The sequence below is a fragment of the Triticum aestivum genome, chromosome 4A, assembly GCF_018294505.1.
Source record: "Triticum aestivum cultivar Chinese Spring chromosome 4A, IWGSC CS RefSeq v2.1, whole genome shotgun sequence".
Classification (NCBI taxonomy): domain Eukaryota; kingdom Viridiplantae; phylum Streptophyta; class Magnoliopsida; order Poales; family Poaceae; genus Triticum; species Triticum aestivum.
This window is the reverse complement of record NC_057803.1, coordinates 547,467,421-547,539,241: the sequence shown is the minus strand read 5'-3', so window position 1 is coordinate 547,539,241 and position 71,821 is coordinate 547,467,421. Positions and strand designations below refer to the sequence as shown.

General features: G+C 44.5%; 3 protein-coding genes across 4 annotated transcripts; 2 read left to right on the top strand and 1 right to left on the bottom strand.

The window, feature by feature from the left end:
* Positions 1-23,125: 23,125 nt before the first annotated feature.
* Positions 23,126-36,256, top strand: LOC123086872 (probable pre-mRNA-splicing factor ATP-dependent RNA helicase DEAH4). Of its 2 annotated transcripts, XM_044508694.1 has the most exons (16): positions 23,133-23,445; positions 23,849-23,941; positions 24,024-24,128; positions 25,948-26,165; positions 27,756-27,808; positions 28,450-28,566; positions 29,669-29,760; positions 30,490-30,576; positions 30,726-30,940; positions 31,465-31,557; positions 31,906-32,029; positions 32,114-32,255; positions 33,537-33,606; positions 34,987-35,144; positions 35,577-35,752; positions 35,843-36,256. In XM_044508694.1, exons 1-16 carry the CDS (start codon positions 23,222-23,224, stop codon positions 35,991-35,993), a joined length of 2,118 nt encoding a protein of 705 aa, XP_044364629.1. In that variant the 5' UTR covers positions 23,133-23,221; the 3' UTR covers positions 35,994-36,256. The 2 variants fall into 2 exon arrangements, 1 of the variants encoding a protein (XP_044364629.1); XR_006441152.1 differs by lacking the exon at positions 35,843-36,256 and having other exon boundaries at positions 23,126-23,445; positions 34,944-35,144; positions 35,577-35,693.
* Positions 36,257-37,644: 1,388 nt separating this feature from the next.
* On the top strand, positions 37,645-47,082 carry LOC123086873 (exosome complex component RRP43). The gene is made up of 7 exons (XM_044508695.1): positions 37,645-38,191; positions 38,290-38,359; positions 38,446-38,551; positions 39,019-39,085; positions 45,292-45,367; positions 46,243-46,532; positions 46,721-47,082. Exons 1-7 carry the CDS (start codon positions 37,973-37,975, stop codon positions 46,811-46,813), a joined length of 921 nt encoding a protein of 306 aa, XP_044364630.1. The 5' UTR covers positions 37,645-37,972; the 3' UTR covers positions 46,814-47,082.
* Positions 47,083-49,706: 2,624 nt separating this feature from the next.
* On the bottom strand, positions 49,707-53,226 carry LOC123086871 (dolichol-phosphate mannose synthase subunit 2). The gene is made up of 3 exons (XM_044508693.1): positions 53,021-53,226; positions 50,221-50,364; positions 49,707-50,130 (listed from the first exon to the last, which is right to left on the bottom strand). The coding sequence occupies exons 2-3, from the start codon at positions 50,308-50,310 to the stop codon at positions 49,975-49,977; spliced, it is 246 nt and encodes an 81-aa protein (XP_044364628.1). The 5' UTR covers positions 50,311-50,364; positions 53,021-53,226; the 3' UTR covers positions 49,707-49,974.
* Between the last annotated feature and the right edge of the window lie 18,595 nt (positions 53,227-71,821).

Genomic DNA, 71,821 nt, shown 5'->3' with positions numbered 1-71,821 from the left:
TGCTGCTTGCCGAGGTCATCGAGCTCACGCACCCCGTGCAATCGCTAGAGATGGTTGCAGACCGCCCTGATGCACCGCGCGCTACAGTCTTCCTCAACGAAGAACAGGCACACGTCACTCCAGCAGCCGAGGACGCAACCGTCGACGCGATGTGGTACCTGGACACTGGAGCGTCCAATCACATGACCGGCGACCGCACGGCCTTCACCGACTTGGACACGGCCATCACTGGAACCGTGCGTTTCAGAGACGGGTCAGCGGTGCAGATCGAGGGGCGCGGCACGACGGGGGAGCGCAGCGCGCGCTCCTGGAGGTGTACTACATCCCCAGGCTCAAGAGCAGCATCGTGAGCCTTGGGCAGCTCGACGAGAACGGCTGCGACATCAACGTGCGCCATGGCATCCTCACCATACACGACCGGCGCGGCGCTCTCATCCTCAAGGTAAAACGATCTCAAAATCGTTTGTACAAGTTGCATTTCCGCCCTATTCGCCCGGCTTGTCTTGCCGCGCACACGGACAACGTGTCATGGCGCTGGCGGAGATGCCTCTCGACCTCGTACACGCGGATTTGTGTGGGGCGATCACGCCGGCGACGCCAGGCGGACGGCGAACTTCCTCCTTCTCGTCGACGACCATAGCCGGTACATGTGGCTCACCTTGCTGTCACGCAAGGAGGAGGCCGCCACGGCGATCAAGAACTTCCAGGCGCGTGCGGAGGCGAAAGCGCGGCGCAAGCTAGGGACGTTGCACACGGACCGCGGCGAGGAATTCACGTCCGTGGCGCTGGCGGAACACTTCGCGTCCGCTGGCGTCCAGCGCCACCTGACAGCGCCGTACTCCCCGCAGCAGAACGGCGTGGTGGAGAGGCGCAACCAGACGGTGGTGGGCATGGCAAGAAGCATGATGAAGGCCAAAGGAATGCCAGATCACTTCTGGGGAGAAGCGGTGACCACGGCCGTGTATCTCCTGAACCGCGCGTTCACTCGAAGCGTGGACGGCGCGACTCCATACGAGGCCTGGCACGGCAAGAAGCCGGAGGTGAGTCATCTAGGCGTATTTGGGTGTGTGGCTCATGTCAAGAGCGCGCGGCCAAACCTCAAGAAGCTGGACGACCGGAGCACGCCCATGGTGCTCATCGGATACGAGCCTGGCACCAAGGCGTACAGGGTCTACGACCCGGCGAGCTGGCGCGTGCACATATCGCGCGACGTCGTGTTCGACGAGAACGCGAGCTGGGACTGGAGCAGCGAGACGGCGAGCACGGGCGGCACGTTCGTCGTCGACTTCGCAACATACGACCCAGGGGAGGACAGCGCTGCTCCAACCGTCTCACCGTCAACGCCAACACTTGGAACAACCACAACGGCAGCTGTGCCGGCCACGACGACGCCCACCTCCGCCGCGGCTGCAACAGGAACACCAGCGTCGAGGAGCGCATCTGTAAGTGCATCTAGTGCCACCCCTAGTTGGTTTTGGAGTATTGACGACAAACCTAGTTGAGGGACTAATGTGTTTGTGAGAATTGCAGGATAACACAGGTAGAAGTCCCTCATTGATTCGGTTTTACTACCAGAGATGACCCCTAAAAATGTATGAAGACATTGAAGCCAAAGGTGGTATATGAAGATATTCACATTGAAGACTATGACAAAAGAAGACACGTTATGAAGCCTATGGAGCTCGAAGACTTAGATCTTTCGTAGTTCTTTTTCTTTTGTGTTGAGTCATAGGAACCACCGTACTGTTAAGTGGGGTCCAGGAGAACCAGTCAGAATGACTGAAGTGATGCCTAAACCAAAAACCTATGTCTTCGAGTGAAGACAATGAGAGTGAATCTTGTCTAGAGCCGGACAAGTCAGCTTTGCTTGTAGCCCAAGTAAAGTTGCCATGAGAGTATGAAATCTGACCGTTGAGACACGTGTCAGTTCCTTAGTGACCTAGGGTCATTTCGGACAAATCAGGTCGGGTTGCCAAGTGGCTATAAATAGCCCACCCCCTACAACCATAAACGGTTGGCTGCTCAGATTTTAGTGCACGGTTTTTGTCGTTTGAGAGCAACCCACCTCGAAGCCTTTGAGAGAAAATTCCTAGCGAGGAGAAAAGCCCTAACCACCCAGAGCCAGAGAACATTGGGCATCACTTAAGTCTTCTTGTCTGTGTGATCTGAAGACTTATTACACTTGAGGACTGTGAATCCTCCAGACGGTTAGGCGTCGCGTTCAGAGCATCCAAGAGACATTGTGGATTGCCAGTGAACAAAGTCTGTGAAGGTTTGGGAGTCTACCTTGAAGACTTACCAGAGTGATTGGGCGAGGACTATGTGACCTTAGCTCAAGGAGAATACGGTGAGGACTTGGTGTCCTAAGCTGCGTGTTCAGGACCGGGTGTCCAGGACTGTGTGTCCTGAGGTTTAAATACCTAGCCGCTCCAACCAGATGTACAGTTGTCACAGCAACTGGAACTGGTCCAACACATCATTGTCTTCAACGAGTCACCGGTTTCATCTTCACTTCCTTTTTCTTACTGTTACTCATTGTGAAGCCATTGCATGCTTGCTATATCTTTTGTCTTCACAACGTGAATGTATGATCTGTTTGGCTTCATAACTTCTTCCTACCTGATCCTTATTACACTGCAGCTGTTTGTCTTTGTGCTTTCACTCTATTGAATACTTGACCATGGCTTGCCTAGTATAATCTAACTTCCGCTGCATAGTAATAGGCAAAATCTTCGCTGTTTGTCTTCATAACTCCCACATTTTGAAGACTTTCATAAAAATCGCCTATTCACCCCCCTCTAGTCGATATAACACACTTTCAATTGGTATCAGAGCGAGGTGCTCCCTTGTTCTGTGTGATTCGGTTTAACCACCTGGAGTGTTAGCTATGTCGACTGCAGGGATAATCAAAGTCTCCGATGCGTGCCCCGTCTTTGATGGAACTGAATATCCCTACTGGAAGAATAAGATGCGCATGCATCTTGAAGCCAATGACGTCGACCTATGGTATGTCGTCGAGAACGGCGTTCCCAAGGCTGGAGAAGGTGTCACTGCTGCTGATGTCAAGAAGTTCACTCAACTGGACTCTACTGCCAAAAATATCATCTATGGTCATCTGACAAAAGGACAGTATGGTCGTGTGAGTGCCTTAAAGACATCCAAGCTGGTCTGGGACTGGCTCTCCAAGGTCAATGAAGGCATCTCAACCCAGAGAGATCAAAGAATCAGTGTTCTTCGCAACCTCTTCAACCGCTTCAAGCGAAATGACAATGAGAATGTCCAGCACACATTTGACCGGCTCACTGACATCACAAATGAACTTCAAGCCCTCGGCGCCACTGAGATCACCAAAAATGAAATCGTCAAGACGCTGCTGAGATCACTTGATAGTTCGTTTGACATCCTAGCCCTGATGATTCAAGAACGTCCTGATTTCAAGACACTCGATCCGTCTGACATACTTGAGAGGCTCAACACACATGAGTTCCAGCTTTCTGAGAAAAGAGATATCTACGGTCCAAACTATGGGCGAACTCGTGCCTTGAAGGCAAAAGCTATTTCCTCATCTGAAGAAGAATCTAACAGCAATTCTGATAATCCTGAAGACATTGGAAGGGAACTTGCAATGCTAGTGAAGAAGTTCCAAAAATTCACCAAGAAGAAAGGCTTCAGAAAATCTTCACGATCAAGCTCAAGGAATGATGAAGCTTTTGCTCATGACTACAAGAAGAAAACATGTCACAAGTGCAAGAAAACTGGACACTTCATCTCTGAGTGTCCACAGTGGGACAATGAGAACAGAAGGAAGAAGAAGAGCAAGGAATATGATTCTGACGACAAGAAGAAGAAGAAATGCTCAAAGTCTTCTTCCAAGTCTTCCTCAAAGTCTTCATCACACAAGAAGAGCTCATCTGGCAAGGCACGTGCGTTTGTTGGCAAGGAAATGGATTCAGAGGAGGAGTCTGCTTTTGAGGAGGCAGAGGTGGAATCTGAGGAGGAGTCTGATTCTGGCATTGCGAGTCTGGCTACAGCATACGTCGCCAAGTCCATCTTCAACACTGAAGACAATGACTTCATCACCGACACTGATGCAAATGACAAGAACGACTCCACTCCTACCTACTGCTTCATGGCACGTGGTGCCAAGGTAAACACACGCACTACTCGCTATCAAACATCTAGTGACGATGACTCTGACTGTGATTCAAAACCCAGCTACAAAACACTTGCTAAAATTGCAACTGGACAACAGAAAGCTATGGAACATATTCAAAAACTGTTAGACAGAAGCGATGATCTGTTGGGTGCTGAAATGACTCGATCTGAATCCTTAATTGAAGACATAAAAAATCTTCATGTTAAGTATCAGGAACTTGAAGATCGTCTTGATACTCTCTCAACAACTCATGAAAAGCTTTCCTATGATTATCTTCAAAGGAAGCAAGAACTTGAGAAATTGAGAGCGGCTCATGAAGATCTTCAAAAGGAAAACGAATCACTTCGCGCCGAACAGATCAGTTCTGCTCAGGAAGGATTTGAACCACCATGTCTTAAATGCATTGAGCGTGATAATGCTACTTCTGTTGCTAAATGTTCCACTGCTACTGCTGTTGCAATATCTTCAACTGTTGATGTGGTAACTAACCCCTCTGCTGAGGATACCACTTCTATTGCTGATGAGAATGCTAGGTTGAAGACATTGCTTGAAACAGGGATGTACAAAAGTCTTAAAGGACATCAGACATTATGTGATGTCCTCAAGAAGCAGATTCTGAACCGAAACCCTAGGAAAGAAGGTGTTGGGTTCGTAAGGAAAATAAATGCAGATGGCTCTTACTGGAAACCTGAGCAGTACCCCAAAACCACATGGGTTGCTGCAAAGGAAACTTCAGCAGATCCATCCAATTTATCTGGCTTCACATGTGCTAACCCCATTATTATTGATGAATCCTTTGATGCAAACTATAAATTGTTTAAGAATCAGAATGATGAAGTGTTTGCCAGGTACATTGGTACTAACTGCAGGAATGGACCGCCTATGAAGAAGATCTGGGTTCCGAAAAAGTGTCTGGAAAATCTTCCTGTGAATGTCTTCATGACACCTCACTTGAAGAAGACAAACCTCAGACCAAAGGCTTCATACGGTCCAAAGGCTTCATACAAACAGAGGACTCACCTGAGTCACACTAACGCAAATGTTTTGCAGGGAAACCATACTCAGGCATATGAATATGAGAGCGGTTCATCGAACCGTCATGTTCATATGACCAAAAATTATTCTGCTTATTCCTATGAGTATTATTGTCCACCTGCAAGACTGTTTGCTAAGGCTTCAAAGCCAAAATTCTCAGATGCTGCACTTAGACTTATTGCTTCTAAGTCACCCTTGAAGATGTGGGTGGTTAAAAAAGCTTAACTCTCTTTTGCAGGGAAAGGTCTCCAGCAGAAAAACAAAATCTTCTGACGCTATTGCTGGGGACCTTAAAAATCTTGTAGGGCGCAAGATAAAATGCCCGAATGGCATCATTATGTACTTCGTTCCTGAATCGCATGCTACTCTCCCTATTAGTCCTAATCTGGATCTAAGTTTTCATAACCCACTGGTTCGTCAAATGTTTTTGCTTCACAATTCTCTTCGTGAAGCCTATCCCCCTAACTGCACTGTAGGGTACGACACCAGCATCTTCAAAGTCTTCAGAATGGATTATTGACAGTGGGTGTACAAATCACATGACTGGCAAAAGAAGCCTTCTTATGGACTCAACCTTACGTCCATCCGACAAGAGCCACATCACATTTGCTGACACTGGTAAAAGTAAGGTATTGGGTCTAGGTAGAGTTGCAATCTCAAAGGATCAACACATGGATAAAGTCATGCTTGTTGAATCCCTTGGCTTCAACTTAATGTCTGTCTCAATGCTTTGCGATTTGAACATGATCGTAATGTTTGGAAAATATCGTTGCCTAGTACTAATGGAATCTGACAAGTCTCTAGTGTTTGAAGGGTATCGAAAAGATGATATGTACGTGGTAGATTTCTCAGCAGGGCCACAACTTGCAGTATGTCTTCTTGCAAAAGCTTCAGAATGCTGGCTTTGGTATCGGAGGCTTGGGCATGCTGGCATGAGGAACCTCCACACCCTTGCGAAGAAGAAGCATGTCATAGGCATCGAGGGCGTCAAGTTCAAGAAAGATCACTTATGCGGTGCCTGTGAAGTAGGGAAGATGACAAGGGCAAAACATCCTTCAAAGACAATCATGACTACTACTCAACCCTTCGAACTGCTCCACATGGATCTTTTCGGCCCCACTCACTATACTACTACTGCTTGCCTCTATGGCTTCGTCATTGTTGATGATTACTCTAGATATACTTGGGTGCACATAATCCTTTACAAGATTGAAGTGCAGGATGTCTTCAGACGCTTCGCCAATCGTGCTATGAACAATTTTGGCGCCAAGATCAAACACATCAGAAGTGACAATGGCACTGAATTCAAGAACACTGGCCTTGATACATATCTTGATACCTTGGGCATAACACATGAATTCTCAGCTCCGTACACGCCACAGCAGAATGGCATCGTCGAACGCAAGAACAGAACACTCATTGAGATGGCCAGAACAATGCTAGATGAATACAAGACTCCAAGAAAATTCTGGAGTGAAGCCATTGACACTGCATGCCATACAATCAATCGTGTTTATCTTCACAAGCTTCTGAACAAGACATCTTATGAACTCCTAACTGGCAAGAAGCCAAATGTCAGTTACTTCAGAGTATTTGGCGCAAGGTGCTGGATCAAGGACCCACACCACACCTGAAAGTTTGCACCAAAAGCACATGAGGGCTTTATGCTTGGATATGGAAAGGATTCGCACTCCTACAGAGTCTTCAATCTCTTTCATTACAAAGTGGTTGAAACAATGGATGTGCGGTTCGATGAGACAAATGGTTCACAAAGAGAGCAACTACCAAATGTGCTAGATGAGATTCCAGCTAGTGAATCAATCAAGCTAATGGGAACTGGAGAGATTATACCTTCTGAAGCTCATCTTGAAGAAGAACTTATCATCTCAGCACCTGATCAACATGAAGACAATGCTCAGCCTGAAGACATTCCTCCCAACAACAACACAGATCAGCAAGAGCAAAGTCTTCGCCCTGTACATCCTCGTGTTGCCAATGAAGTGCAGATTGACAGAATAATTGACATCATCAATGCACCTGGTCCACTCACTCGTTCAAGGGCAACTCAGCTAGCAAATTTCTGTGGGCACTTCACATTCGTCTCAATATCAGAACCCAAAAAAGTTGAAGAAGCCTTCATGGAACCTGAATGGATTCAAGCTATGCAAGAAGAGCTTCAATAGTTTGAGCTGAATAATGTATGAGAATTGGTTAAGCGTCCTGATCCACGGAAGCACAACATAATAGGCACCAAATGGATATACCGCAACAAACAAGATGAGCATGGTCAAGTTGTCAGAAACAAAGCTCGTCTCGTTGCTCAAGGATATACTCAAGTGGAAGGCATTGACTTCGATGAAACATTTGCTCCCGTGGCTAGGCTTGAAGCCATACGCATTCTGCTGGCCTATGCAAATCATCATAACATACTTCTATATCAGATGGATGTGAAAAGTGCCTTTCTCAATGGCAAGATTGAAGAAGAAGTGTATGTTGCACAACCGCCTGGCTTCGAAAATCTAAAACATCCTGACATGGTATACAAGCTCAACAAGGCACTGTATGGCCTCAAACAAGCCCCTAGGGCCTGGTATGACACACTCAAATACTTCCTGAAGAGCAAAGGCTTCATACCTGGTTCCCTGGATCCCACTCTTTTCACGAAGACATATGATGGTGAACTGTTTGTGTGCCAAATATATGTGGATGACATTATCTTCGGCTGCACCAATCAGAAGTACAGTGAAGAGTTTGGATATATGATGCAAGAGCAATATCAGATGTCCATGATGGGGGAGCTGAAGTTCTTCCTTGGTCTTCAAATACGACAACAACGCAATGGCATCTTCATATCTCAAGAGAAGTATCTCAAAGATTGCCTGAAGAAGTTCGGTATGCAAGACTCCAAAGGCTTCACAACACCAATGCTAGCCAAACATCATCTAGGTCCTGACGACAATGGTAAAGAGTTCGATCAAAAGGTATACCGCTCCATGATTGGTTCTTTGCTTTATTTATGTGCATCTAGGCCAGATATTATGCTTAGTGTTTGCATGTGTGCTCGATTTCAAGCGGCACCAAAGGAGTCACATCACTTAGCTGTGAAGCGAATTCTTCGATATTTGGCTCACACCCCAACTCTAGGATTATGGTATCCAAAGGGCTCAGAGTTTGATTTGGTTGGATTTTCGGATGCTGATTATGCTGGTGACAAAGTTGATCGCAAGTCTACATCAGGCACATGTCACTTTCTGGGACGATCACTTGTATGTTGGCCTTCAAAGAAGCAGAACTGTGTATCTCTCTCCACTGCTGAATCTGAATACATTGCTACTGGATCTTGCTGCGCTCAGCTTCTGTGGATGAAGCAAACACTCAAGGATTATGGCATTCATCTGAAGCAAGTACCACTTTACTGCGATAACGAAAGTGCCATCAAGATTGCCAACAACCCAGTTCAGCACTCGAAGACAAAGCACATTGAAATTCGTCATCACTTTCTTAGAGATCATGTTGTGAAGGAAGACATTGATATCATACACGTCAACACTGAAGAACAATTGGCAGATATCTTCACCAAGCCCTTGGATGAGAAGAGATTTTGCAAGTTACGGTGTGAGCTAAATATCCTGGAATCCTTAAATGTCCTGTGATCAGGCACACATCCTAACACTTATGCATATGATGACTTAGATGTGCAACACACAAAGTAAAGTATATCTTCAATCAGTGAAGACATACATTCTAAGTGTGAATACATTAATGTGGAATTTGACTTCGGAGCGCCACGATAATTGTGCGCCGTGTCTGGGTCTAATACTTCCTATACGGTGGGTAACGCCACCACCAAACGTTCTATTTTGAAGTGTTTCACTCATGGCATTACCTTGCAATATCTTCACATTTGGTTTGGCTTCGAACTCAACATGTCTTCATGATTATCTTCACTACGTTGATTATATAGATGTATACATACTAGTGTTTTGTCCTCTATAGCATTCACTTATAGCTATGTCTTCTTGGTTGAATCTTTTGAACTAAGTGAATGTGATCGGACCCTAATCTCTCTATGCTTTCTATCTCAAATTCTATCTCTCCAAGTCATATGCATTCTATTGAAACTGTCGAATGTCTTCACTGCGTCCTTGTCAGCAGAAGATATAGAGACAACCATAAAGTCCATTTTCAATGCTCATTCCTCCACATAAAATCCAGAGAAGCAGGAACGACCGCCCGACAATCCAGGCATGCGTGGGACGTGGAACAAACCCCAAATTTCCGCAAACAGGCCACACGTCCCTCAGATGCGAATCGCCAGGGGCACCTGTGTAATAGCACAGTGCCGCCCCTGTGCCTATAAATTCACACTTACCACGGTCATTATCTCCTTCTTCCACCCCTCGCACAAACCCTAGCGCCACTGCTAGCTCTCGACGACGCCGGCGACGAAGCGCTTCGCTGCCGCAACCTCTCCGACGCCGTCCTCACGCCGACCGCGGACATCGTTCTCTCCGCCGTCGCCGTAGGTGTCTTCCGTCGCCAAGTTAGGGCACGGAGGACTGAACTGCTCGGCATCATCTCCCACTTCCGTCTAGCAGTTCCAAGTGTGGTAAATAAAACTTCTTTTTACAGCCCCTTTTGATCTCATGGTTCTGTCACTTTCTACCATAAGAAGTTTATCTTCACACAAGTTAGATCTCTCAATCTGCATCTCATAACATGCCTAGTATATTCACTTGTGCTTCATGAAGTAGTTAGATTCCTCACTTGTACTGATATGTGGGTTCGTACAAATCTGGAACCAACTTCTTATCTATGAGTGAATGTCTTCGCACGATGAGGTCAATGTCCTCTAAACTGATTAATCTTCAAAACCTTCTGAGAATGCATATGACCTCTTCCCCTTCCGTCGCACCTTAATGCTGTCACAGGTACATGTCCGTGGGAGAATCCTTCGGTTCTCATAGTCTGCATTCATTTGCAGAATTCCTACAACATCACATAAATTCTCCTGAAGCCAGTTCTTGTTGGTCCAGCAAAAGAAAGCCTTTGAAGCCTTTGAAAGTTTTGAAGCCTTTCAAGTTAAAGTTTATGGCTTCAGAAGCAGCAGCAAGGAAGGGGGGCAGACAGCGACATGAAGGAACTTCCAAAGATTTGCCTGAAGACCTGGCAGAAATGTATAAAACAGATCCTGAAGAGAATTATGGGCAGCGCAAGACCCGAATCCAATGGATTCGACGCTATTGGGCTGAACAATGGTTCAAATACCGCTTCACAACCCAAGAGTATGCTGAGAAAAGTGCCATCAAAAGACCGTGAGGAGACATCTTATACAAAAACCTTGTACCCAGGTCCAGAGATGAAGCTATTGCCCAAAGCTTCTATCCATGCATGGTTCGTGGGCCACAGCCTGATGATGCACATCCGTCGTCACTACTCTGGTGTCGTGACGACAATCTATTCAAGCGCAACTTCCAGTTTGCCCAACAATCAGCAAAGCAGAACAAGAAGAAGTTGGGGTTAGACTTCAACCCTGGTCCCTCAGCACCAAGGGCAGATGGCACACGCTACGCAGAACCCAATATCATCGGTCCGTATGCCAATCTTGAGGGCCTCATCACCCGCATCTTAGTTCAAGGGACTGCCGTGAATGACCCTCCAGCTGACTCTGAGTCTGATGAAGCTCCTGCTGTACCGAAGCCAAAGCAGTCGAAGAAGCCAAAAGCTCAAAGCCAGCCCCTTCATCAAAAATCTCAAGGGCGAAGCCATTGGCAATTGCACCTCCTGAAGACAGTGTGCAGTCTGAAGACGTATCCCGCGTCTCCAAGCCCCAGAAGGCCAAGGTGCCTCAGCCACACACCGGCAAAGAGCTCACAGCTGCTGCCATTCTGCGCAGTGAAGCCATTGATCTGTCAAGTGATGAAGATCTTGGAGATGACGCTCTAGAGCAGCTCATCAAGAGCAAAGAAGAAGCTGAAATCTTCAACAATTTGCCTCTCTTTGATGTCGCCATCATCCACAACTTCATCGACAAATGGTTTGCCACACCAAACATCAGCTTCGAAGATCTGCAGCTGCCTGTTGGCCTCAGCGTCGCCTTCCAAGGCGTAATTGCTTCAGAACTTGCCATTGCCCAGCGCATTGTTGAACTGAAGCAGAAAATTGATCATGAAAAGGCTCAGTTCAAGAAGAATATGGCCAAGCTCAGCGTGCAAGAAGTGAAGAGCTTCAAGACCATGTTGCATGAGCTCAAGGAAAATTTTCTGAAGAAGCGTGCAGAAGCTCAGGGCTCACGTGAGCGGATGAAGTCTCTGGCTGAAAGATGTGTACAAGCCTACAATGAGGCTGAGAAGCGCAAGGCACTTGGGCGTCCTGGCATCGACCCCAAGATGGCCGCGAAGAAGAAGAAGAAGCCTGCTATGGCTGAACCAGAGGCACCTAGGCAAGAAGCAGTTCCAATTATCTTCCCAACTGCAACGACTAGCTCGAAGCCAAAGAGCCGGTCAATAGCTTCAGAGCTCAAGAAGACAAGAACTGCTGAGGCTGAAGCCAGGAAGAGGAAAAGCTCTGAAGCCTCTCCTACTGCCCCCAGCAAGAAGAAGCGAAAGATCAAAAAATCTCGGGCTGCTCCCACAGAGCCCTTGATAGTTGAACCTATATCTATGGTTCACCCCAACGCAGAACGACAACTGACAGTTCATGAGCCTGCTTCCACAGAGGCTCCTGAAGCTGAAGACATACCAGCAGCCGACCCCATTGCTGCTGAAGACATTGGTCATTAGGACAATGTACAAGATGATGCAGCCCTTCCTCAGTATGAACAAAGCGAGCTCATCAGCATTGGTCGTCCTCTGACGCCAATTGCACAAGATGTGTCATGGGCGGATCACCCTCAAGAGGAAGAAGACAATGAGGCCCAGCCCACTCCAACCCCACAGGCGTCGTCTGCATTCCGCGGGCTTCGCAAAGGTCCAAGGCCTCAAGTTTATGCTGAAGACATTCCGGCTGCATCAGCCGCAGAAGACGCACCACAAGAGCCTACTCCTATGCTCCACCAAGAAGCAGTTCTCCAGGAGAACGTGCTTGTGAATGACCCTCCAGCTAGTCAAGCGGAGGCTGAAAATGTTGAGGCTGCCACAACCAACACTGAAACCAATGTGGAGCCCTCCCCACCAAAAGCTTCAGCAGACAGCAAAGCTACTGATCCAGACACTTCTATTCCCGAGTCTGCTGCAGGTCCTCAATTTGATTACCATGTTGAGCACATGCCTCATGTCCAGAAGCCAGTCCCAAGGCTGCCAAGGTTCCCAGGTCCTGCATCAGCACCTGGCTCCTTTGACATCAATAGCTTCAAGGTAGACAATACGTTCTTCAACATCTCCAAGAACCCCTATTCAAGGGAAAGGATTTCATCAGATAGGTTCTGGAGCTATCCTTAGCGCAGCTACTATTCATGCATCCTATACAACCAAGGTCGCATCTTCCCGCACAAGCGCCTTGATGTTGAAGCCATTGCTGGTCTGCCCTGCTTAGAGGAAGCGCTGGATTGCTTCAAGCAAGTGGATCTGCTGCAGTTTATAACTGATGAAGAGCACTGGAATGAAGAGATTCTGTTGTAATTCTATGCCACCCTACACATCAAAGGATACAATAGAGATCCGAAGACTTGGGCCCTGGAGTGGATGACCGGCAATGTCCATCACGAAGCCAATGCATTCGATATCATTGAGCTCACCGGCCTGCCCACTCCTGGCAAACTCTTTGAGGAAGGCTGTCCACTACACACTGAAGCTCTTGAGAGCATATTCCAAAGGCCTGAACCAAATATGAGTCAGATGCTCTCCATGATGAAGCCATTGCCCCACGATGCTCCTTATCCAACAGAGTTCTTCGTTGAAGACTTTGAGTACCTGCCCAGAACCATCTATCACATTATCCAGCGGACTCTCTGGCCTATTAAAGGGCACTCTCCAAATGCCAAGATCGAGGGTGCAATGAAGACTCTGATATTCTGTATCCTTCATGGCAAATGTTTCAACACACAGGATTTCTTCATACGCCAACTCGCTGCATCAGGCTCAGATCTGTTTGGTTTAAAGTTCTATGCTCCTTGGGTAATGAGACTGATCAAGCTTCACTCTGCGATCTCATATCAGCCCATAGCCCGCAACCATCGGATCTTCTTGCCAGATGTGGATACCTCTGCTGAAGCTATATATCCTGAGCCTGCCAAGCAACCTTTGAGTCTTCAGAATGCAGAACACCAGAGATTCACTCAAAACGATGAAGGTGTTGAAGCCATCTCCAGGGTGTATCCTTTGGCTGGCACTACACGTGCGCCACACCCTGCTTCAACTGAAGCCACTGATAGTGCAACTGCTTCCAGACCCAAGAAGCGTGCTCGTGTTCTCAATAACCGAGAGCTTCTTGTGGCCCTTCATCAAAAACAAGATAGGCATCACGACTGGCTAAAGCATCAGATGAAAAGCCTCTTGGTGGATGTTAATCGTCTTCGAAATCTTGCCACCAAGAATGCTTTCGTCACTCATGAAACCTGTCGTCGTACATGGAAAGGGCTATCAATGATGTGTACTGAAGCTAAACTTGAAGAGGATGGCTTCACTGAGCGATTCAAGTTTGACACCACACCTCCTAGAAGGGCTGTGATGCGCAACACACCATCACTTGAAGACTCTGAGTTTTCTTCATCTGCTGCCATAGTCACTGCCAGAATCATTGATGAAGAAGACGATGCTACATCACCACCACTTGCTTCAGCACCTCCAAGCTCTTCTGCACCGCCAAACACCTCCAATGACCCTGCTGCTCCTGGGAACGAGTAGACACTCTATGTCTTCAAACCTTTTTGGTCCTTGCTGACAAAAGGGGGAGAAGCATATGGGTTGATAGTCTTCAAGCGAGTCCATATGGGCGGGTGCTTTATGTTTTGCTATATTTTGCTTCGTGCTTACAACTCTTGTTTTTGCTTCATTTGGTTCTTTGAGTTGTAACACTAAAACTCGATGGTCGTCTGCTACTTGTTTGCCACCCTGTTTGCAAAGATAAATTCCGCATGTGCGACGATAAATTCCGCACTTATCTCATTCTGCAGACGTCCATTTTCCATTATGCATGTCATTATCTTCATATACTTTCACATGCATAGTGGATTGTCATCATAAGCTGAATTGGATCTCCACAAGTACAACCTGCCATGTGCATTTGCATTCCAAAAGCAAATTAACTTATATGCACATCTTCAGGGGGAGCCCTTGAAACTTATGAAGACAATTCCTTATCCTTTACAATTTCACAGACTATATTCCCCGTTGAAAACTTCAACTAGTTTGTCATCAATCACCAAAAAGGGGGAGATTGTAAGTGCATCTAGTGCCACCCCTAGTTGGTTTTGGAGTATTGACGACAAACCTAGTTGAGGGACTAATGTGTTTGTGAGAATTGCAGGATAACACAGGTAGAAGTCCCTCATTGATTCAGTTTTACTACCAGAGATGACCCCTAAAAATGTATGAAGACATTGAAGCCAAAGGTGGTATATGAAGATATTCACATTGAAGACTATGACAAAAGAAGACACGTTATGAAGCCTATGGAGCTCGAAGACTTAGATCTTTCGTAGTTCTTTTTCTTTTGTGTTGAGTCATAGGAACCACCGTACTGTTAAGTGGGGTCCAGGAGAACCAGTCAGAATGACTGAAGTGATGCCTAAACCAAAAACCTATGTCTTCGAGTGAAGACAATGAGAGCGAATCTTGTCCAGAGCCGGACAAGTCAGCTTTGCTTGTAGCCCAAGTAAAGTTGCCATGAGAGTTTGAAATCTGACCGTTGAGACACGTGTCAGTTCCTTAGTGACCCAGGGTCATTTCGGACAAATCAGGTCGGGTTGCCAAGTGGCTATAAATAGCCCACCCCCTACAACCATAAACGGTTGGCTGCTCATATTTTAGTGCACGGCTTTTGTCGTTTGAGAGCAACCCACCTCGAAGCCTTTGAGAGAAAATTCCTAGCGAGGAGAAAAGCCCTAACCACCCAGAGCCAGAGAACATTGGGCATCACTTAAGTCTCCTTGTCTGTGTGATCTGAAGACTTATTACACTTGAGGACTGTGAATCCTTCAGACGGTTAGGCGTCGCGTTCAGAGCATCCAAGAGACATTGTGGATTGCCAGTGAACGAAGTCTGTGAAGGTTTGGGAGTCTACCTTGAAGACTTACCAGAGTGATTGGGCGAGGACTATGTGACCTTAGCTCAAGGAGAATACGGTGAGGACTTGGTGTCCTGAGCTGCGTGTTCAGGACTGGGTGTCCGGGACTGTGTGTCCTGAGGTTTAAATACCTAGCCGCTCCAACCAGACGTACAGTTGTCACAGCAACTGGAACTGGTCCAACACATCATTGTCTTCAATGAGTCACCGGTTTCATCTTCACTTCCTTTTTCTTACTGTTACTCATTGTGAAGCCATTGCATGCTTGCTATATCTTTTGTCTTCACAACGTGAATGTATGATCTGTTTGGCTTCATAACTTCTTCCTACCTGATCCTTATTACACTGCAGCTGTTTGTCTTTGTGCTTTCACTCTATTGAATACTTGACCATGGCTTGCCTAGTGTAATCTAACTTCCGCTGCATAGTAATAGGCAAAATCTTCGCTGTTTGTCTTCATAACTCCCATGTTTTGAAGACTTTCATAAAAATCGGCTATTCACCCCCCTCTAGTCGATATAACGCACTTTCAGCATCACCTGCCACTCCGGCGTGGCAGGACGTGCAGTACGCCACTCCGCCGCCCTTCGACGCGGACATGTTCGACGACGCCGACAACCCAGACGCCGTCCATCGCTTTCGCCGCGTGGACGACGTGCTCGGAGAGGGTGCGGCCGGTGCTGGGAGAACCGAGCAACTGCTCTTGCTGTCCAAAGGCGAGCCCGCGATGTTCGCGGAGGCCGAACCACATGCAGCATGGCGAGCTGCGATGAAGGAAGAGATGAGTTGTATCGAGTCTAACGGGACATGGTCCCTGTGTGATCTACCCACAGGTCACCGCCCCATCGGGCTGAAATGGGTCTTCAAGGAGAAGCGCAACGCCACCGGCGAGGTGATCAAGCACAAGGCTTGCCTCGTGGCAAAGGGCTTTGTGCAGCGCGCCGGCATCGACTTCGAGGAAGTGTTCACGCCGGTCGCGCGCCTCGACTCTGTGCGGCTACTGCTCGCCGTAGCAGCACAGGAGAACTGGGAAGTGCACCACCTCGACGTCAAGTCTGCCTTCCTCAACGGCGATCTTGAGGAGGAAGTCTACGTGGCGCAGCCCCCGGGGTTCGAGCTCGCCGGCAAAACAAGCAAGGTGCTTCGGTTGCACAAGGCGCTCTATGGACTGCGCCAAGCACCTCGGGCGTGGTACGTGAAGCTCGATGGCAGCCTCAACGCTCTCGGCTTCGAGAAGTGCCCGTCCGAGCATGCGGTCTACACACGGACTGGTGTGGGTGGTCGTCTCCTCGTCGGCGTGTACGTGGACGATCTCATCATCACTGGTGCGTCCGCGGCGGCGATCACCGAGTTCAAACAGGAGATGATGACGCTCTTCAAGTGAGCGATCTGGGATTGCTCAACTACTACTTGGGCATAGAAGTGGACCAGAGGCCTGGGCTGATCACCATCACGCAGTCCTCGTACGCCGGCAAGCTTCTGGAGAAGGCCGGCATGGACGACTGCCACCCCGTGGCCACACCAATGCAGCCACGCCTCAAGCTCAGCCGGAAGGGGATCGGGGAGCCCGTTGACGCCACGCACTTCAGGAGTGTGGTGGGCAGTCTCCGCTACCTCACCCACACGCGACCTGACATCACCTACACTGTTGGGTATGTTAGCAGGTTCATGGAGGCGCCGACGAGCGAGCACTGGGGCGCCGTCAAGCAATTGCTGAGATACATCGCCGGCACATGTCAGCTGGGATGCTGCTACGCTCGGCAGGAACGAGGCGCGGAACTCGTCGGGTACAGCGACTCAGACCTGGGCGGGGACGTGGATGATCGCAAGAGCACCAACGGCACCATCTTTTTCCTCGGAGGCAGCCCGGTGTCGTGGCAATCAGCCAAGCAAAATATCGTCGTGCTTTCCTCATGCGAGGCGGAGTATGTCACTGCAGCAGGAGCTGCGTGTCAGGGCATCTGGCTCAGGCGACTGCTCGGAGAGCTGCTCGGGCGCGTCGACGGCGCCACCAAACTCTGCATAGACAACAAGTCAGCGATAGCACTGAGCAAGAACCCTGTCTTCCATGACAGGAGCAAACACATCGAGCTACGCTACCACTTCATCAGGCAGTGCGTCGACGACAGCAGCATTGATGTTCTGTACGTCCGCACAAGTGACCAGCTTGCTGACATTCTCACCAAGGCGCTCGGACGGATCCATTTCCAGGAGATGCGTGATCGGGTGGGAATCGTCAGATGCAAGCAAACCTAGCTAAGGGGGAGTTTGTTGCACAATAAGCTAGTTGTTGCTAGCAGTCTAGCGTCAGAGTAGTTGTTTTTCTTCAATTAAAAGTTCAGTTAGCATGTTTCGTCTGTTTCGTCAGGTTAGTTAGATGCCAGCTCCCACGAGACGCGGTCTGTGTGATCCGTGGAGAATTTGTAGGCGTCGTGGACCAGTTGCTCGATCGTGGGATGGCACGATTCAGTAGGAGCGCTGGAGCCGCGGCATAATCGTTTTCTGTTAAGGAATAAAAGGGGAGGAAAGCTGAAAAGCAGCAGGCATTACGCTGCACAAAACTCTCCAGTGTTCAACTAACTAGCGAATACAGAGAGAGAGGCGACAACGAGGAGGAGGAGGAAGAATTGATAAAACTAGAAAACAACCAGTTGAAGATTAATAACACGCCAAAAATTATGTAGTGATCGGATCTCAGAAATTCGTGTAAGGGGCAAATCTAGATTGGACTAGCTCTCACTAAAACTGAAAAAAAAACCAGAGGAGTTCAGGCTTCGGACTCTTTTCTTAGTACAATTCCAATGTAAATAGACTGATGTGCCCTCTATCCCTAAATACCTAGCCCCACTATTGATGTTTGTTGCATGATGATGAAGGCGCGTCATGCAAATCGTTCGAGCCCTTGATGAAGTATAGCTTAACCATATGCGGCTGTTTGATCAACTTTCACCCTTTGGAAAAGGGACTTCAGTTTTGTAATCATTGCTATCTTATAGTCCCACCAATTGTGACGAATATGTGTCTCTTCTCCTTTCCCATTACATCCATGCTAAATTCCTCCAATATGTTTCTCTTGCCTCCGATGGAGAGGTTCCTGGCCACGGTCACAAGCTTCTCTATACGGAATCAGATGCTGCTCCTCATGGTTCATTGATTGTGAGGGGTTCGCTTGCAGTTCCTAATCTACAAGATTGCAAGAAAAAATTGGATGGCATTGGCAAACTCATTACCGCTGCCAACCGTGGCACTTTGGTCAAATTGGTCATCATTGCTCAAAGCTATTTACCACCTTATTCCTCTTATCCTGCCAAATGAGACGACCAAAATCATTACCAAGCTTGAACGATATTTTCTCCAGGTGGCGACAGATGAGGTCTCGGGGAGATGCAAAGTGAAGTGGGAATTAGTATTCCACCCGACTGCACTTGGGGGATTGGAATTCTTAACTTCGACAATTTTGCAAGAGCACTTCGGCTCCAATGGTTGTGCTTAGAATGGACCGAGGCCATCTATGGCTTGAGTGGGCTTGGGAATCCAGTGCAACGTCGAGGACATGAACCTTTTCTACAAGTGCACTACGGTTACTGCTCGAGATGGAAGCAAGACCAGATTTTGGCATACACCATGGCTCAATGGTGCAAAACTAAAGGATATCACCCCCTCAGATCGAGTTGTCCAAACTCAAGAATGATGGGATATGTAAGATTTACATCACCCGGGTTTATATCTGGCCATGGGCCGGGCCGGGCCGGGCTTGGGCCAGGCCTAAAAAATCCCATGGCAGAAAACTGAGGCCCAGGCCCTCCCAGGCCCTACCATCAGGCCTACTTTTCAAGCCCAAACCCGGCCCATCTGGTAAAAAGCCCTGAAAAGCCCTTAGGGCTTAGGGCCGTGGGCTGGGCCTCTTCCTTAAAATGTCAATATGCTAAGCCCAAGCCCGCCCAAGCCCTGCTGGTGGGCTCAAAACTCAGGCCCAAGCCCGACCCAGGGTCAAGCCCATTGGGCCTAGGCCCTGGATTTTAGGGCCGGGCCTGGGTGGGCCGACAGGGCTGGGCCTGAGATGGCCAGGACTACCCGGGTTCAACACAAGTCACCTAATGGAATTCTACTCCCTTTAGGGACTTTTCTGTGATGTGCACTTAAGCGAGAAGGCGTCTGATTCTATAACATCACATGTGATCCCTTCCAGAGTTTACTCCTCTGGTTCAATTATAAAAAAAAGTTAGACGATCCATTGCGATGCTCACATCGTGGGAAATTTCAAATGAGAGGAATGCTTGGGTATTTAGGTATATTTATACCTTGCCAACATCAAGCGGAAGGCTATGTGTTGGGAATCATCGGCGGTAAACATTTGAGATCGATCATGGCGTGATAGTAGTTCCTTATGTGTATTTCCACCCTCAGGCAGGCATTGTAATCCTAAATCGCCTTCTTAATCAATGAAATGAGGCAAAATCTGTTCCTCATGTTTAAAAAAACCATCTGCCTCCGCCCATGGCCTGTGCCCTTCACCACCAGGACGCTCCGCCTCGTTCATTGCTTCTGTCAGCGGCCTGTCGTCCACCTTAGTATGTTTACTTGCCACAAAAATGCCACCGCCGTAGAGGATCGCCACAACTAGAGGTCCACGAAGGTATTGCTATCCAACACCACTAAAAGTAGGACTAATGTTCTAACTCCAGTGCAAATATTCTTCCTCTACTTAAAATCAAATATAACTATCATCGCTGAAAGAATTCCTCTTTTCTTTCCATGTCCTCTCTCACTATGGTAGTTTATGCCTGCTAGGTGCTTGATGGAATTCCTAGACATGCATTTTTGAGGAAGGTATGACAAATAATCCAGGTGAAGTGATTAATTGATGATATTCACCTGATGTCCCTTCCCGGAGTAGATATAAGTTCTTTCTTAGCATGCTAGAGAAGAGATGACTCGTGATGGGAAAACCAACACACTCATAGAGTGACTCGTTACTGATGTTGGGGAAACCATTATGACTCCAAAAAAAATTCACATTTTCTTTTAAAAAATATGTGTGAGTTTTAAATTTGTTCATGTTTTTTTATAGATTTAGAAAAACGCTCATCAAATAAGAAACGGAAAACAAAAGGAAAGAGCCGAAGAGAACCAGGTTAAAAGGAAAAATACAAGAGAAAAAAACAAAAGGAGAAAAACAAGGATAGAAAAAGAATCAGGAATCTATGGAACTTGTGCGCACCCATTGTCGTAGTTGGGCCGGCCAACCCGGTCATCCATCCTGCTTGCACGTTGTAGGTTCTATCCTTCCCGACGAGCAAAGAATAGCATTTTTTTGGAATATACCTACTTGAAATATATAAACGTTTGCAAAGCAAAAATTTAGTATTGTAGGACAAGCCAACCCAATAGGGTGTATGCTTGAACTTTGAAATAGGCTATGGTGTAGCTCAGTAGCTCAAAACAAAAAGGTAAAAAAAAGATAAACCCAAGCACCCTGCTACCTTCGGCCATGTTGTCATCGTCGTCATTGTCGCGAATTTTGGTGTTGCTAATCTACCAGTTCTTAGTTTCTTTCGTACTCTCTCTGTCCAAAAAAAACTTGTCCCAAGTTTATCCCTTAAATGGATGTATTTAGGATTAACTTGATGCTAGATACATCCATTTGAGGGACAAGCTTTCTCGAACGAAGGGAGTACCTTTTTTCCTTCTGATTTTTGTTTTTCTTCTTTTTTTAAAAAAAATGAACATTTTCTAAAAAAATATGATTTTTTAAATAAATCCATTTTTTTAGAAAAGGAGGATGACCCCTGGCCTCTGCATCTGGTCGATGCATACGGCCACTTTATTAATTATTATCACAAAACCTTATAAAGTCATACAACAGCAAGATTAAAGTCACCGTTTAAGCAACATCTGTCGCTACACCTATCCAAATGATGAAGGGGCGCATATAGTCTGGGCCTAATACCAAACAGACATCGCAGCCAAACCTAAACATCTAAGACCTGAGGTCCCAACCAGGACGCCTGCCGGGTATGGGGCACCTACCAGTCCGGCGCACTCCTCAACCAGGACGCCTGCCGGGTATGATGCCGCCGCAGCCACCTGCCACAAATCCATCTTCAGAGTTGTACTATTGCATGTACTGTGCCAGGTCTTTCTGCCATCGACGCCACCACGATGCCCGACAGCGTCGTCCTCCTGCGCGAGTCCATCCTCCCACAGCGAACTCCGAATCTGCACTGCGCCACGCCGTCAAGATCTGTCGCCATCAATGTGTAGGATGAAGCACCGCTCCACCAAAGAACCCGTCCACTGGTCCCTCGATCACGTGTGTACCTCAAAAAATGACGCCCCCAAGGGAGGAACGACACCAGAGCGCCGCCGTCATCCGATCATCCGATTTAGGGTTCCCCCAGAGGTAGCAGAGAGTGGCCTTGAACTTCTCCACGGCGATGCCTTCAAGAAGGGAACGACGCAGATAGCGCCGCCACCGCCGGCCTTAGCAGAAGCCGAAGGCAAGTTTTCACCCAGATCAGTTCGAAGGAATCCAACTCTCGTGCACGGGCCGCCGTCACCACCAGCACCACCAGGCAGACCCTGGAGTACCGGCAATCAGCGAGCCACCGGCACCACCGCATCCAGATCGCCGGCCACGCCGGGCCGCCGCCATCCCCCACGCCGTCCGGTTCAGAGACGGAGCTGCCGACCACACATAGGGACCGCCGCCGCCTGCACATGCCGGAGCGCCGCCGAGATCCCAGCGCCCGCCACCGCTTGCCGAAGCCAACCGCCGCCCGAGCACTGGCGCCACCGTGGAGCCATCAGATCGGGGAGGGAGACGTCGCGCGCCGACCACCCTAGCGGACCCCGCCGCACGCCCGAGCGCCGGCGCCACCGCGACGCCATCAGATCGGGAGGAGGAAGAGCCCGCGCCTCGCCGCCCCGCGCAAACCACGCCGCTGCCATCACCGCAGCGCCACCAAAAGGGAGTCCCGCAGATCCACCGGCGACACGACCTGCCGCCGAGCCGAGTGCCGCCGCGAGGGCCGGCCGTCCCGCGCCGCCCAGGAGCCTCGCGAGGAGGGAGGAAGCCCCGCCGCCGCCGGCGCACGCGCGGGCTTTGCCCGGCGGCGTCCCCTGGCGGTGGCGAGGGAGAAGGAAGGCGAAGGAAGGGAGCGGCGGCGGCGATCTAGGGTTCCACCCGGGCCGCTCGCGGGAGCGGCACGGGGTGGATATTTTTAAATTTCAAGAACACTTTAAAAATTATGATCATTTAAAAAATCCAAAGAGAATTTTGAAACAATTCATGAAATCCTTTAAATATTTATTTACATATTTTTCAAAAAGAGAATATTTTTAATATTCATGAATATAATTTGAACTTCTTAAACATTTTCTGTGTTCATTCTTCTAAATTCGTGCCTTTTTAATCTATGAATTAGGAAACACGCGACACGTGTGTATGTTGCGAAGTCGTCGATGACATCACTTACAGAATCTGCACAGCGCGGGTGTGATTTGCATGGTGGATCAATGGTTGGCCGTCCGTCGCCCCGCAGCATGTTCTTGCGCTAGCTATACGTTACAGACAAAGTTTTCGAAAAACATAAAAAAATGGGCTAAAAAACTGGTTCCACTACAAAAACCGGCCGAAACCGGTTAGCTCCTGTGAGTGGAATAGAACGACTGGGCGAAGAATAGACGCGCCCGAACCACGCACGCTTGAACTTTGAAAGCCGTCGACCATCTGCCTGCCCTCTGCGCAGCCCAGTGGCTCAAAAAAAAAAAAAACTAAACCCTAGCACCCCGGTTCCTTCGGAGATGCCGTCGCCGTCGCCGTCGCGGCTGCCGGTGCTGCCAATCTCGGAGCACGAGGACGAGATCGTGGCCGCCGTGGAGGCGAACCCGGTGATCGTGGTCATCGGCGAGACCGGCTCCGGCAAGAGCACCCAGCTCTCCCAGATCCTCCACCGTCGAGGCTACACCCGCCGCGGTGCTATTGCGGTCACCCAGCCCCGCCGTGTCGCGGCCGTCTCCGTCTCCAGGTGCTCCCCTCTCTCCCAAGCGTGCGCGCATAGTTCAATTTGCTAGAGTGTGGGCTAGTTGCGTGGGAGGTAGGCGCCAGGGAGGCAGGGAGCATATGGTTCTACTTCCTGATCTATCATGCTACCATTTTTGTCTTCCTTGTGGGCTGCGAGGGTGCATTTAGGTCAATTGGCTGGATTGGGAGGAGGATGCAATCGAATCGATTGTGTATCAAGAACTATGTATGGGTCTATATGCCCGTGGAGATACCAAACTCTGATATATTACAAATTACAATAGGAACATAATGCTCGACTGGAGTATCATTTTGTTGCACAGAAAATACATTAAGAGCATAAACACCTAGAAGGAACTGCCCTGTATGATACCTGGAATGCCGACAGTAACTTCAATTATTTTCAGGAGGGTGGCACAAGAGCTCGGTGTCTCCATTGGGGAAGAAGTTGGTTATGCTATTCGGTTTGAAGACCGAACTTCAGAAAAGACTAAGATCAAGTAAGCTTCAGAAAGATTGAATTCTCTTGTAACTTAAGCATGTCCTGAGTTCTTGGATTGAATATTTTGAATCAATTCGTAGGTACCTCACAGATGGTGTTCTTCTGCGGGAAAGCCTTTCAAATCCTGAGTTGAAGCAATACTCAGTAATTATCTTGGACGAAGCTCATGAACGTAGCTTGAACACGTATGGTCATCTTTATGTTACATAGATTTACAGGAATCTTTATCAAAATTTAGAGTGTTTTTAATCAAGTTTTATTGAAGTACAGTTTGCCAAGCTCTAGCATAAATGCATAGCACAATAGAGTAAGAACTTTGAAGCTATCAAACTAGTAGGATGACCAAATACTGTTATTTCGGCATCTCTTATCATATCGTGTATTGAGTTTGAACATATGTAACCTATACTAGCAATTTGGCTTCTCTGTCCAATTTATAATCTGAGTTGTGAACTTGGGTTAAAATGAACTTTGTACTATCCTATTTGATGCCTTCTTTCTCGACTAGTAGGAATTTACTGCACAGTACATACCAAATAATTAATTGACCACTCACTAATATATGTTTTCAAATACTCCTCTGTCCTATACTAATTGACGCTCAAATAGATGTATCTAGACATATTTCGGTGCTAGATACATCCGTTTGAGCGCAAATTAATATGGGACGGAGGAAGTAATATATAACAGTAACACATTACCTAAATTGTAATTTTCTCTAGTACATGCTTACTTGGTTACTCTTTAGATGAGATGGCCTCTGACTGCAAACATAAAGTAACTTCTAGCTCTTGGATGCATATGTTGATGTTGTACCAAAGTAGAGTTACTTGGGTTGTAGGGGTGAGAGGCTCTAGGGAAAGTTTACCACTGGCATGCTATTGCTGCTTTGATAATACTCCCTCCGTCCCATAATGTAAGAAGTTTTTTGACACTAGTGTAGTGTCAAAAAACGTCTTACATTATGGGACGGGGGGAGTAGAAGGTAATCGGAAGACTGGCAATTTAAACATTAGGGTAACAACTGAAAGAGGGAGCACATGGATTAGGATAGCAGCTGGAAGAGGGACCAGCTTGCAGTCACACTTAAATACTTAATGCTGATAATCACATATTCACACTCGTTGTTCTGCATGAGTTGATACTATTCTATCTTTACCCCGACTTTCTGCAGCATAGCTCAACAGATTCAAAAGTCACATGAGAGAATAACAAATTGGATTCAAACTTCCAATAACATACTCATCAGGACCAGCTATCTGGTTGTGGGAACCTGTGAATGTAATCTAGCTACCATAGTCTTGAAATGATGCTATTTTCTTCCTTTGTTTTAGTGTGCTTACTTGGTTACTCTTTAGATGAGATGGCCTCTGACTGCAAACATAAAGTAACTTCTAGCTCTTGGATGCATATGTTGATGTTGTACCGAAGTAGAGTTACTTGGGTTGTAGGGGTGAGAGGCTCTAGGGAAAGTTTACCACTGGCATGCTATCGCTGCTTTGATAATACTCCCTCCGTCCCATAATGTAAGAAGTTTTTTGACACTAGTGTAGTGTCAAAAAACGTCTTACATTATGGGACGGGGGGAGTAGAAGGTAATCGGAAGACTGGCAATTTAAACATTAGGGTAACAACTGAAAGAGGGAGCACATGGATTAGGATAGCAGCTGGAAGAGGGACCAGCTTGCAGTCACACTTAAATACTTAATGCTGATAATCACATATTCACACTCGTTCTTCTGCATGAGTTGATACTATTCTATCTTTACCCCGACTTTCTGCAGCATAGCTCAACAGATTCAAAAGTCACATGAGAGAATAACAAATTGGATTCAAACTTCCAATAACATACTCATCAGGACCAGCTATCTGGTTGTGGGAACCTGTGAATGTAATCTAGCTACCATAGTCTTGAAATGATGCTATTTTCTTCCTTTGTTTTAGTGTGGCGTTGATTGTGAACTTATCTGTAGTGGCTCATTTTGATGTTTTTTTTGGTTACAGTGATATCCTTTTAGGTTTAATGAAAAGATTGATCAAACATCGAGCTTCAGATTTGAAAGTTCTCATCACTTCGGCGACTCTCGATGGTTTGAAAGTGTCAAATTTCTTCTCTGGATGTCCTGTGTTGAACATCCCTGGAACTATATTCCCTGTGGAGAAGTTTTACAGCACAGATCGTCCAACAAATTATATTGAATCTTCTCTCAGAACAGCTATAGGTATGGATAATTTTTTGTTTGTGTAACTATTGCAGTTATAAACTTTTACAATAGAATGCCAATATTTTTTTGGTGCTTCCTAAGTAGGCAAATAGCTATATGTATTCATCACTTTTCCATTACATCAATCAGAAATTGATTCATTGTCAGCAGACCTAAGATTTTGATCTAATGTCGTGAATGTACAAGAGGGCATTTGGATTTATAGTGGTATGCGGGTAACAGGTCAGTACCCCTTGAGTTGCTGTTGGATACTGCGTTGGTCAAATTGGCTGGTAGAGACGAAAGTGTGTAGGGGCAGAGCCATTTCCTTTTATTATTTTAAGACTTCAAGGCACTTGGTCGTAATACAAAAATGCAGTTAACTCTATCATTCTAACAGAAAAGCACAATTTGCATGTCCAACTGAATCCAAGTGCAGCTAACAAACTTCTGTTGTTTAGGTTTCTAGCTCTAGAAACCGCAGTGAGAGTAGGCGTGTTTCCATTCGTTTTCTCTGTTTCTAGGTAGATACCGCTGTGAGATTTTTGTGTGCCAGTCTGCAGTGGCGGCTGTCTTGTATGGACTCAGTGCTCTCTTCTTAAAGATAAGATGTGCAAAGCTTTTGCATGTTCTCTGAAATAGACCATTTTTTCACTTTGGCTGTTTCTACTTATTTCATGTGTTTATCAAGAATATCCATTTGAGCCATTTGAGCCACTTTGTTTATCAAGAATATCCCTGCAAATTGGCTTAACTTTAACCACTGTGGAGAAGTTTATCAAGAATATCCATTTGAGCCATTAATGTATGCATATCGTACATCATTTCATGTGTTTTTATATAATATACTATCCAACAAAGGGCTCTTATTATTTGGAAAAGGTAAAGAAAATAAAATGTTTGCTCTCATGAGGATTTGATAATCTAGGATGACTCCATCCCTTTCATAGTTGTTCGTCTGATTTTGACATATCCATTGGTGATTGGTTCAACATCTGATGAGAATATTCCCTTAAGTAGTAGCACTTTGTCCCTGATGAGTAGGTCCTGTACACCCCACCAAACACTAGGATACCCACATATCCTAGACCACTGACAAACCCCCTCCCCGCTGTTGATTCTGCCACTGTACTGGCTGCAATTTGCCTCCCTTGTCGTCTTGTTGCCATCGTGTGGCTGTCACTGTCTTTGATGTAAAGGGAGGTGGTGCAAGTGTGGGATTGTGGTGGTGTGAGTTGCTATGTCAAAAAGATCAGCCTTGGGAGGGTCATGTACTACTGGTTTCTGGGTCATTCCCTTGGCTCTTATCCATTTGACACTATTAAAAATTTGAAGGGCATTGACATGAAGGCGTATACAAACTACAGGTTTGCCAGCTAACTGCCTGCATGCCTTTTGGTGGCATGGAAATTATTTCATGCATGCATAAATATGATCAGAGAGTAATGTTTATATTGTATGACTAATTATTGGTAGAAACTAACATCGATTATAGGGAAGTCATTTAATTATGTCTTTAGGCTTGTTTAAAGTTTTGGCCCTGATGATTTATATAATTGTTGGAGATCTTATTTTCGGTAATAATACCCATAGATTTTTCTCCAACAGATATACATGTTAAGGAAGCTCCTGGGGATGTATTAATATTTATGACAGGAAAGGTCAGTATCTCAAAATTGGCCACTGTTTATGCTCTCATTATCTTATATGCAACTTGAAGGACATTATGTGGTCTTTGACACTAAGGAAAGACCTTGACCTGTTTCTTAGCTGATTTAATTGCAGTTTATATTAGTTTGTCCTCTTTTCTTGCATTGTTAGTGTATCTATATCTATATATACCTACTAATAATGTCATTAGTGCTTCTGCCCGTCCGCCATCAATAATTTTGCAATAAAGTCCCTGTGTTTTTTGGTATTCAATAATACCGAGAGTCCCAGTTTGTCCTTAAGGTTTTAAGACAATTACTTGAGATGGTTTTACTGCCTACTACCACTTGGCCCTAATTTGTGACCAAATTACACATTATTCTTATAAGAGAACAAAATATTCAGAAAATATTTTCTCTTGATTATCTTACCTGATTCCTTTTTGAATTTTGATACTGTATTTTATTCCTCCCATCTAGAGTGACTGATAATTTTAATTTTGGAATACCTGTAGAACTTTCATATGTTGTCATTGATATGGTTTTAAAATGTCTGGGAGTATTTTTGCATAACTGAAGGGGCAATGTGTTGGATGCAGAACCCTTACTATTGTTTTGTCATACTTATACAAACTTGTTGGTATCCTTTTCAGGATGACATCGACAAGATGGTGTCAAAATTGGAGGAAAGAATTCAAAATCTTGAGGAAGGATCTTGTATGGATGCTCTTGTCCTACCACTCCATGGTTCTTTGCCACCTGAACAGCAGGCAATCAGTTAATCTCCCGTTGCATATTTTCTTCCTTAATCTTTTACCCCAAAACTTTCCACATATCCATCTCATGAATGCTAGCTTGCTCTCAGTTTTTATTTCGAAATCTTAGGGTGTGCTCTTTTCCCAGCACATGTGTAGCTACAAATCACTTTAAAAAGGTCCCAACTCCCAATTACAAAAATTTCATGGTATGTTTTTTATTTAAAATTTAGCAATTAGGTTCATAGAATTTAAGTTTGACTTTTTTTGCGGTCTACTTGAAGTACTTTGAAATTCACAGTGCACTCGCATAATCTGAAATGAAGCAATATTTATCGCATAAATTCTCTCTTTACTTTAGCCTGTACTTTTTCTAGTTGAGGATGAGCAGCTGGTTTTCTGCATGAATAGTTGAATCCTATAATTTACATCAAGTTTTACTATTTGTAGCATTTCAATAAAACTTTCTGGTATGTGTCAGTTACAAGCCTCCTGAATACCTTACTGGAACATATAATGTCAATCCATCTGAAAACCATATGGTCCTGTAGTAAGGTCTTCTGAATATTTTTTTTCCGAGCACATCGATCACTCCAAATCACATAAAGACTTTCAACTAAGAGGAATATCATGACATGTTCTTTTTTTTTAAGAATTTAGCTATAAGTTCCTGGAACTTAAGTTTGAGTTTTTTTGGGGTCTGTACGAAGTACTTTAAAACCGACAATTTGACAAAAGTTTGATTTATTTCATAAAGTTTTCCTAGTGTTGCTAATAAAAATTGTATACTATGAGAAGCTGATTCGTCTTTCACTCATGATCATATGCTTTTAGAATGTTGCATTGCCTTGCTTTGCAATTGTTTCTTAGCGATCAATTATTGCTACTTGATAGTGTATTTTGTTTTGTGAACCTTTCTGTTGTTATCTTTGAGCTATCACATTCCTACAATATTACCTATTTAAGGTTTTGTGTTAACTATGCACATGATCTTGCTCTCTTACCTCTTTGCTTAGCAGCATCCATTTGTTTTATGTATGTTTGGTTTGATTTCACTTTGGTCGTAAGCATTTGATACCTATAGAATTCTTGCTGATCTGTTGAGTTTTATTTATAGGTTCGGGTATTCTCTCCAGCACCTCCAAATTGTCGACGGTTCATTGTTGCAACAAATGTAGCTGAAACTTCGTTAACTGTAGATGGTGTTGTGTAAGCAAGCAAACATTATCAGTTAAAGTGCACATACGTCCAGTTTCCATTTCCATACTCTTGTTTTTATATTTAATTTTGATTACTGAAATGTTGTGTTTCTAAATTAGGGAATCTATATCGACTTCGCGGTTTTCTAGAAAATAATCAATCAAATACCATATTTTTTACGGACTAGTGTATCACTACATCCTGTTTATCTCCGACACTAGCTTACTTGAATTTTGTAGAAGATTGATTTGTAAAATGTAGATGGCATACTTTTGCCTGTTACGCCATGAATTTCCATCTAACTTACACAACTTTCATTTGACAGCGCTAGTTATATGTGTGAATTCATGATTCATGCATTGTATTGCATCCTGAGGTGTTAGTGTTATGGTTAATAAATTATATATATCACCAAGATAAACATTAAAGCTGTCTTATGCCTGCAGGAGTTGTTAAGAACTGATGTGATCCAGTTATCAACTTCAGTATATATTAATGATTTTAATCGATAACGAATTATCTGTATTATAATCACAGTGTTACTTTGGATGAATGAGATGCTTTTGATTTGTTTTTTTTCCTCATGCTAAAATGCTGATGCAGCAGCAACTACCCAACTGAAACCGGACTATTAAAATTTGCAATATTTTCTGTATATAGCTGAGTACTCAAATGTCCTGCAATTTTGATATTCCCGGAGAGGCATTTTATTAATAGTGCTATATCTTATTTCACCAGGTTTGTTGTTGATTGTGGTTATGTAAAGCAACGCCAGTATAATCCATCAACTGGAATGTATTCACTTGATGTAGTTGAGATTAGCAGGTAAATAGTAATGGGATATGCACTCTGGTTGTCTGTCTGCATCTTATCCAGACTACTTTCATTCACAGATGTCTAGCTACTGTCTCAATTTTTTTGTCTAGCTTTAATACACACAATATGAATCACTGATTTTTTTCATGAATTACTAGAGTGCAAGCTGACCAGCGAGCTGGACGAGCTGGAAGAACTCGGCCTGGCAAGTGTTATAGATTATACCCAAGTTCCATCTACCAAAAGGAGTTTCTCGAGGCTACAATTCCAGAAATTCAACGAACCTCCCTTGCTGGAAGTGTTCTGTATCTGAAATCATTAAATCTTCCTGATATCGACATTCTAAAGTTTGATTTCCTCGACCCACCATCACGTAAGATAAGATTCAGAATCTTTTATTCATAATAATCCTTCTGCGCTCACTTCGTAAAACTTCTTTTCATCTAATTAAGTACTATGTGTGGTAACCTAAGCAGCTGCGGGCTGGTCTTTGTTCAGGCATGTCATAACTTAGTCACCTTTCTTGCGCTGCTGGGTCCAGCCTTGACTATAGAATTTAGTGTGCTGCATCATGCTTGGTCAGCCCAATGACACTAGTTTTGTGGTGCACGAGCCTAACAGGAACGCCAATATAGAAGTTCTTAAAAAAAGTGATTGCGCATAGGTCAGTTAGATGCTGTTTGCATTTGCCATTTTTTATCATCAGTTTATAATATTGCATTTCCTGAAATTGCGTACCACTGTCATTAGCTGCTCACTGTCACTTGTCAGGAATCTGTGACTTCAAAGACCCTCATGGAAACCCCCATTATTTTTGTCCGTAGTGATCCAGGTGGATAAAATTTAGGATTATCTTCTCTGTCTCCTTATTAATGGACCAATGCTTATGACCTGCAGGTGAATCATTAGAAGATGCTTTGAGGCAGTTATACCTCATTGATGCAATTGATGAAAGTGGGCAAATAACAGATGTTGGACGCCTTATGGCAGGTATAAGTTTGAGCATGAAATCAATTGTTATTCAAACCTATCTTGAATGATGTCTGTAGGAAAATTGCTATTATACCAAACCTCATCTATATGCATGAATTGAATTACACACCTGCTATGATGCCCTATCACTAGTTGTAAGTGCTAGATAATAAATTGTCCTCTTTGTTTTAAATCTTACTGTCCAAGGTATTGGAGGATTTCTGTGAAGTAGTTAATAAAAAGTTATTATTTAGTAATTTCGCTGTGTGATTAAAAGGATTATGTAGGATAAGTTTATTTTGTTCTGGTAAATTTTAAATAATCTGATTTGGTTGTCTAAATTGCATGCTGTGATTTTTTTTACAGAGCTCCCTCTTGACCCTTCGCTTTCAAGGACTTTGATTGAAGCTAATGAACTGGGATGTCTGTCTCAGGCATTAACTGTTGCTGCAGTCTTGTCCGCTGAAATCACACTGCGGCAAACTAGAAAGTGACCATTTGTTGTTTTTAATGTATTTCATGTAGAATGGTCCCATTAGCCAATTGTAATGAACTTGTTGCTTCTTATGTACAGCAAGGATATGGAAGGAAAGAGAAAACGGCAAGAGCTCTCTGATGGTTCTGGCTGGGGTGACCATGTACAATTGCTTCAAATATTTGAAAGCTGGGATCAAGCAGACTATGATCCAAGATGGTGCTCAGAACATGATTTACAGGTGAATGAAAATAAAACTGTGATTCAAATATGATGAGAAGAAAATTTGGATGAGTGAGCATTAATCATTGTAAGTTTGTGAACATACATGCAATCATATCGGACCTTATTGGAACAGTCAAGCTGTATCAAGAACTGTTGTCATTGTTATAACAACAGGAGATTAGAGGGCAGTATCATTAGTAACGTGATCACAACAATGATTCGTAGGGGGTTGTACGGCGACCTTATATCGAAGGTCGTCGTACGCCGACAAACTTGACACTTCGATGTTTTTTTAATAGGTTCGGTTGTGACCTAGGCTCCCTGAGTCATTTGAGACTCCCAAACTTGATCCTAGGGTCCCTGAGTGAATTTTGGAGCTCTAGTGCCCTCCCTTTGTTTGTATTCAAGTGAGAGTCAGTGAGGGTACGTGCCCATGGGGGGCTTATATAGGGCTAGGGGTCCTTGACAAGACCAAGGCCACACTTGGTGGTGGTAGGTAGGAGGTGTACATTGGTCAAAGTTGGTCAACTGGTCCATGGTGGACTAGGGAGAGAGGGAGTCCATAGCTTATGGTGGACCAGATCCTCTCATCCCTCCACCCTTGCGGGCTTCTCTCATCTTGGGCCTTCCTTGACTTCTTTTTTTATGTTCTCTTCTCTTATGACTTGTTGACTCGTGTTAGTTGCTTGGACTTTCATTGACTTGACTTGACTTTGTTGTCAAAGACTCAAAGTCTCATGATTCAAATTATGCCCACAACTTCTATTTGAGTTTGTTAAGAGGACAAAGGGAAATGGTATTTTGTTCAACAGAACTGAGGACGCTGACATCATACTGGTTTGATTCTGATGCTTTGTTTAAATGTAAGGATCGTCTAGTATTTTAAATTGAGTGAGTTACTTGAAAGCTAGGGAATTATCTCTTCATAAACAATACCATTTTGTGACGTGTGGCAATGCCTAAGCCTGTAATTCACTGCTCAACGTTTGGCCCACCTGTTCTTTGTCCTTCATTTGTTGGGCATTTTACCTAAACTTGTACTCCCTCTGTTTCATAATATAATATAAGATGTTATTACAACCAATAAGTGAGTATATCGGTTGTAATAACATCTTATATTATGAGCCGGAGGGAATAGTTTACTATTTACAGCTACATACATGACAATAGAAGTATCAAGTATGATTAAGTTGACGTGCATCTATATAATATCTTTGAAAGACTTTGCAGTCGCACTTTGTTTTGTACAAAACAATAGGTTTCGTTCTTTATGTTGACCACCAGACTATCTTTGCAGGTACGGGGCATGAAATTCAGCAAAGATGTGAGAAACCAATTAAGTCAGATTATTCAAAAAATTGCTAAAGGTCAGTTTTCTACTTGTTATATTTTCTGTTTCTCAAAATTCTTGACAAAGTACCCCTTAAAAACTGTTCCCCTGTTTCTCCTATACCGAGACATGTCTCTCTGGTAGAGCTGCTTTTTATATAAAGAACATGTATTGCTTCAGTTTTGATTCCTAAGAATTACCTTCAAAACAAAGCTAAAGAGTGAAGACTAGTGTTATATGCTCTTAGGTTTTTTGCCTTCAGGATCACATGCACCCATTAATGGCTTTGAGACTTGTGTTCCAAAAAATCCACACCTTTACAAGGGCATTCCAAATGCTCTTCCACCATCAGCTCTAAACCATGCAACGTTGGGTCTGAGCTGAGGTGGCAGGACAATTAGTGAAGAATAGATTAAAGTTATATCTACATGTAGATTGTATCTTGTCCCAAACTCCAATGACCTGTGGGAACTCATTTGCACACAAGCAAACGATACATCCGTCATTGAGGATTTAGTATTTCAGCTTGTATCATTACATCCGTCATTTGCACACAAGCAACCGATACATCCGTCATTGAGGATTTAGTATTTCAACTTGTATCGTGATGTGGAACTAATAGATAGAACAATTTACTAATTTAGATAACACCACTGGGAGCACCTAACATGTCTCAGCATATGCCTTTGCAGAATTTGTGAAAAATAAGTATTACAGAAGATGGGTTCAATCCTTCTATCTTCTTTTTTTCTTGCCACTGCACTTATTGTGATATTCTTGCCAACAAAAAATTGCATGTGTTCACCCGTCGAAAGAAAAATGTATACATGTTCGACATGTATTTCCCCCCCAAGTGTACAAGTACTAAAGCAAATTGCGGGTGCATATGATCTTAAGAGCATAAAATTCCAGTCAATAGATGCTTGATGCTCTCTGTAATTTGGATAATCTGTTCAGATCGTGTTGTCAAAATTCTTCTTTATAGAGTATTTGTAGGCTGTATTTTGTCTAATTTTATTTTGAAGTTAAATATAATGAGATAGCAACTAAACAGAACAGCAAATTTTGTTTGTTGAAATAGCACAGCAGATTTTGTCCGTGCACGTACATAATTAGTCTTTGTTGCCTAATGGCAGTATATTTGTTGTCCTTGAATTAAGGCTTCCTATTGTTGAAATGTGAGCAGACATGTGAAATTATTAATGTATATGCTGTCTCCTGTTGAAATTTCAGCACAACACGTCAAATAATCACAATTTATGCACAAAAAAGAGATATTATGACAGCTACACCATGTTGTCTATATCAGTTAAAATACCGTGTACATTGCTCTCCCTGAGATGCTGGAAACTGATTGGAGTATTTCCCATCCAGTTTTGACTGAATTTTATAAGCAAACTTGCTTTGTAAAATTCAGGTCCAACAGATTTGCAAGCAAGGAGAGGACGGAAGAGTGACCCTGACTACAGAAAATTGAGGAGAGCACTTTGTGTAGGATATGGCAACCAGTTAGCTGAGAGGATGATTCATCATAATGGTTACCATACGGTTGGATACAGGACACAACTTGTGCAGGTATAACCTTGATAATTTGTTTGTTAGATTCAGTTAGTTTGCATTCTAGGGGCTAAAAAGTAAGACTGAACCAGTAATACACGCAGAAACTAATACTAGTGTCAAAAACGCTCTTATATTATGGGACGGAGGGAGTATGTCTTATTTGTGCCTGTCTTGACTTTCCTTTGGAATTAATGAAACTGCCAGTCGCTACTTGAAGTTTATAGTTATTTCTCAGCGATGCTTAATAGTTTATTCTAGGGGACATCGAGTTTGTTGTTTGTGCCATTTGGAAACCGTAGTTATGACATGCTGAATATCATTTGTGAAGAACAGTTGTGTCATGCAACAAGAATTCATTGACATATTTAACCTCCTCTTGTGGAACTGTACCTGCTACTTCAATTGTGCAACTCCACTGGCACCTTTCTAAGTACACCTTTTATGCAGGTGCATCCATCTTCTGTACTGGAAGGGGATGAATACGGGAAACTGCCTGTGTATGTCGTCTACCACGAACTAATAAATACTACCCGCCCTTTCATGAGAAATGTTTGTGGGGTCGAGCAGACTTGGGTTAAACCAATCTTGAAGAAGCTTGAGAAACTGAACATAAACAAATTAAGGTATGAAAGCCATGTATTAACAAATGGTTATCATTCCGGTGTCATGATACAATGCTAGCTAGACAAGTAACCTTGAGTGTCTTATTGCAGCGGCGGTTCAAGTGCGTTGATAGATTACGAACCTCTAGAGGAGAAGCAACCAGGCTCGCCGACAAAAGCTGCAGCTGCTAAGCAATCTGATGTGGATAGTAAAATCCAGGCGGCCCGAGAGCGCTACCTTGCACGAAAAGGCAAGAAGTGATATATTAGTGATCTTCCAGTAGTATGATTATTTTGAAGAGAGCGAAGCATGCATAGAGCACATGAACATGAAAAGAGTAAACACATTCGGAACAGAGCTCATAGTCTGATGTATACTAACCAATATCATGGAACAGCCTTAGATCTTCCCTGCCCAATGCCTTGTGGTGTGTTCCGTGATGTACCTTGCTCAGTTTGCGCTTAGATATGAAGCTTAAAGCCCCAAAATTATCCCCGGTTATTCAAGATGTTCATAATTCCGTATCTGGGGCACCTGTGATTGTGGACATTAGAGTGCACTAACACGTGTCGATGTACTGGTGCACTAGGTCGCCGAAATGTGCATCTAAGAGTCCTAGATTTTATTTTTTTACAGAAAGTGACTTACAAGCTGATGTGGACTATTTTTATGGACCTAAATAGCCAGTGAACGTTCGCTTGGGAGGATGGCAATTGTGAATGTCTTCCATGGCAAGTTGTATCGGGGTGGCAATTTTTGAAAAGAATAAAAAATTTGCGGCAAAAAACAGCAGAATTTGCCATCTCCTACCGCATAAAGTTGCCACAAAAATTTGCTTGCCATGCCACCCTCCTCCTAGAAAAGGTTCACCAGTTACCATTTTTTTATTTTTATTGAAAATTGGGGAGAAGCAGGCCCACCCTAATTCTGTAGATACTATTATTATCTATAAGTCCGGCAATCGAGAATTGGCAAGAACTTTGACATGCAATTTGATGATAAGCAATCGTAAAGAGTTAATAAGTTAGGATTTGGGTTACTCTTACTCTTACTCACAAGTTGCAAAAAAGGATAATCATAACTGTAATAAACCTAGGTCTAAATAGTAACCTATTGAGAGGGACATGGATTTCACTTGATAAAATAATGTGAATGGTTGAATGAACACAGAAGTCTTTTCTTTTTTCGGTAAATGCAGGCAGTTCTTTTTGGGCTTATTTAGGTCTATGGAAATAAGCTGCCTAGTAGGCTTCGAAAATTTTAGGTTGGATTCTAAAACAAGCTGGGTAAGGGACAACCTATTTCCACAGCCCGAAAAAGCCACAAAAACTGGTTGTAGAAGTCTTTTGACTCAATTACAACGCTAGATAACTGGGTTGATGGAGATGGTGCTTAACTTGGTCAAAATCCTACGAGATAGATGAAGAACATTAGAAGTTAGTTTTCAACCGATGAAACGCATACTTTACATATAACTAAGACAGATGGGTCTATACGTAATTTGGGACACAAGTAATATAGTCTTGTACTAATTTTTCTGTAAGACCAAATTTCAACGGAAATATTTTTATTTTATTTGAAAAACTTCAAAATGCATTTTCTTCGAACAGCTCATTTGGCATCTATGTTTGGATCGGAATTCGCGGAATTCAATTCCGAACCCCGACACCAACACATTTCAGAAGTCTTTTTCTTTTTACAATTACAATTACCTATGTTTTTAAGACGACACTTTGCTTTAAGGCGCTGGGGCGCCTCGACACCTAGGCGCCTAAAGCGGACATATTTGCAAAGCGCTGGGGTTAAAAACATGGACAATTACAATTCCAGAAGTCTGAAACGGCAGGTAAACGAAACCCCGGCCATTCCTTTTCAAAAAGTAAATAAAAATAAAACCCGGCCAACAAGCCGTCATTCTCCAAAATCGCTCATTTGGCAGGAACCCTAAACCCACAGGGCTCATCTCGCCAGCGCCGCCGCCGCCCAGGGAACCCACCAAGCTCGTCTCCCCGGCGACTCCCTTCACCACCAGGACCTCCCCTACCCCACGCACCGCCGCCGCGAGGGTGACCACGCGAAGCAGCCGTCGCTGATTAGCTACAGGGGGGCGGACCAACAAGACCGCCACAGCCCACAGACACCCCAGGAGGCCGGGTGGCATAAACCCTAGGAAGCCCGCGGCTCTTCCCTCTCTCTCTCTCTCTCCCGACAGAGCACGCCGCGACCCGCCGACCACAAGAATGAGCGCGGAGACCGACGCGACGGCGGCCGGCGGGCTCGCGGGGGAGATGGAGGTCGAGGCGTACCGCCGCCTCTTCCCCCTCGCGTTCCTCGAGCGTCACCTCCGCGAGTCCGTCCGGCCTGACGCCCGCCGCCTCGCCGAAGCCCGCCCCACCACCGTCGCGCTCGGCGCCGTCTCCTCCGCTCACGGCTCTGCCCTCGTCCGCCTCGGTGACACCGTAAGCTCCCCTTTCACTCTCACAACCTATCTCCGGTTCCCATTGCCATATTGGCGTTGCGCGCCACCTGTTTGATGAAATGCTTTCCATCGCCGCAGGCCATGCTCGCGTCGATCAAGCTCGAGGTGATGTCGCCCTCTGCCGAGACCCCGGACCAAGGATCAGTCGGTTCGTGTGGCCTTCCTCTTCCTTTAGCTGCTGCTGCTGCTGCTCTAGTTCTGTACAGTTTGGCTAACTTCACCGTGTTTCCGCAGCTGTGGAGTTCCACATGCCGCCTATCTGCTCCCCGCTTGTAAGGCCAGGACGGCCAGCAGAGGCTGCGCCTGTCATCTCCAAGGCCCTGGAGGACGTCCTCATGAGGTTTCTGTTGTGGCTTGCATTTCTTGCGTATCTTTACCATGCTGACACAAGGGATGAATGTATTACTGTGATTCTGCTTTCAGCAAATCGTTATGGTGTAGTTTTAGATTGGTTCATTCTTCCACAGCAAATAAGGATGTCACACCTACAAGAGCACTGTTTGAAATATATTCATATGATTCTCTTTTACCACAGATGTGAATGGGTCGTTTCAGATATATTTACCACAGATTGTTTCTGTGAATTGAAATCTCAGGCGGGTGATTTTACATTTCTTTCACTGCATTAAATTTTATTGATTATTTTGTTTCAACTGCAAGTTATAGGATAGGTATTAGTGTGCTTGCTGCTCTGAGAGATTTAAGTTTGGTTGATAGATGATCACACAATTTTTCTACCTATCGTGCTGTAACCTGTCTTTTCTCATATATGGCACTGAAGTTTATTTATTGTATCCTCTTTTGTAGCTCTGGGATGTTAAATTTGAAGGAGCTCTGTTTGATCAGTGGGAAGGCTTCGTGGGTAGCATACCTGGTAATACAACTTTGATTTTGATACTGTGGTCGCCGGTATTCCTTTATTCATAGAATCAAAGTATATCCCTGACCAGTCATCTTTAGAAGTCATCAGGACAAAATTCATGTGATAGCGATAAGTCGAATAAGAATGAGAAAGGCCTCCACCCTTGGTGCCTATCCAAACTTCGAAGTTTCACTGAGGATTGACGCTTTCAGTAGCGCGCTCCTCAATGGAGAATGATCAGCTCTGCGCAGCAACAAACAAAATAAACAGAACTCTGCACGACAGTTAAAAAAAATGATGAACAGAACACAGCACAAAGTAAAGTGTTGAACCGGTATGGGCCCTAGCCCATCAAGATCTGTCTCTTGGGCCCAAGCCCATGAGAGGTGCTGACCTAGAAGAGGAACCCCTCTTCCCCCTGCCCCGGTGTGAGCGGCCAGACACGAGAGGAACTACTCGTGAGTCACCAGACACCACCTGCCCTCCTCTCTGTAGGTACTCCCCCTCTCATCTCAACATGGTATCAGAGGCCAGCGACGGCGGGGCCTAAGGAGACGGCGGCGACGTCCGGCGAGGTGGCGGCGGATCTGGCGCGCGCGGGAGGCTGTGGAGAGCTGCACGCACGAGAGACGCGGGGAGCGGCCCGGCAGAGCTGCGCGGGCGGCTGCTGCTGCTGCTTCTTGGACCGGAGGCAGAGCCCCTGCTCGGGCTCTTCCTCGTCCTCGGGCGGCTGCAGAGGAAGAGGAGCTGCTCGGGGTGGTTGCTGGCGTGCGTGTGCTGAGCGGCAGCAGGCAGAGGAGCAGAGGAGGAGCACTAGTGGAGAGAAGGAGTGTGTGCGTCCTGCGTGCGCTGTGGTGCTGCTGAGCGGAGAGTAGAAAGGGGAGTGATCGAGAGGAGAGGAGCTGCTGCTGGGCGCTGTGGTCCTGGAGGCTGCGTGTTTGCTGCTGCTGACTCTGTTGCTGCTACTGCTGGTGCTGCTGAGGGGGAGAAGGAAGAGGAGGTGTTGGAGCTTATTCCTGCGAGGAGCTGCTGCTGGTTGGAAAGAGAAGAAGAGGTGTTGCTGAAGCTGAGCTGCTGCTGGTTGGAAAGAGAAGAAGAGGTGTTGCTGAGTTTTGCTGTTGCTGCTCATCCCGCCAAACAATGGCTGAACCAACTGGTCTTGCCGAGGCTTTGGAGAAGCTCGCTAAGATCCTCGCGGAGTCCAACTCTGGGGCCATCGTTCCTCGACAGGGAGTGGCTCAAAAGCTTGAAATGTCGCCCCTGGACATGAAGCTAGAGGGGGCAACAAATTATTTGAGCTGGTCCAGAAGGGCTTTGTGGGCTGTGGAGCAGAAGGAGCTTGATGGATATTTGTTGGGCACCGTTGTAGAACCAAGGGACAAGAGTAGTGCAGAGGGCAAGAGGTGGAAGGTCATCCACTCTGTACTTATGGTGTGGTTGTTGAACTCCGTGGTGCCCTCCATTGGACGCTCTGTGGAGGGGCTATCCTCACATGCTGAGATATGGAAGATTCTGTCCACTCAATACTCTGGCAAGGGCAATGTCATGCTCATTGCTCAGATTGAGGACAAGATTAGGTTGCTGCGTCAAGATGATGGCATGTCAGTGATGACATACGTGGCAGAACTGCAGGCTCTGTGGGCTGACCAGGATAACTGTGATCCCTTGGAACTCTATGATGCGGCTTCAATCGAGTCAGGGCATAAGTGGATGGCACGCAGGCGTGTGCTGAAATTTTTGGCTGGCCTCAAAGGTTGCTTTGATGGCAGGAAGGCTTCCCTGTTGCACCAACCTAGTCTGCCTACCATTCCTGAGGCTATTGCAGCGATGACTCAAGAGGAGGTGCGCCTATCCCTTGAGCATGCAGACATGAAGGTTGTGCCAGCTTCGACATTTGCAGTCACTGAGCGCATGGAGTGGGGAGATCCCACCAAATGTCATATCTGTGGGGAGGTAGGTCACTGGAAGAGAGAATGTCCAACTCGTGGCAAAGGCAGGGGATATAACAGAGGGGGAGCAGGCAGAGGTAGAAGTGCTAGAGGCAGAGGTGGATACTCAGAGACCTCATGGAGCCAGGCTTCTAGAGGTAGAGGTGGCTACTCAGGACACTCAGGGGGTCAGAGGGCTCACATGGCCGTTGCAGGAGACACTGGGACGTCCAAAGGCAAAGATGTAGATGATGTTGTCTATGGAGACTTTGCTCACTGCGCCTCCACTGATGAAGGTAATCCGGAAAGAGCATCTCTTGCTACTAATGAGAGTGCTCCAGAGTGGGTTCTTGACTCTGGAGCATCTAAGCATGTTGCTAGTAACTCATGTGTGTTCGAATCTTACACTAAGCATCCTCCCTCTCACACGGGCACTATACAAACGGCTGATGGCACAAAACAACCAGTCATAGGGGTTGGTACAGTAAAGTGTACTCCGACCATTTCCCTATCGTCAGTTTTACATGTGCCAGCCTTTCCTGTCAATTTGGTCTCTTTCAGTGCACTCATTGATCAAATGGACTGTCGTGTGATCCTTGACAAGTTCGGTTGCTTGATTCAGGTGCGACAGATGAGCCAGACGGTTGGGACTGGCACCAGGCGTAGGGGGCTCTGGTACATGGACCAGGAGGTGCAGCCGGACTTGGTGTGTGCTGCGACCATGGAGGATAAGGAGAAGCAGGCGATGATCCATCATTGTAGGATGGGGCATGTATCTTTTGATAAGATGAGTAGAATATTTCCGGATGTTATGTGTGGAATAGGCAAAGGCAAGCTGACATGTGATGCTTGTGAATATGCAAAACACACACGGGCCTCATATGTGAGTAAGGGGCTCAGGAGCATATCTCCTTTTATGCTTATTCATTCGGATGTATGGACTAGCCCAGTGGTGTCAATGAATGGGAAGAAGTATTTTGCTACCTTTATTGACTGCTATTCTCGCATGACTTGGATTTACTTGATGCGTCACAAGGATGAGGTGTTTAGCTGTTTTTAGAACTTCCATGCTCTTGTAAAGAACCAGTTTCAGGTACAGGTCAAGGTGCTCAGGACGGACAATGGAACGGAGTATGTGAACAACATTTTTGGGGCTTTCATGGCTGACCATGGGATTCTTCATCAAACTTCATGTCCGGACACCCCCCCTCAGAATGGAGTGGCCGAACGGAAGAATCGTCATGTTCTTGAGGTCGCTCGGTCGTTGATGTTTACCATGAATGTGCCTAAGTTCTTGTGGGATGATGCAGTTATGACAACCACATACTTGATCAACCGAACACCTTCCAGGATACTTGGCATGAAATCTCCGTCTGAGTTGATCATTGGAGATAATAAGTTTGTTGTTCCCCCAAAGTTGTTTGGCAGTACCTGCTTTGTTCGTGATCACCGACCATCTGTTGGCAAGCTTGATCCTCGGGCAGTGAAGTGTGTCTTTCTGGGATACTTGTCTAGTCAGCAGGGGTATAAATGTTGGTGTCCCTCTGAAAAACGCAGGTTTGTAAGTATGGACGTTACATTCAGGGAGTCTGAGCCATTTTATGGTGAGCCGACTGATCTCAGTCTGTTGTTTGCAGAGCTTGACCACCTACACCCTGTGCATGATGGTCAAGAGGGGGAGAAGGATGTGTCTCATACTCACGGTGATCCTGTGGACATTAACACTGATAATGATGTGCAGGCTCAGGTTCAACCAATAGTGGGTACAATTCCGGTTAGTACCATCACTGATGATGATGTGCGGGCTCATGTCGAGCCAACTGTCGATACACTTAAGATTGGTGCTCTCCAGGTTCCTGTTCGGGATCGATGGCAGACGAATACCCTGGTGTACTCTCGGCGGCAACCACAAGTGCAGGGGGAGCAGCAAGGCAGGGAGGCAAGAGTGCAGGGGGAGCAACAAGGCAGGGAGGCAAGAGTGCAGGGGGAGCAGCAAGGCAGTGAGGCAAGAGTGCAGGGGGAGCAGTGAGGCAAGCTCATCTGACACAGTGGAGCTGCCCATTGTGTTGCGAAAACCTACACGTGAAGCGGCAAGGAAGGGTGAGGTAGCAAGGAAGGCTCTGCCAAAGGATGATGCTTGTGATGACCTTGATATTGGCAATTTTGTGTCTTACAAGGCTTTGTCACCTTCATATAAGGCGTTTGTTGCCTCTTTGCAAACTGTGTCTATCCCTAGGGATTGGAAGGCTGCAAAGCAAGATCCGAAGTGGCGTGAATCGATGATAGAGGAGTTAGAAGCATTGAAAAAAAACAAGACATGGGTGCTAACCACATTGCCGGCAGAAAGAAAGCAGTGAGTTGTAAGTGGATTTTTACTGTGAAGCAGAATCCTGAGGGCAAGGTGGAACGGTATAAGGCTAGATTGGTTGCCAGAGGATATAGTCAAACTTATGGAATTGACTATGATGAGACATTTGCTCCAGTTGCAAAGATGAACACGGTACGGGTATTGGTCTCGTGTGCTGCAAACTTTGGGTGGAAATTGCACCAGTTAGATGTCAAGAATGCCTTCTTACATGGTGACTTGAAAGAAGAGGTATACATGGAGATACCGCCAGGTTTTGGCACAGAACAGACTACGGGGAAGGTATGCAGGCTGAAGAAATCCTTGTATGGTCTGAAGCAATCGCCGAGGGCATGGTTTGATAGGTTCAGACGAGCTGTTTGGAATATGGGGTATGGCCAATGTAATGGTGACCACACGGTGTTTTATAGACACACTAATAAGAAGATCACCATTGTTGCAGTGTATGTTGATGATATCATCATCACTGGAGATGATGAGGAGGAAATAAAGAGAGTGAAGGGGTGTCTGAGCAAGGAGTTTGAGTAAAAGACTTAGGAAATCTAAAGTACTTCCTTGGCATAGAAGTGGCCCGGACAGAGAAGGGAATATCTTTGTGCCAACAAAAATACACCTTGGATCTTTTGAGTGACATGGGCATGATGGGATGTCGTGCAGCCCCTACTCCAATTGAACAAAATCATCAAGTAACAGCACAATCAGGTGAGCTAGTGAATAAGGAAGATTATCAGAAGCTGGTTGGGAGGTTATTGTACTTGTGTCATACCAGGCCTGACATTACGTATGCCGTGGGGGTGGTGAGCAGATACATGCATGAACCAAGGAGAGGGCATCTTGATATTGTTCACAGAATCCTGAGATACTTGAAGGGGACTCCGGGTAAAGGGTTGTGGTTTGCGAAGAGTGGACATCTTGAGGTGGATGGCTATAGTGACTCTGATTGGGCTAGCTGTCAAGATGATAGACGATCAACTTCAGGTTACTGTGTGTTTGTGGGAGGAAATTTGGTGTCATGGAGAAGCAAGAAACAGAATGTTGTGTCTAGATCAACAGCAGAAGCTGAATATAGAGCATTATCTCAAGGGTTGTGTGATATGCTCTGGGTGAAGCACCTACTATGCGAGTTGAAACTCTTGAGGAAGGGACCCTTAAGGGTGTGGTGTGACAATCAGTCAGCTATAGCCATTGCTAATAACCCAGTTCAACATGATAGGACGAAGCATGTGGAAATTGATCGCTTCTTCATTAAAGAGAAACTTGATGCTGGGATCATCAGCCTTACTCATGTCAGCTCTGGGCAGCAGTTTGCAGATTGCTTGACAAAGGGACTGGGAACAAAGGACTGTAACTTGGCGTGTGACAAGATGGGGATGATAGATATCTACCATCCATCTTGAGGGGGAGTGTTGAACCGGTATGGGCCCTAGCCCATCAAGATCTGTCTCTTGGGCCCAAGCCCATGAGAGGTGCTGACCTAGAAGAGGAGCCCCTCTTCCCCCTGCCCCGGTGTGAGCGGCCAGACACGAGAGGAACTACTCGTGAGTCACCAGACACCACCTGCCCTCCTCTCTGTAGGTACTCCCCCTCTCATCTCAACATAAAGAAAAAAAGAGCTTATGCGTAATACCTTTGTCTCTTTGTTACTGTGCTGATGTAGTTAGAATTTGATGATGGTGGTTAATTTTAGCACCTACCTCTACATTACGAGAATTGCTTGTGTAATTTTGTGTTCATGCCTCGCATATTCATATGGTAGCACCATATATGTTGTTTCTCTAGATTTCTGCACTGGGCAAGCATGTGTGATGTGTGCTTGTACATTGTACAAACCCAATGAAGAAACACAAGTTTGAGATAGCCTTCTGTTAATAAGTTTGCCAAAGAGATATGTGCTTTTTTCGTTTCTTGACACCTCTATTTTGCAGGATGTCTATTGTTTGAATGCTGATGGATCTTTGTTTGATGCTGCACTGATCTCAGTGGTGGCTGCATTTACACATTGTATGTTTAATTTACTTTCACTCTCTTAATTGATTTGATAACCTTCCACTATTTGTTTGACCTATAACTGGAAACATTAGCACTGGTATTCTGCTGGTGGTTACTTAATGATGTATGAACTGTAATGATTCAATCTTCTGTTTCCATATTTTTTATATTGCAACCGCCTCTTGTAGTTAACTGAGGAAGTTTGTATACATGTTACAGATTTTAATCAGACCTGATCTATTATTGGTTGTTTTTACTTCATATGGTTTAGTTTATGAGTTGCAAAGTTTATATAACCTTTTGAAATTTCGAACAACGAGAACCATATATAATACAGTGCGTTAAATCATATTGTGTGTCCCGAGTTTCGTTCTAATGCGAGTAAGTTACAATGTCATGACTCATGATTGACTTAGGTTTTTCAACCAAACTGGCACTGAAAGTCTAAATAACCTCCTCATACGGAATAGTGTGGTGGTTTTATTTTATGTTTGGAATAAGTATCTTTTTGCTCCTTGGTTCGGTATATTTTTATGTGAATTTTTTGATTAAATGTGAATAATCTCTTAATTTGACTTTCTCGATCTTGATAGTTCAGTTTTGAATTGAGGATCTGGGTATATTATGACAATTGGTTTCTACTGCATTAAGCTTATGCCAGGTTTTTAATATGAGAATACATTTCATTTCTTGAGAGCACCGGCCTAAAGTTGTGTACACAATTCTATGATACAAATGAGCCTGTCAGAGGAAACAATGCTGTATTACTTAGTTACTTTCCTTCAAAGGACTTGTTAACTGACGATATTTGATTTTTATTCTCACTACACGAATATCTTGCTTGATTTTTGTTACTTATCATTATTAATACCATGTTGCATTCACAGTGGAAATTCCCCTAGTATCTGTTGGTGATGATGGTAGAGTCTTTACTGTTGGAGGCAATGAAGGCAAAACCAAATATGAATTGGTAAACAGAGAAAAGAGGAAGCTTACTCTTGGTGACATTCCATTTCCTCTCACATGTGCACTTCACAAGGATAGTATTCTAGCGGACCCAACTGCTGAAGAAGAATCAATAATAGAAACCTCTGTCACAGTTGTTCTAGATTCTTCCGGCCGCTTAGTGTCAATACAAAAACCTGGAGGTGGAGTGACGTCCATGGCAACAATTAAGGTTTGATTTCCAATCCCTTTCCCCATATATATAACAATGGCAACAATATGGTTTATTTCCTGACGTATTAGTAATTTAGTATCCATTCAAGTATGACAACAACTTTAGCTAATTGGTGTTGGTTTTATTTTATCACACTAACTTAATGGATGGAATGAGGTTCAGCTAATGACCTTTTATTTGTGCAGGCGTGCATTGGCTTGGCAAAAGAAAGAGGACAAAAGTTGAAGGAAATACTCACGGACTCCGTTGAAGCAATGGAAGTTGACCAAGCTGAATAAGTCCGTGCAAATAGTTCTAATTCAGTGGTTGTACTGCCACTGGTAGTGACATAGAAGTTTTGTTGCTTTTAACTGTGGGTATTATTTTTCTAGGATGAACGCGAAGATATAACAATCTGTGCCCTGCATATGACCTGACGTTTGTAGGGCCATAAGTTTTATTTGAGAATGTTCTTGATTATTTTCAGTAGCTCTTTTACAGAGTTTAAACTTTATGTCCAGGTGCGCCCATTGTTCAGTGGTGGTTATCTTTGGTTTTGTGTTTTTCATTTTGGTTTACTGGTAGTCTAATTTTGTTTTCTCAAGGATTGTCGTTCATTTCAGTGAGAACATGGGGAAAATGTTTAGATTCAGATTGTACTGTAGCTTTTGGTTGTAGAACTCCGGAGGCTTCAGAAATATTTCTTTTTGCTCTGTCATGTGAATTGCTACGTGAATATAATTATTCCCTCGATCATTACCCTTTGTTTTTTTTTGAGACAACATCCTTCGTGGTATTGTACCCTGTTTTGTTGGTCCTATATGCTGGGCTCTGAAACAGGCCCCTATATAACTGAGCAATTTTTTTTTCTTTTCAAAACGGAGGCATAAGATTTGCCTCATCTATTAAATAAGGGAGAAGCAGAGTTTAGAGTTTTATAACAGCACCCACATACACGGCATGCCGATTACTCGCGCAAGAAAATAGGCCCTAGTCTTTTAGCACCCGCGGTAATCCAAAGCTTTGCCTCCTCCATGATGTTGTTGAGAAGTATCGGCGTCGGTGCAAACTTGTGCCGAAACACTCGTGCATTTCGCTAATTCCAAATGGTCCCAGAAACAAGCATGGCGAGGGAGGCCGAAGCGCTCCGGCTAGGAACATGGTTGCCGGTTCGCTTGTCCCACCATTCGTGGACGGACCCGGCAAGGTGCCAATCGATGGTGTCCATGTGAGCAAGGCCAAGCTTGACGATAATTGACCTCCAAAGCCTAAGTGTGTAGCGACACTTGAAGAAGAGATGTGCATCCGTTTCTTGTTCTCTTTGGCAAAGAGGGCAAAGGCCACAATTTGCCCAACCCCGCCTCTTGAGGCGATCAGCTATCCAAATCCTATCTTGGAGGGCCAACCATGCAAAAAATTTGACCTTCGGGGGAGCCCAAGCTTGCCAAACCATGCGGTCCATGGGGGAGAGAGTTAATCCAAGGAACCGAGCCATATATGCGGTGGCCGCTGTGTAGATCCCGTCGTTCGAGTGCTTCCAAACGTTATCATCGTGGAGTTGCTTATCAAGGTGGACGTCACTCAGAAGCATCCATAGGGTGAAAAACTCCCGGACGTGATCACCGGAGACGATGGTGTTGAAGTTGATTTTGAGAATCCATGCATTGCCTTTGAGAGCCTCTCTCACCTTCCAATTCTTTCTCCTGGAAGCCTAAAATAAATTAGAGGTGCAATGTCCTTGGGCTTGCGCCCGAGAAGCCAAGGGGAATCCCAAAATGGCGTTTTGGTGCCGTCCCTCACGGTGATGGTGATCGAAGCATAAAAGAAGTTTAGATCATCCTCCGCGCAAGGGTTGCCAAATCGAACCCATAATATGTGGGGTTCCTTCCACTTATACCATAGCCACCTTAGCCGGAGAGCACGTGCAAACTTGTCAGTATTAAGCACCCCAAGGCCACCATACTCCTTCGGCCTACAGACTGTATCCCAATTGACCTTGCATTTGGCGCCTGTCGTCTTGTCCGTGCCCGACCAGTGAAAAGCTCTTTGAATCTTGGTTAGGTTATGGAGAGTGCTAGGTGGTACGATGAGAGGCATAATGGAGAACACCGCTTGGGAGCATAAGACCGACTTGACCAGCGCCGTGCGACCGATGGTTGTGATGTTTTGGCCCTCCCAAGTAACCAATTTGCCAGCCGCCTTGTCTTCAAGATATTGGAAATCTACCTTCTTGAGTTGCCACACTGAGAGTGGAAGGCCTAAGTACTTCACCGGGAAGGTTGCTCGAGTAGCCGGCATACTCCCAAGTATGTGCCCAAGGTTGAGGTTGTTGCATCGAATTGGCACCACCGAGCTTTTGTGGAAGTTGGTACAGAGACCCGTAACCTCACCAAAGCCTCTCAAGATCGAGGCGAGGTTATCAATGTCCTGTTTGATAGGAGCCACAAAGACCGCGGCATCATCCGCATAGAGAGAGGTCCTTACCGTGGCCCCCCGCCCACGAATCTTATGAAGAAGGCCTTTCCGGGTTGCCAGGTCAAGAATTTTATGCAGCGGATCGATCGCAATGACAAAGAGGAGGGGGGAAATGGGGTCCCCCTGACGAAACCCGTTGCCGTGCTTGATCGGCGGGCCGGGCAGCCCATTGAGAATGATGCGAGATGAAGATGTCATTAAAAGGGCAGCAATCCAAGCACGAAACTTGGTGGGGAAACCCATGTGTTGGAGGAGGTTCAGGATGTAACTCCACTTAACCGAATCAAACGCCTTCTTGATATCAAGCTTGAAAAGGAGTGCTGAAGTTTTGCACTTGTGTAGCCTCCGTGCGAAATTCCGAACGTACATAAAGTTGTCATGGATGCTGCGTCACTTAAAAGTTGTCATGGATGCTGCGTCACTTAATGAATGCACTTTGGGCGTTGGAGACTAGGCCATCCATGTGGGGGGCTAGCCGGAGCGAGAGGACCTTGGCGATGATTTTAGCGATGGTGTGGATGAGGCTAATAGGCCTGTAGTCGGAGATGCCTTCCGCACCTTCCTTTTTGGGCAAGAGGACAACATTGACTATTCAGCTTGGAGACGCTAAAATGAGCAAGACACATTTGGCTGTGCCTTTTATGTGCAGCTTCTGTACTGGTACCAAAAGTGAACTACACACAAGCATGATACATGTTAGTGCCGACTACATTGATCAAACACATAATCCGAGAAATATTGATGTAGCAACACTTGATATTTGACCAACGTTCATTCTTGGAATGTCATGCACCTTGCCATCAGTAAACTACCAAGAACATGCAAATGCCCATTAGATCTAATTTATGACATAAGTGTCACGAGAAAGCCTTAGATCACAAGCGAAGGCAATTTAATGAAATACAATCATCCACAAGACCTGTCTACTAGGTTCTATAAGTACACCAGAAATTCCACTGGATCGGCAGGGGAGTCACCAAATCCATCAAGCAGCCTTCTTTTTCTTCGACTTCAGCATCACAAGACCGATGAATATACTTAGGAACGAAAGTAGCACCACACCGGCAAACACAGGGATGAAGATGGCGTATTCTTGAGGCAGAAAGTATTGGTGGACAAAATGGTCATCGTCAACAAATGGCTAGGCGGGAAAAGAGAAACAAAATCACCATCGATGCATTAACACAGAAACATATAGAAATGAAGCATGTAATGCCCAGAAGTTACTAACCAAGATTATGACCCAGAAAGTGTAGTAGGTAAAGATGGATAAACTCGTCATGGTCAACACAAGGCCGACTGCCTTGTCTCCCATTTCCATTTCTCCAGAATTTATAGGAACCTACTCTTGATTTGAGATACAAAATTGGGTTTCCTGCACACAGATAAATGCAAACACAGTGAGTATCCAAATAACTTCACATGGTAAGGTTCATAAAATGGAGTGCCAAGATAGTGAAACTACATCAAAATAAATAAATACTTCATAATAATACCAAAAGTCCTGATGTACTCTGAGGTGCAACATGGTATGTAATAAACCTGAGCAACCACTCCACCGCTAAAGCAATAAATTACAGTAGATGCAAAATCATCAACCAGATATCTAGTGTAAGCATCAACTCGGTTGTGCCACGGCGAAATATTTCTTCATTATCATATTTTGCTGAACTTTTGACGACTAATGGACGGAATACTAGGTAAATCTCATATTACAAATACAACAACTGGAGAACTCAGCCTGAATTCAGTAAGCAACCAACCAGCAAGCATTGCATTTCAATGTTGCAGCAAGTAAAACTTGCTCACTGAATTCCTAAGCACCAACCAAATAGAGTTCAGGGTGTCACATGTCATTTGGGACAACCGAAACAGAGCTATTATTTTCAGGGTGGTGAAGAAGCAACAAAGTCATGAAGTCAACAAGTACGCAGATAAATCATCTCCACCGACCACTGCTAGTCCTGCAAACTTCTTACATGAAGAACACAAAAACCTTGTACAATGAAACTTTTTTGATGCTTACATATATTCAGTATACCAAAAAATAGCTGCTAACAGAACACCTTTTTTTTTAAACGGATTAACAGAACACCTTTCATCAGCTAGATTATGCTTTGTTATGGGCAGTGGTGCTACTACAACAACTAAGATTTTGCTGTCCCTTGTTTAAGAATATAAGAATTTTCTAACGACATGGAGTCACATTACACATGACGCATCTAGGAGATACTGCAAAAGGTAATTCATCCTTTGTTGAATTTCAATAATATGCGAGATTTCACTGTTGATGGTAACACACAAGGTGTCTGCAGTTCTTCCGCTTCATTACAAGAGGTAGATCCGTAGATCCACTAGTATGGTTCTTGATTTTGATTAGCAAAAATTATATGGAGTTACTACAGTTCAAATAACGTCCTGTCACCAATTTGTATTTTGGTATAATCGTTTTTTAAGTAGTAACTACACAAGCACCACTGAGCAAGAACACAGTATACAGAGATCCCCAACAAATTCAAAAGCAGGCAGGTCAAATCAACCTATGGTTCCACAATGAAGCAGTGAACTCAAAAGTGATATTTATTATTACGTAGTGAACTTAATTCTCTCTTCCATAAATGTCAAGCCTTGAGGAGAAAATTATAGCTATTTAATGGGTAAAAGGGAATAATCCCTTCCATCATTTCCTATTTAGGCCTTCTGTTTCTACCTTCGTGTCTTTTAAAATAAGATTAAAGCATAGACTGCCAGAGGCAACAGGTGACCAAATTGGCAACATAGGTGATCAGAAATGAAATAGATGCATGTTTCTTTCAATATAATATACATTGTATTCTACGGCTGTATGTGTAGATACTAGATAAAATGATAGATAGATAGTTTTGTCTGGATGCTTGTATAATAACCGAACAAGAGCGTCAGCATGAAATAGAGGATATAAAAAAAACGCCATTCTAGTTACTTGTTTATCTGATTTGTTCTAATAACCCAAGCATAACCGCAAGCACCTAGTGGTCCTGCTACAGATCACACACTGAAACAAGTGCTCTCTCAGTGAATGGGGTCAAGGAGGACATGCAAATAATTTTTCTAAATTACGCATCACATATTATAGCAGTAGAGTTAATCAGATCTAAGAATGCTTCAGTCATGTATGCGCTACACACTTGGTTCATGGTCCTCATACAAAAAGCTACCAATGACTGGAAAAAATACAGAGGGCCTAACATGGGGAATGGAGAATGGATTCATTCTCTACCATCCAGTAAACAAATTCGCGTCAAACTGAACACTTTGGAACATGTTACAAATTTGATATGGGCACAATAATCAAGCTTGTGGTATGTCATGTGCAAGTATGCATTATATCCCAGTCATGCATCCTGAGCAACATCTTACATACAAGATGGCATTACTTTTTTTCATGCATTCAAATACTACGGAGGAAGGAGACATTTCAATCTTTCTGTGTCTCTTGACTTTTAAGTCTGAACACACCTCAGTATATGCACCAAGTTCAAGACAAGAGAAACAGTATGTGGTAAATAAAGTAGAACAGAAATTAATTGCCGACAAACTAAATTCTACTCTTTCTTTGATAGGAGAGAGTTCACTAGCCGAGTTGCTAGTTTCTGCATTTTGTAAAAGCAAATACGATTGGAACTGATTTTTTCAATCAGCGAAGTTGGATGAACAGCCTTATGTCCGTTGTCACAGAAATTAACTACTCCCAAGCAGATCAGGTACTCAGAGCCTTGCTCCCAATTGCCCCCCGATCAGAGAAGAGCCTCGTTCTCTGGCCCAAGCCACCGCAGCCGCGAGCGCACGCAGCCGGCTCATGCTCTGCCTCGTTCTCAGGCCCAAGCCACGCACATCACAACGCCGCCCGGCCGCGCGCATCTGGACACCGCCCCGAGGCCCGAGCCTCACCTAGCCCGCGCGAATCGCCCTTACGCCACCCCCGCGGCGCCGTTCCAGCAGAGGCGAAAGAAATAGGGAGAGAGGGGGCAAGGGACAGAGGGGACACGCACCTACGCCCTGCCGCAGCCGTCGCCCTTCAACCGCCGTCGCCGGAGCCCACGATCTGCCGACGCCGCACGGGACAGAGAAGAACGAGGGATGGAGAGAAACCAAACAGGCAAACTTTCCCTGGAGTCCGATCACGAACGTCCGTAGATAATCCGACGGAGCCGGATCCTGCATTTTCTTTGCCGTCTATATATTCTTTATAAATCTGTTTGGCCTACTTGTCAACCATACAAGTCCTCCTTCTATCAACCCGGTGTAAAATATCCCCTGGAAAAACCAGTGTAAAATAAAAATAAAAATTCCAGCCAACTTCATCTTTCGGATGCGCTTGTTTGCCCTCAGTTAGTTGGCTCTTGGTACGGCGATTTTGACATCTTCCATTTTGTTCCGCGGCATTATTCCGTTTCTCCAACTCTCTGAACCAATGGTAATGGATTGCAGCCTGTATTGCGTTGGATGATGCTCCAGCCAATGCCTTTTCAGCATTTTATAAATCTCGTCTCAAGTGATGACTGACAATTACAGTGTTTAAAGCCCAAAATCAAATACAATATCTCTGAAACATCAGAGGCTAGGTCTTCAGGGGCTAGGTCTTCTTCTTCCTCGCACCAGTCAGATGAGGAGCATGTTCGCCGCACGCCACATCCCCTGGAACATGTTGGGAAACATAGTATAAAAGAAAGAAAAAACATCCGCCAAAGGACCACTATGAAGATGCAAATAGCTTGATCTAATATTTACCAATGAATGCAGCGAAGATTAGAGGTTGGTGACGAAGTTGAGGGCAGTCCCTGTAGCTAGGATTAAACCTCCCAACCGCGAGAATTTTTCTCCTCCTGATCTAGGATCAAAGATATGATTCTTCTGTCCGTATCCACGCGTATGAGAGCACGGATCCTGTCGGGCTTCAACATCCAGAAGGAAAGCCTATGGTGGAGCAGCCTTACGACAGAAGGAGTTTCCCGAGAGAGAGAGAGAGAGAGAGAGAGAGAGAGAGAGAGGGGGGGGGGGAGAGAAATATTTGGCATTGATTTGGGTCCCCTTTTAAATTCAAATCAGTGGCAACTAATAGAAAACATAAAAGGAAAGGTTTTTACCCGGCGGCCCAACACTGTCTTAGGCCTAGCCTACAAGGGGGCTAGATTATCTTCTTCCTCGCACCAGTCGAACAAGGAGCGTGCTCGTCGTGCGCCACCGCCCTTGGAACCTGTTGATGCTGATTCCCGCAGCTAGGATTAAACCTCCCAACCGCTTGAATTTTTCTCCTCTTGATCTAGAACTAAAGAGATGATCCTTGATACGTCTTCAACGTATTTATAATTTTTGATTGTTCCATACTATTATATTATCTGTTTTGGATATTTTATATGCATTAATATGTTATTTTATATTATTTTTGGGACTAATCTATTAACCTAGAGCCCAGTGTCAGTTCCTATTTTTTTTCCCTGTTTTTGAGTTTCGCAGAAAATGAATACTAAATAGAGTCCAAATGGAATAAAACATTCATGATGATTTTTCCTGAACCAGAAGACAACCAGGAGACTTGGAGATGAAGTCGGAGGAGCCATGAGGCGGCCACAAGGATGGAGGGCGCGCACCCACCCTTGTGGGGCCCGCGTGCACCTCCTGACCTAATTCTTTTGCCTATATATATATTCCCAAGCATCCATGAAAATACTTTTCCACCGCGGCAACCTTCTGTACCCGTGAGATCCCATCTAGGGACCTTTTCTGGCACCCTGCCAAAGGGGGATTCGATCATGGAGGGATTTTACATCAACTCTATTGCCCTTCCGATGAAGCGTGAGTCGTTTCCCTCAGACCTACGGGTCTAGCCTTTTCCCAATTTTAAGTCTTGGCAGATTTTAGCAATTTAACACAAGTCAAGCAATCAACCTACACATGCAATTCTACGAGTATAGCAGCGGAATGTAAGTAATTGCATATGAAGGTAAAGGGGAGGAGTTTGGAGGGAGCAAACGCAATGTAGACACGGAGATTTTTGGCATGGTTCTGATAGGTGGTGCTATCGTACATCCATGTTGATGGAGACTTCAACCCACGAAGGGTAACAGTTGCGCGAGTCCACGGAGGGCTCCACCCACGAAGGGTCCACGAAGAAGCAACCTTGTCTATCCCACCATGACCATCGCCCACGAAGGACTTGCCTCACTTGGGTAGATCTTCACGAAGTGGGCGATCTCCTTGCCCTTACAAACTCCTTGGTTCAACTCCACAATCTTGATGGAGGCTCCCAAGTGACACCTGACCAATCTAGGTGACATCACTCTCCAAAAGGTAATAGATGGTGTGTTGATGATGAACTCCTTGCTCTTGTGCTTCAAATGATAGTCTCCCCAACACTCAACTCTCTCACATAGATTTGGATATGATGAAAAGATGGTTTGAGTGGAAAGCAACTTGGGAAAGGCTAGAGATCAAGATTCTTGTGGTTGGATTGGAATGTATTGGTCTCAACGCATGAGTAGGTGGTTCTCTCTCAGAAAATGAATGCTGGAAGAGTAGGCACGTTCTGATGGCTCTCTCACTGATGGAGAGGAGGGTGGAGGGGTATATATAGCCTCCACACAAAATCTAACCGTTACACACAAAAGAGCCAACTCGGTCAGACCGAATATGTGAACTCGGTAAGACCGATTCAGTTCAAAATGTGAATGTTAGAGTTTTCGATGGGACCGACATGATTAACTCGGTGAGACCGATGCGCTAGGGTTAGGGCAAAACTTGATCTCGGTGTGACCGATTACTTCAACTCGGTGAGACCGATTTTAGTAATAAGCAAACAGAGAGTTGGTCAGGCAAACTCGGTGGGACCGATTGCTCCTTTCGGTGAGAACGAACATTGCGAAAAGGAAACAGAGAGTTTGCATTGCCAACTCGGTAGGACCGATCGCTCATCTCGGTTGGAGCGAAACGCTACAAAGGAAAACAGACAGTTTGCAATCCCATCTCGGTGAGACCGAGATCCCTATCGGTGAGACCGAACTGATTAGGGTTTCTGGAAATGGCTATGTAAAGCGAACTCGATGGCGCCGGATAGATCAAATCGGTGAGGCCGAGTTTGACTTTAGGTTTAGGACATATGTGGAAATGAGAAAGTGGTTGAGGGCTTTTGGAGCATATCACTAAGCATTTTGAGCAAGCAAGCCATTAAGCAACACCTCATCCCCTTTTAATAGTATTGGCTTTTCATACGGACTCAATGTGATCTTGGATCACTAAAATGAAAATGTAGAGTCTTGAGCTTTTGCCAATATGTGTCCTTAGCATTTTGAGGGGTCCACATCTCTTAGTCCATGCCATGCCAATCATTTAACTTTCTGAAATGATTATCTTGAGAGAATATTAGTTCAATGAGCTATATGTTGTTAAGAATTACCAAAACCACCCAGGAATTAGTTGCACTTTTAATCTCCTTTTTTTGGTAATTGATGACAACATATAGATCAAAACTTCGACAAATGATAATAAGAATGGAATACATCATCGCTTTGAGAAGTATGTGATAAGCAAGAGCTCCCCCTAAATTTGTGCATTATTTGAAATTTGCTTTTGAATGCAAATGCACAATAAATTAGGATCATGGGTTACTCTTCCATGTCACATCAATCTTGGTGGAGTGCTCAAAATGATAGAACATACATAACATGCACTCATCACCAAGACAAGATGTGAATGATCATACATGAGAGATAGGATATCATCATTCAAGCACAAACATTAAAGTATGATATGATCAAGCACATGACCATACAAGTACCTCACACACACATAAGTAGAGTATCAACCAAACAAGCAAGCAAATAAAGTAGCAATAGAGGCAAAATGAAGCAAATGTACTCTCTCTCTCTCTCAGCCTATGATCTATACACTTTCTCCCCCTTTGGCAACAAGTTACCAAAAAGCTTGAAAATACATAGTGCTATGCGGCTCTCTAAGCACGATCTCCAGGAGCTCCAGAGTGCGAAGGTGGCATGGAGAGGAGTCCTGCAACGAATGCATCTGAAGAGGTCTGTGGAGCTGGTGGAGTATCAGCTGGAGGGGCAACTGAGGTTGTGGCTGCAGGAGCTAAGGTTGTAGCCCTAGTGTCTGTCACTGGCACCACTGCAGACCTCTGTCTTCTAGGCACCCTCTGATAGGAATCTGTGGTAGTCCTGTCACTCCTGTCCTTAAGCTCTTCTTGTATCTTCTCCACTGAAGTCTGAATCTCATTGACCTTGACATCCAAGTCATGAAGCTTTGTCTCAAAAATCCTTTCGAGGCTCTCTTGATTTTGAGTCAGGGTAGCTAGTCCTTTCTCTATTCTCACAGTGGCCTCAAGCAGATAGCTGAACTAGTCCTACTTGGTCTTGAGGTTGACTGTAGAGGGATCTGGAATCCTTGAAGATTTTTCAGCCTGTGCCTTTCTCTCTCTTCTATTGAGCCTCAGTTGAAGTTGGATGTGAAGGATCCATCACAACAGTGTTATCCTCAAAATCAGGCCTCAAGGGAAGGTGCTCTTTATCCAACACCAACTGATATGTGCATGTGCCCATCTTGGAATTTATGAGCATCTGGATGTGTGGAGCATAGCCACATGATCTTTTTTGATCAGCTGCAGTTCTCTTGATAGTCTCAACAATTATACTCATCACTTTAAATTTCGGTGGCACATCAAACATCTGAAGCAAGTTGATGGAGTGGCCTATGATCATCATGTGATCTCCTGACTTGGGCAACAAAGTGTGCCTCAAAATGGTGTTCATGGTGGCCAATCCAGACAACAAGTAATATACTGAGCCTAGCTTGTGTGTCTCCAAGGCTTTGCCAGGTATCTCCTTGTACATATTAGCCATGGAGTTGCGATCTTTCTTGCGCTTGGCATAGACATCATGATCATCCTCATGCTCTTCAGGGGCATTGATAAACTTGGCCCACTCAGCAACTGTAGACTGGTACCTAGTACCCTCAGTCATCCAGACAATCTTTTCATCTGGGTAGAAGTGAGCAGTGGAATAGAACTGCATGATCAACTCATCATTCCATTTCGTCAATTTCCGACCAACAAATGTGTCAACACCATTGAGTTTGAAACTCCCATGCACTCCAGGAAATGATCTTTATTGTTGTCAATGTATTTCTAGTCCACCCATTTCATGTCACACACAATGGACTTCTTGTCCAAGAGGACTGTCTCATAGAAGTCCTGCTGTCCCTTTGTGTGAAACATGTATTCCACAAGAGTTCTTCTTCTCATAGCATAGGGGTCTGACTATCTCCACAATCTGAGTCCTGCATCTTTTCTTTCCTTCATATTTTCAGCAATTGGATGATTGTCATCATGATCAGGAATCCTTGGTTTGAGTTTTCTAAGCACTTGGGCTTCTTCTTCATCTTCCACTTCAGGCACTGGGGCCTTGTTTTCTCAGCAACTGGTATGTTTCTAGTTGACCTCTTGGGTGCTGCAGGCTTAGAAGCTTGAGCAGCAGCTGACGGTGTCCTGGATAAGGGGGTACTCACCACGTCGTCTCCCAACCAGCTGGATCGGGCCGAGAACCCCCATGGCGGTTCACTTATGGGCCACTTTAGGCAGTCCATGCTGCATACAAGGAGGATTCCACAAAGACTTGGCACCCAAGACAAGGACTCCTCTAAACCCTAGGCCTCTGATGTGTTATATAAACCGAGGCCAGGCTAGTCAATAGAACATCTCATATTCATTAGAACAATCTCGTGGTAGACACATGTACTCTGTACTACACCCATATGAATACAATCAAAAGCAAGATGTAGGGTATTATCTCTTCGAGAGAGCCCGAACGTTGGTAAAACCCTGTGTCCATGTTAACATAGCTCCAAGACGCCTAGCTTAGGACCCCTACTAGGAGGTACGCCGGATATAGAACCGACATTGGTGCTTTCATTGAGAGCCTGCTCGCAGTCGCCATGGTGCAATGGGAATTCGGATCATCTCCGGCGCGATCTACACATCGGAGCCGAGCTTCATGGTCGATGTCGGCATCTTTGTCGCCGGCTTGACTGGTCACCTCAGCTGGACCGAGGACCGCGCTCCATGTTAGATCATCAAGATCAGACAGATACTTCCATCATCATCAGCTCAAATCTCAACCGAGACCATGGAAAAGTCGTCCATGGAGCCTGGGAGCTCATCTTCAACATTGCCCTCGTGCGATCGCATAGTTTTTTTCTGTACAACAGACTTGTTTTCACTGCCACCGTCTCCTCAGAAGTCACTTTGACGGACCCTTTGGTGGAATTGTGAGGAATTGATTATACAACAACCCTGTAAAATTTCATCGCCTTCCGATGGAGGAATCTCCAGCGATCTATGATATACCGGAGGCCTGTCGAGTCTGGACGGGAATTTGGACGAGTTTAGGACGTGGTATCCAGAGCCTAACTCGGAGGTTATTTGGAAGATCCAACCATTCATATTGTGCGGAATTTCCATATCTACCACCTCTCAAAATTTCAGCTCGATCCGACCGTTCAAACTCCGGGAACCTTTCGATTAGTGCATCACTTTTCGGATCTGTTTTCTGCGCGAATATGAATCCAACCTGAGTTCATCTTTCTTCATGAACGGGATATTGGACAATCTTTTTGGAAGCATATCTTTCTAGGGTATTATGCATTGTTCTTAAACACGTGCCCATAAAATTTTAAGCCTTCTCTAAGGTATTCTTCACCATCACACTGGTGTCAAACCAGTCCGGCAACATTGCTCCACGGTTGCGACCTGCGCTAGACACGTCGTCGCTTTGTTGAGCCGAGCTCAACTTCTTCGGATCATCATCTCGACGAGTTGAACAAGAGTTCAGCATCGCGAAGGATAAATCATCACCAACATCGCCACCCCATGGATTACGCGGAGCAGGTACACAGGCATTGTCGCACGGTCACTTCATCAAGCCGACATTGACCACGTCACAAGTCACGACCTGCGTTGGCATGGCCACACTGTTGCTTCTTCAAGCCGATGTCCATCATGCCGAACTGCTTCAACACCTCGGCTGACAGGGCAGCCACAATGTCTCCTTACCGACCCACTCCGTCACCTCAGCTAGACCGGGGGCTTCGCCATCTCATCATCAACCTACTCCCGAGACTTCGGCATCATCAGCCGACCAGCTTCGTCACGTTAGCTGGACCGTAGGGGCTTTGCCTCGGCGAGCCAACCTTTGCCAGCATCGCCATGCCATCGCTTCATCGCCCATCAGGCAATGGGTGTGCGGATCGAGTCCCAATTTTGGGAGTAACCTTTCTTCAGATGCTACAACAGATAAACCAGGCGCTATTGATCCTAGTAATTTTTCTTGCTTGGGTTTACTTTTTCCGAGGAATTATTACTCTGATTTGTTCCATCATATGTACACAGGTCTGTCAAGTGATGGCCGCATTAACGATGGTTGCGTGATGGTTCGGTGAATTTCCCGTCTGCAGTTCAGCGAATGCCTCATTGGGGACTCGAATCGCCCTGTGAATACATGCTTTGTCACGCCAGCGCTCTGCATCGACATTGGCTTCAAAGCCAGGCCACATCTCTTAAAAAATTATTTTGCGTAAATTAATTATGTGAGGTTTTTGTTCTATATTTATATTATTATTATTTTGGACTGCATTATTTTACATGTGTAGGTAATCGACTTCGACTACGTCACGCGATTACTTCAGCAAGCCGACGTCGTCGTCCCAATCACCACGGACCACGTCACCTCGGCTGGACCAGGGCTTCGTCATCATATCATTAACCCACACCACAGACTTCGGCGTCATACTGTCGGCCTGCTCCGTCGCCTCATTCGTACTAGAGGTTCCATCCCGCCACATTAGGCGTGCTATGTCGCTACTTCGGAGTGCCGAACTCTTTGCTCTGCCACCTCGGGACCAGCTTGGGAGCTGGGACCTCGTCCCGCCGTAAGCTTAGGCTGCGCATCGACACCGAGCACATTAACCAGCTAAGTCGCTTCCATGCTTAGTTTTTTTAATTCTTGTTCGGTTCAACCAAACATTATATTTATGCGAAAATATGTTTGTCAAAATGAGGTTCGTTAAAAACCACTTTTCTTTGCCCGTGTTAATTGGGGCTCTCAAATTTATATGAGCCATTTTATAATAAGTGTTCTTCTTCTAAGTCGTTGCAAAGTCTTTTTCTACCACTCCTTTCTCGACTCGAGTGTGTGGTCAATAGCCGGATAGCCTATTTTCTCTCTAATGTCGCTCGAGTTTAGTTCGCTAAAATGGCTTAACGAGCAGTACTCCGCCTTCGGGATAGGAGGTTGCAACCATAGGCTGGCCGCTTGAAGTCTTGAGATCGGATGTGTCATATGAATGCACAACAGAAGCACAAAAATTTTAAGACCAATTTTCGGATTGGCACCAAATGACTTGATTTAGTTCGGACGTCAAGCTTTTACGTAAGTTTTTTGGCTTTTCGATCTTATGGCATGTTTAACCTATTTGTGTGTCTCCAGCATAAGTCTTGCAGTACAACGCCGAAAACCTTTAAAGATTCGGCAATATCAAAGAGGGGCTGCGGCTAGAGCCGAACCCACCAAAAGCCAAAGTATTCCATGGACTCCTCGGCAAAACATTCTCAGATACTGCTTTATATGCATCGGTTTCGAATTGTGTCTTTGGTCAATAGTTGGGTTGCCCGGCTCCTATGCTTGCCTCCTACGTTCTGCTTTGTTCGGCTAGGTGTGCAAAGGGAGAACCACTACGATTGTGCTTCCAGCTCGCATGGTTAAGCGCCTCAGTGGAGAAAGCTGAAAACTGACTATCACAATAAGTGTAAACTGGTCAGCGGTTCGATGACCGTGTTAAACTATAAGATCGATGGAGGTCAACCCATGTTAAACGACGGGCCGTTCACAAGATTGGCCGAAGTGTTAACGGCTTGACCTCGACTGTCGCCGAACACTAACCGAGAGCTAATAATTGGCCTCCCAACTTTAAGCTCCTATGACTAAGTGAAAGTTATAAAGCTCGCATATCTGATTGCCTTGTTTCCGCTAACACAACCGCCTTCGGGCACCGAGACGTCGGCTAAGGGTTGTTTTGTTATTGTGGAAACACCCTGCGTAGCATCTACAAGGGGGTGGAAGCCGACGATGGGCCACTTTCAACTGATAAACGGTCGCAACAGAGTCGAAATAAACATATCATCGGCATTTATATTTAATATACAAGGGCTGCCTTCCATAATCATCGTTATAAAGCCATAAATATGCATCAATTTGACTTAAGATTTTGGCCAAGCTGGGTTGCCTGGCTCCTGTGCTTACCCCTACGTTCTGGAGTTTTCGGCTAGGCAGTAAAGGGAGCACCTCTATGATTGTTACTACCGGGTCATCCGAGTTAGTACCTCAGACTGGGTGAAGCCGAAAGCTAGCGATCTTAAAGGATATAATTGGTCGGCAATGACGGAAGTGAAAATTTTGGTTCATTAAGACCATAGAGTTCGGGAACTTTCCCCACACTAAATCCTCAATATTTTCCTCCCACATTGATTGGAGGAGAGGTTTTATGATCATGATCAGCATGACAACCCGAAGAAAGGAACCGATAGCGGGACTATTTTCTTCGGACGATGTTTCTTCCCTTAAAAAGTAACATAACATATCTCTCCGTGTACCTTTGTTTATAAAACCATATGGCTGGATTGCCTTGTTTGTCGTTTATAAAGTAGGACAAACACTCCCCGGCTACTGGCCGAGGAGGTTGAAACCGATGGTTGGTCATCAAAGTTTTGTACAGTGCGGATCTGAGCATTAATGATGTAGAGTACTTGGATACATAGAATCATTACACATAATTTGTGATTTTACTCCACATATCGATCCTTAATTCAGCCACCCATGCCCACATTAAGGCTCGGGAGCTACCGGGCTTCGGGCTTATCATTTACTAATATTAAAGGGGCACATTGATCCCCTGATCCGGTGTTGCCACCCGACCAGTGTCTCGGGGGCTACTGCATTGCCTATTCAATACAGAAAATTCAAAGTGCTCAGTGTTAGGCTTGACCGAACTATGGGCAAACACATCTTCGGATAACAATATGAACTATCTAGGACCTATCCGGCGTCAAGCTAATATATTACAGCGACTTCTCGAGACCCTCTCTCAAGGGCTCGTCCGCTAATCACTATCTCCTCTAATGTGCATCTCGGGTTTTAGGCCGACACACACACCTTGAGGGCTACTGGCTATATATCATGTCAGTAAATAAATCGCATCAATCGGAAATAAAATCCACAAACAATCAGCCCAAGCCCGAGGTGGTGCATCACCTCGGAAGCAGTCTAGCATAAAGCTCGGATGCAAGTGGCTGCCTCTATAGAGGGCATTTCCGGTAGAGGGCATTTTCGGCATTAAGCTCGGCTTAACTTCTTCGACTTTTTTGAGCCAAAGTGATCTATGACACCTCGGATATAGTCCGACATTGGAGCTCGGATATTCTTCGGCATTGGAGCTCGGATATTCTCCGGCATTGGAGCTCGGATGCAGACCGGCGTTGGAGCTCGGCTGCAAAAAGACACCTCGGATGCAGTCCGACATTAGAGCCTGGATACAGTTCGACATTGGATCTCGGACGCGAGAGGATACCGCCGCATAGGAAACACTTCAAACCCTAGGTGTGGTGTAAAAATAACAAGGCAATGATAAAGGCCGATAACTTAAAGGGGCTCCTTGGATACCCAACGTGTAAACTCTTCGGATTCACTTCGGCGATCCTCAAGATTGAAGATGAGAAGATTTGTTGAACCAATTTTCAAGACCGATGACCGAAGATGAAGAACAATTTGGAAGAATCGAGGAGAGTCCCCAACTTGAAGACCAGTTCAAGGGGCTACTGATGGTGTCCTGGACTAGGGGGTACTCACCACGTCGTCTTGGATCGGTCCAAGGACCCCCTGATGTCTACTACACAACCTTCTTCTTGTAGACATTGTTGGGCCTCCAAGTGCAGAGGTTTGTAGGACAATAGCAAATTTCCCTCAAGTGGATGACCTAAGGTTTATCAATCCGTGGGAGGCATAGGATGAAGATGGTCTCTCTCAAACAATCCTGCAACCAAATAACAAAGAGTCTCTTGTGTCCCCAACACACCCAATACAATGGTAAATTGTATAGGTGCACTAGTTCGGCGAAGAGATGGTGATACAAGTGCAATATGGATAGTAGATAATGGTTTTTGTAATCTGAAAATATAAAAACAGCAAGGTAACAAGTGGTAAAAGTGAGTGTAAACGGTATTGCAATGTGTTGAAACAAGGCCTAGGGTTCATACTTTCACTAGTGCAAGTTCTCTCAACAATAATAACATAATTGGATCATATAACTATCCCTCAACATGCAACAAAGAGTCACTCCAAAGTCACTAATAGCATAGAACAAACGAAGAGATTATTGTAGGGTACAAAACCACCTCAAAGTTATCCTTTCTGATCGATCTATTCAAGAGTCCGTAGTAAAATAACATGAAGCTATTCTTTCTGTCAATCTATCATAGAGTTCATACTAGAATAACACCTTAAGACACAAATCAACCAAAACCCTAATGTCACCTAGATACTCCAATGTCACCTCAAGTATCCGTGGGTATGATTATACGATATGCATCACACAATCTCAGATTCATCTATTCAACCAACACTTCAAAGAGTGCCCCAAAGTTTCTACCGGAGAGTAAAGACGAAAACGTGTGCCAACCCCTATGCATAAGTTCACGGAACTCGCAAGTTGATCACAAAAACATACATCAAGTGGATCACGTGATATCCCATTGTCACCACAGATAAGCACATGCAAGACATACATCAAGTGTCCTCAAATCCTTAAAGACTCAATCCAATAAGATAACTTCAAAGGGAAAACTCATTTCATCACAAGAGAGTAGAGGGAGAGAAACATCATAAGATCCAACTATAATAGCAAAGCTCACGATACATCAAGATCGTACCACCTCAAGAACACAAGAGAGAGAGAGAGATCAAACACATAGCTAGTGGTACATACCCTCAGCCCCGAGGGTGAACTACTCCCTCCTCATCATGGAGAGCGTCGAGATGATGAAGATGGCCACCGGAGAGGGATTCCCCCCTCCGGCAGGCTGCCGGAATGGGTCTATATTGGTTTTCAGTGTCTACGGAGGCTTCTGGCGGTGGAACTTCTGATCTATTCTGCTCCCCGAAGTTTTTAGGGTATATGGATATACAAAGGAGAAAGAAGTCAGTAAGGGGAGCCACAAGGGGCCCATGAGGGTGGGGCGCGTCTCCCTGCCTCGTGGCCACCTCGAAGCTTCCTTGACTTCAACTCCAAGTCTCCTGGATCACGTTCGTTCCAAAAATCACGCTCCAGAAGGTTTCATTCCATTTGGACTCCGTTTGATATTCCTTTTCTGTGAAACACTGAAACAAGGGAAAAAACAGGAACTGGCACTGGGCTCTGGGTTAATAGGTTAGTCCCAAAAATAATATAAAAGTGTAAAATAAAGCCCATGAACATCCAAAACAGATAATATAATAGCATGGAACAATCAAAAATTATAGATACGTTGGAGACGTATCAAGCATCCCCAAGCTTAATTCCTGCTCGTCCTCGAGTAGGTAAATGATAAAAACAGGATTTTTGATGTGGAATTCTACCTAGCATATTTATCCAAGTAATTCTCTTTATTGTGGCATGAATATTTAGATCCATCAGATTCAAGACAAAACTTTAACATTGACATAAAAATAATAATACTTCAAGCATACTAACAAAGTAATCATGTCTTCTCAAAATAACATGGCCAAAGAAAGTTATCCCTACAAAATTATATAGTCTGGCTATGCTCTATATTCACCACACAAAATATTTAAATCATGCACAACCCCGATGACAAGCCAAGCAATTGTTTCATACTTTTGATGTTCTCAAACTTTTTCAATCTTCACGCAATACATGAGCGCGAGCCATGTACATAGCACTATAGGTGGAATAGAATGGTGGTTGTGGAGAAGACAAAAAGGAGAAGATAGTCTCACATCAACTAGGCGTATCAACGGGCTATGGAGATGCCCATCAATAGATATCAATGTGAGTGAGTAGGGATTGTCACGCAACGGGTGCACTAGAGCTAGAAGTGTATGAAAGCTCAAAAAGAAACTAAGTGGGTGTGCATCCAACTCGCTTGCTCACGAAGACCTAGGGCATTTTGAGGAAGCCCATCATTGGAATATACAAGCCAAGTTCTATAATGAAAGATTCCCACTAGTATATGAAAGTGACAACATAGGAGACTCTCTATCATGAAGATCATGGTGCTACTTTGAAGCACAAGTGTGATAAAAGGATAGTAACATTGTCCCTTCTCTCTTTTTCTCTTATTTTTTTATTTGGGCCTTTTCTCTTTTTTATGGCCTTTTTTTCTTTTTTCTTTTTTTCGTCTGGAGTCTCATCCCGACTTGTGGGGGAATCATAGTCTCCATCATCCTTTCTTCACTGGGACAATGCTCTAATAATGATGATCATCACACTTTAATTTACTTACACCTCAATACTTAGAACAAAATATGACTCTATATGAATGCCTCTGGCGGTGTACCGGGATGTGCAATGAGTCATGAGCGACATGTATGAAAGAATTACGAACGGTGGCTTTGCCACAAATACGATGTCAACTACATGATCATGCAAAACAATATGACAATGATAGAGCGTGTCATAATAAACGGAACGGTGGAAACTTGCATGGCAATATATCTCGGAATGGCTATGGAAATGCCATAATAGGTAGGTATGGTGGCTGTTTTGAGAAAGGTATATGGTGGGTGTATGATACCGGCGAAAAGTGCGTGGTATTAGATAGGCTAGCAATGGTTGGAAGGATGAGAGTGCGTATAATCCATGGACTCAACATTAGTCATAAAGAACTCATATACTTATTGCAAAAATCTATTAGTTATCAAAACAAAGTACTACACGCATGCTCCTAGGGGGATAGATTGGTAGGAAAAGACCATCGCTCGTCCCCGACCACCACTCATAAGGAAGGCAATCAATAAATAAATCATGCTCCGACTTCATCACATAACGGTTCACCATACATGCATGCTACGGGAATCACAAACTTCAACACAAGTATTTCTCAAATTCACAACTACTCAACTAGCATGACTCTAATATACCATCTCCATATCTCAAAACTATCATCAAGTATCAAACTTCTCATAGTATTCAATGCACTTATATGAAAGTTTTTATTATTGCCATGTTGTTCTAAAGGACTCTCAAAATAATATAAGTGAATCATGAGAGTTCATCTATTTCTTCAAAATAAAACCACCACCGTGCTCTAAAAAGACATAAGTGAAGCACTAGAGCAATTGACAAACTACTCCGAAGGATATAAGTGAAGATCAATGAGTAGTCGAATAATTATGCAACTATGTGAAGACTCTCTAACATTTAAGAATTTCAGATCTTGGTATTTTATTCAAACAGCAAGCAAAACAAAATAAAATAAAATGACTCTCCAAGCAAAACACATATCATGTGGTGAATAAAAATATAGCTCCAAGTAAAGTTACCGATAGACGAAGACGAAAGAGGGGATGCCTTCCGGGGCATCCCCAAGCTTAGGATTTTGGTTGTCCTTGAATATTACCTTGGGGTGCCTTGGGAATCCCCAAGCTTAGGCTCTTGCCACTCCTTATTCCATAGTCCATTGAATCTTCACCCAAAACTTGAAAACTTCACAACACAAAACTTAATAGAAAACTCGTAAGCTCCGTTAGTATAAGAAAATAAATCACCACTTAGGTACTGTTGTGAACTCATTCTAAATTCATATTGGTGTAATATCTACTGTATTCCGACTTCTCTATGGTCCATACCCTCCGATACTACTCATAGATTCATCAAAATAAGCAAACAACACATAGAGAACAGAATCTGTCAAAAACAGAACAGTCTGTAGTAATCTGTAGGTTTCGAATACTTCTGTAACTCCAAAAATCCTGAGAAATTAGGAAGTCCTAGGAAATTTGTTTATTAATGTACTTCAAATGGAATTGGTATTTTATCGCTCTCTGATAAAAAATGAAAATTATTTTCGTGAGCGCATACTTTCTGTTTTTTACTGCAAGATCAAATAACAATTACCCAAGAAGATCCTAAAGGCTTTACTTGGCACAAACACTAATTAAAACATAAAAACACAATCATAACAGAGGATAGATGATTAATTTATTACTAAACAGTAACAAAAAGCAAGGAACAAAAATAAATTTGGGTTGCCTCCCAACAAGCGCTATCGTTTGACGCCCCTAGCTAGGCATGATGATTTCAATGATGCTCACATAAAAGATAAGAATTGTAACATAAAGAGAGCATCATGAAGAATATGACTAGCACATTTAAGTCTAACCCACTTCCTATGCATAGGGATTTTGTGAGCAAACAACTTATGGGAACAAGAATCAACTTGCATAGGAAGGTAAAACAAGCATAACTTCCGGATTTTAAGCACATAGAGAGGAAACTTGATATTATTGCAATTCCTGCAAGCATATGTTCCTCCCTCAGAATAATTTTCAGTAGCATAATGAATGAATTCAACAATATAACTATCATGTGAGGCATAATCCAATTGAAAACTAAAACCATGATGACAAGTTTCATGGTTATCCTTATTCTTTATAGCATACATGTCATCACAATAATCATCATAGATAGCAACTTTGTTCTCATAATCAATTAGAACCTCTTCCTAAATACTGGAATCATTTACATAAAGTCAATGCCTCTCCAAATCCACATTTATAATTATCACAATAAGATCCAACATCCTCCAAAATAGTGGGATCAACACTTCCTAAAGTTGACACTCTCCCAAACCCACTTTCATAAATATAATCATCATAAATAGGAGGCATGCTATCATCAAAATAAATTTGCTCATCAAAACTTGGGGGACAAAAAATATCATCTTCATCAAACATAGCATCCCCAAGCTTGTGGCTTTGCATATCATGGATATTCAAATAATTCATACTAACAACATTGCAATCATGCTCATCATCCAAAGATTTAGTGCCAAACATTTTAATACACTCTTCTTCTAACACTTTGGCACAATTATCAGAATCCTTATTTTCACAAAAGACATTAAAAAGATGAAGCATATGAGGTACCCTCAATTCTATTTTTTGTAGTTTTCTTTTATAGACTAAACTAGTGATAAAACAAGAAACTAAAAGATTCGATTGCAAGATCTAAAGATATACCTTCAAGCGCTAACCTCCCCGGCAACGACGCCAAAAAAGAGCTTGATGTCTACTACACAACCTTCTTCTTGTAGACGTTGTTGGGCCTCCAAGTGCAGAAGTTTGTAGGACAGTAGCAAATTTCCCTCAAGTGGATGACCTAAGGTTTATCAATCCGTGGGAGGCGTAGGATGAAGATGGTCTCTCTCAAACAACCCTGCAACCAAATAACAAAGATTCTCTTGTGTCCCCAACACACCCAATACAATGGTAAATTCTATAGGTGCACTAGTTCGGTGAAAGATGGTGATACAAGTGCAATATGGATAGTAGATAATGGTTTTTGTAATCTGAAAATACAAAAACAGCAAGGTAACAAGTGGTAAAAGTGAGCGTAAACGGTATTGCAATGTGTTGAAACAAGGCCTAGGGTTCATAATTTCACTAGTGCAAGTTCTCTCAACAATAATAACATAATTGGATCATATAACTATCCATCAACATGCAACAAAGAGTCACTCCAAAGTCACTAATAGCGGAGAACAAACAAAGAGATTATTGTAGGGTACGAAACCACCTCAAAGTTATCCTTTCTGATCGATCTATTCAAGAGTCCGTAGTAAAATAACATGAAGCTATTCTTTCCGTTCAATCTATTATAGAGTTCATACTAGAATAATACCTTAAGACACAAATCAACCAAAACCCTAATGTCACCTAGATACTCCAATGTCACCTCAAGTATCCGTGGGTATGATTATACGATATGCATCACACAATCTCAGATTCATCTATTCAACCAACACAAAGAACTTCAAAGAGTGCCCCAAAGTTTCTACCGAAGAGTCAAGACGAAAATGTGTGCCAACCCCTATGCATAAGTTCACGGAACTCGCAAGTTGATCACCAAAACATACATCAAGTGGATCACGTGATATCCCATTGTCACCATAGATAAGCACATGCAAGACATACCTAAAGTGTTCTCAAATCCTTAAAGACTCAATCCGATAAGATAACTTCAAAGGGAAAACTCAATTCATCACAAAAGATTATAGGGGGAGAAACATCATAAGATCCAATTATAATAGCAAAGCTCGCGATACATCAAGATCGTACCACCTCAAGAACACGAGAGAGAGAGAGATCAAACACATAGCTACTGGTACATACCCTCAGCCCCGAGGGTGAACTACTCCCTCCTCATCATGGAGAGCGCCGAGATGATGAAGATGGCCACCGGAGAGGGATTCTCCCTCCGGCAGGGTGCCGGAACGGGTCTAGATTGATTTTCGGTGGCTACAGAGGCTTATGGCGGTGGAACTCCCGATCTATTCTGCTCCCCGAAGTTTTTAGGGTATATGGATATATATAGGCGAAAGAAGTCGGTAAGGGGAGCCACGAGGGGCCCACGAGGGTGGGGGCACGCCTCCCTGCCTCGTGGCCACCTTGGAGCTTCCTTGACTTCAACTCCATGTCTCCTCGATCACGTTCATTCCAAAAATCACGCTCCCGAAGGTTTCATTCCATTTGGACTCTGTTTGATATTCCTTTTCTGTGAAACACTGAAACAAGGGAAAAACAGGAACTGGCACTGGGCTCTGGATTAATAGGTTAGTCCCAAAAAAATACAAAAGTGTAAAATAAAGCCCATAAACATCCAAAACACATAATATAATAGCATGGAACAATCAAAAAATTATAGATACATTGGAGACGTACACCCCCATGGCAGTTCACTTACGGGCCACTTCGGGTAGCCCATGCCACATACAAGGAGGATTCCACAAAGACTTGGCGCCCAAGACAAGGACTCCTCTAAACCCTAGGCCTCTGGTGTGTTATATAAACCGAGGCCAGGCTAGTCAATAGAACATCTCATATTCATTAGAACAATCTCGTGGTAGACCCATGCATGTACTCTGTACTACACCCATATGAATACAATCAAAAGTAGGATGTAGGGTATTATCTCTTTGAGAGAGCCCGAACCTGGGTAAAACCCTATGTCCATGTGTTAACATCACTCCAAGACGCCTAGCTTAGGACCCCTACTACGAGATACGCCGGATATAGAACCGACAGCAGCCTTGGGGGCAGTCTTGGGCTTTGATGGAGCAACCCCTGACTTGATGGCATCCCCCATCAACTTCTGTGCTTTGGGTGCTGGTGCAGCATCCTCCTCATTCTCTTCCTCATCTGATTGGATCATCATAGATGGCTTTCGAATAACTCTAGCCTTGGTCTTCTTGACCATTTCCTTCCTCTTCTTTCCCTCACCAGCAGCCTCTTCTTCTGTTGACATGGAGATCTCAAGAGTTGAGGCTCTAGCCTTAGACATTGACACTCTCTTGGCAGGAGCTTTTTTGTGCAACCCAGGCTTGGTTGAAGCTGTAGTGCCAAACTCTTTCTTGACAACATTCTTCTTTGAAGTGACCTCTTCATCAATAGCAAAGTCTTCATCCTTTGATTCTGAGTTTCTCTTCTTCCTTGTCCTTGTTGCTGCTTTGGGCAAGTTGCTCG

Bases quoted from the DNA above. Each gene is read 5' to 3' on its own strand.
- LOC123086872 (XM_044508694.1), top strand. From the start codon at position 23,222: ATGCCGTCGCCGTCGCCGTCGCGGCTGCCGGTGCTGCCAATCTCGGAG. The intron at 23,942-24,023 runs GTAAGCTTCAGA...ATCAATTCGTAG, and splicing joins TCAGAAAAGACTAAGATCAA to GTACCTCACAGATGGTGTTC. The intron at 27,809-28,449 runs GTCAGTATCTCA...TATCCTTTTCAG, and splicing joins TAATATTTATGACAGGAAAG to GATGACATCGACAAGATGGT.
- LOC123086873 (XM_044508695.1), top strand. From the start codon at position 37,973: ATGAGCGCGGAGACCGACGCGACGGCGGCCGGCGGGCTCGCGGGGGAG. The intron at 45,368-46,242 runs GTATGTTTAATT...TTGCATTCACAG, and splicing joins GGTGGCTGCATTTACACATT to TGGAAATTCCCCTAGTATCT. The intron at 46,533-46,720 runs GTTTGATTTCCA...TTATTTGTGCAG, and splicing joins CGTCCATGGCAACAATTAAG to GCGTGCATTGGCTTGGCAAA.
- LOC123086871 (XM_044508693.1), bottom strand. From the start codon at position 50,310: ATGGAAATGGGAGACAAGGCAGTCGGCCTTGTGTTGACCATGACGAGT. The intron at 50,131-50,220 runs GTTAGTAACTTC...TTTCCCGCCTAG, and splicing joins CTTTCTGGGTCATAATCTTG to CCATTTGTTGACGATGACCA.